Here is a 69,589-nt window from a genome sequence, read left to right as displayed (position 1 = left end):
TTATCGAAATCTTGGCTAAATTATTGTAAATAGGAAGTGACACGTGGTGTGTCGCGATTGGTTGAAAATCTTATCCGAAATCTATCTACAAAATAGTACGTTCGGATAATGACACGTGGCGTGACAAGATTGGTTAAAAATCTTATCGAAATCTTACCTAAATTATTGTAAACAGGAAGTGACACGTGGGTTGTCGGGATTGGTTGAAAATCTTAGCGGAAATCTATTAAAAAAATAGTACGTTCGGATAATGACACGTGGCGTGACGAGATTGTTTAAAAATCCTATCCGAAATTAAAACTATTTTTTTTTATTATTTTATAAAAAAATTATTTAATATTTTAAATGGACTGAGTGCCAGCACATTTTTTTTTGGATGAAGATGCTTTGGCCTATTACTGTTCATTATGGTCTATTACTGTTCACTGAAGTGGATAAATGAGCTTGGTGCTGGTGCAAAGTCTTAGAGGTGGAGTTGCTCTTAGTTGACAGTTATATATCCATTTTCGTTAAGGTTATAAAAGATATGTTTTGGTACCAAAACGATATTTGATATTTGTAGTCGGAAGAAATCGAACTCGAACTCAAAAAAGAAAAACTTGAAAAACTGTCGCTGTGAGAGTTTCGTTGGCTGTGATTGCGTGCTCCCATGGCGCCCTCCAAGCTCGCCATTCCCTCGATCTTTCTTGCCCTATTTTTTTCCCAGATTGGGGCGGAAATTCCAATTCCGGAATGGGGGCGAGCCGTGCCATCCCGAGGTTCATTTCTTTCGTCTTCTGCGAATCCTAGGGTTTATTGGGTGAAAGTTGTGATTTTTCAAGTGTTTGTGGATTCGATTTTTCTCCCTCGGTTTTCGCGCCATCCAAACAGATGTTACTTAAGTTAGAGATCCTTTGGTTTTTCAAATGGGAAGTGTTTGTAATTCTTTCCATTTATAATATTGTGTTTATGTTTTGGAATCTAAGTAATACTGCCAATTAGCTGGGCTCTGATGCTTACTTGTACAGCCTTGACTTTTTAGTTTCTATAATTTTAATCAGAGAAATAAAGATGCGTAATTGTTTAGTTACTCTGTGAGTAGAAACAACATCGATATTAGTTAAATTTCAATTTCGAGCATTTTCAAGTGTTGTTTCGGTTTTCCTGGCTGACGGCTTGTGTTTCCTTAATGTTGAATTTAACCACGTAACAGGGAAGAATGAACCCGATAGCATTTCTCCATTCCAATGTGAAAATCAAGTCTCTACGTTAGGCATATTTGCATGGAAATTCAGGGATACAGCTTCAAACAACTTTTACTAAATTCACGTGACTCCTACCAACCACAAATTCTCATGAAAATTCATTTCTCTCACTGAAATTCAAAACCCAATTCAGAATACCTCTCCAAATTCAAATAAAATTCATCACCCAAAACTTAAATCAGCTAATTAAACTACAACTAATCAGCAAATTACAATAAAAAAATGAAATTAACAAAATTAATCTGACAAATGTAATCCACCTCAAGTCGCAGAGAGCTCCGGAAGCGAAAGCAGAATAAGAAAAGCTCAGAGCAATTTGAAACTGAAAATTGCCGAGGAGAAGAAGAGACTGATAGGTAATTTCGTCGAAACGACAAGATTTACTGTTGTTTTCGTGATGTTGACTTTAGAATCTTCTGCAATGGCCGGTGACTGCTGGATGCAGGGGTAAGTTCAAAAATTCGAAAATCGAATAAAATCGGATGGTATACCGAACCAAAATAAAAAAACCAAAAATTCAAAAAAAAAATCAAACGGAATCAAACTTTAATAATTCAATTTCAGTTTTGGAGGTTCGGAAACCGAATCGAACCGAATTCCTTTACACTTTATGAATGAATGCTAATAATGTTTCTTTTGTGAAACTTTATTACCAAGTTTGAAACTAAGCATTGAGATTTTTGAAGGAGCATACTTGGTTTAATTAGAGAAGATATCTTATTGGTTATAGAAGTTAGTTTTGGAAGACTTTGGAGCTTGAAAGAACTTCTCTATTTGTTTGCTTTTGGAATTGATACGGTGATCATTTTTCTTTGCAGTTAAGGTCGTTGATAAAATAGAATTGGTTTATATGATCTTGTATATGTATAAATATCTTCTCACTTTCTTCATTTTCTTATTATTAGTCTACCAATGCAAGCCTTTTTTTTTTATAAATTCCATGTTAAAAAAGGGTCAAGTTTTATGAAAAAATAAAATAAAAATAAAAAATGAACCGAACAAAACCAAACCGAATAAAATGAAAGAAAATCAAACTGAACCGAATGAAATCGAATACATCCTAGTTGGATCGCGAGCTCGTCCAGTTGGAAACAAAACCTGTGGGGAAAATAAAATGAGGGTTACGCGTCGCGAGGTGATTGGTGGGGTTACTGCAGTGTATGGGTGAGGTGAGTGTGGTCGACATCTAACCAACGGGAAGTTGCGCACAATAAAGGAATGTAGGTGGGCGTTGGATCGAGTGCTGGGGAAGAATCGTGGCCGTGGAATTTCTACCGCCTTCTGCAAGTTCTGGGGGTTTATTGGATGAAAATTGTGATTTGTCAAGTGTTTGTCGGTTTAATTTTCCCCTCGGTTTTCTCACTTTCGAATCAGATGTTACTAAAGCTGGAGATCCTTTGGATTTTAAATTGGGAAGTGTTTGTAATTCTTTCCGTTTATAATATTGTGTTTATGTCTTGGAATCCAAGTAATACTGCCAATTGGCTGAGCTCTGATGCTTACTTGTACAGCTTTGATTTTTCAATTTTTATAATTTTAATCAGAGCAATAAAGATGCTTAATTGTTTAGTTACTTTGGGAGTAGAAACAACATCGATATTAGTCGAACGTCGATTTAAGTGTTTTTGAGTGCTGTTTGGGTTTTCCTGGCTGACGGTTTGTGTTTCTTTAATGTTGAAGAATCCGAAATAACAAAGATCACTGAACTTATAAAAGAGAGGGAGAAAGTAATTCAACAGAACTCGGCTAGAATCTCTTCGGTGGAACTCCAACTAAAAAAGAACAATAAGTTCATAAAAGAGGAGGATAAAGTAATTCAACAGAACTCGGATAGAATTTCTTCCTTGCGGAGTGAAATCGAATCTCTCCAGGTTAGGCATATTTGCATGAAATGCCAGAAAACCAATTACCCAATCTGTTTTTCAATGACAGTTAGGTTATCTGCATATTGATTTCTATCTATGTTTCTGTATTTTAGAAAAACGGATGTTGGGTAGGCTCATGCACGTGCTGATGAACTAGAGAAAAAGGTTAGATACAATGAAGTGGACTAGTTTACTCAAGGTTCTAAAAGACGCTAGGCGCTAGTCGGGCAGCGAGTTGGGGCCTAGCGCTTAGACGGCTATACGGGGTCTAGGCGGGCGTCTAGGCGGATTTAATTAAATCTATTATATTTCATGTAAATAAGTATGTTTATACTTAAAATATATATAATTTCATCATAAACTACAAAATAGAATGACACATATATTATGAAGTATTGAAATATAATGAAAACATGAGGAATAAGAATATAATGTGTGCTCATCTAAGTATTCAACAAGTCTCTTACAATTTATTGGAAAAAAAAAGATGCAAAATGAAAGTTATCTATTTTCTGCCTAAGTGAGTCGATGCCTAGGTGGGTCTGGGCGGGTGCTTGAGCAGTCTAGGCAAGCGCCTCAAGTAGGTCTATGGGTCATTCCTTAATTTTCAAATGCCTAGGCATTAATCGGGGCGGTGACCAGTGATTTTACTATGTGAAAACCACTACATTCTTGTTGCCAAAAAAAGAGAATACTACTGAATTGTCAGTTCATTCTCCTATGCAGGTTAATGAACATAAAAAAGAATTACAGTTGCAACGTAAGGAGAAAGAGGACTTGAAAGCCCGGTTAAATGAAGCTAAGGTGAAGATCAATGATTTGCGTTTAGGAGTAGAGAATGCGAGTTATTTTTTGTCATTCGGAAGAAAAGTTATGTTGTAGCTGAATGTGCTCATAGTGAAAGTCCTTTGTGATTTTAATTATAAGAACAAAACATTGTTTTGCATTGGATTTAAGTGTTAAGTAAAGAATGATTGTAAGGGAATAAAAAGGATACTAAAAGTTGTGTTATTTAACTCAACTCTGTCAATCAATCACTGTTTAGTTTTTGGTTTGTATTTTGGACAAGGATTGTCTGCCCTCTTACTTCCGGTGTCCTCATGTTTTGGACAAGGATTGTTTGTCAATCAATCACTATTTAGTAATATAAAATGTTGAGGGCATCGGAAGTAGGAGGGCAGACAATCTTTGTCCTTGTATTTTTGTGACTATGTAGATATTGTCAATTCATTTCATGTCCTTTTGTGATGAGTCATCTGTTCGTTTCCCTAAAAATAAGTTTTTGATGTGAATTTGTTTCATTCACCTATGCGGATTTGTGAACTTGAAAAGGAATTACAATCGCTACGTAATGAGAAAGAGGACTTGAAAGTCAGGGTAAATGAAGCTGAGGTGGAGATTGATGAGTTGCATTTAAAAGTAGAGAATGTGAGTTATTTTTTGCCATTTGGAAGAAAAGTTATTTTGTAGCTGAATGTGCTCACAGTGAAAGTCCTTTGTGATTTTAATTATAAGGACAAAGCATTGTTTTGCATTGGATTTAAGTGTCATTGTAAGGAATAAAAAGGATACTAAAAGTTGTGTTATTTAACTCAACTCTGCCAATCAATCACTGTTTTGTTTTTGGTTTGTATTTTTGTGATTTTGCAGATATTATCAATTCGTTTTATGTCATTTTTGTGATGAGTCATATGTTCGTTTCCCCATAAATAAGTTTTTGATGTAAATTCGTTTCATTCACCTATGCAGGTTAATGAACTTGAAAATGAATTACAATCACAATGTAATTAGAACGAGGACTTGAAAGACCGAGTAAATGAAGCTGAGAAGAAGATCGATGATTTGCTTTCAAAAATAGAGAATGTGAGTCTTTTTTTTTGTCATTTTAACTGTCTCCCATTGTTTTTCTATATTCTTTGAATTCAAAAAGAGCACTCAAGTGAGTTTCTTAAGAACATAAAATTTTACCCGTCTCCCCATGCTCTTGAAGTTGAAGTGGCTGAGGTAACTTTTAAGTCTCGGCGGTAGCGCATTTTTCTAGATGGGGGTTGGTGTTTATGCTCAGTCTTTGTTTATAAATTTGTCTTTAGGTGGAAATGTGGAAGGCAAATTTTGAAGCTACTCTAAAAGAAAAAGTGTTAAATGATTTATTAAGTTGCATGAATTATCTCTCTCACATTTTAACTATCTCTCAATGTTTGTTTATATTCTTTCTGAGGTAAATGTAAATTCAGAAAAATCAGCCAAGTGAGTTTCTTAAGAACATAAAATTTGAAGGTTTTGTTTAAGCTTGTCATAGGATTAAGGTTCATTCTATGTAGGTTAATGAACTTGAAAGGGAATTACAATCGCAACGTAATGAGAATGAGGACTTGAAAGCCCGGGTAAATGAAGCTGAGAAGAAGGTCGATGCTTTGCTTTCAAAAATAAAGAATGTGAGTGTCCTTTTGTAGTTGTGAATTTAGAAAAATCCATCAAGTAAGTTTCTTAAGAACATAGAATTTGAAGGTGTTGTTTAAGCTTGTCATAGAATAGGTTCTTTAAAGTTCGTTTTGTAATCGTCTTCAGTAATTTAGATAACTCATCCGTCAATGTTTCAGTTGGAATCTGAAAGCGATGTGAAAGGTTGGTTTGCTTATTTTTTTTCAGTTCGCACATATGCTCTTTTTTTCTTTTTTCTGGTCTCTATATATCATATGGTTTCACACATCTGTCCCTTATGTTATATATGATATTCGAAGTAGTGTGGTGATTAGATTCAGAAGGTATTACAATTAATTGCTGTATGGTCACTTGAAGAACCTGATACCTCACTCCTACACTATTCTCTTTTACTTAATTTACCGAGTTTTGTTGTCCTTCAATAACTGACGAGTTCCTTCAAATTCTGGTAGTGTATGCTACTGTCAGATACAAATTATTTCAACGGTTGATTGCTACAAGTTCGTTTATTATTCCTTCGTTTTCCATTTTCTTTTTCTTCTCCATTTAATGACGATAATCATTAACTGTTTTGACCAATTAATTCATCGTAACATAAGATGACATATATGTTCGATCCGCTATCTTATAGTGACTGCGTTGAACAGTCGACAGTTCGTATGTTACTTGCTGTTGAAGACTGTTACTGCATGTTGTGAATGAATTACGGTTTCTTTTTTATTCCTTTTCATGTTCTTGCCATGGTGCATGCACCCTTAGCCTAAGCCATTCACCGAACCAGCTATAGTAGTTTATTAAACCTTGTAATCAATATTTCTTCAAGGTTCAAGGGACAGTAAAAGATTTGCTGAAGAGGCATGTACTGACAAGACCTCTTGCTACAAGGGAGATGGAGTGGTTTGCGGTGCGTGTAATGAAACCAATCTTGCATTTCTTTGTTTGTTCTGTTTTCTTTCTTTGAATTTTATGTTTGATCGCCTTATTTAGTCGCAATTAAAATGTTGCAGGCCTCGGCTTGTTGGCTCTGCTCATTATAATTCTGTTCAGAATTTTCTCGACTTTTTTGGTTAGTTATTTATACGTGCTTATGCATGCACACCGCATTCTCTAAACGATAAGTAACCCTAACATATTTCTGTTTGCTGATTGCGATTTTGTGCGTCGTTATGCAGTACAAACACTAAAAAACCTGGTCCAGGTACCAACCATGCACGTCGTAAGGAGAAGTAAGCTGCTACTGGCTTTGTTTACATGTCCTTTTTCTGTGGATGATTGAATCATCTGTGTAAAATGTTTGAAACTATTATGCACTAGTTAAACGTTAAGATAACTTAGATAAGTCGACGAGTTGGTGGTGTGTATTAAGAAAATATTTCACATTAACTCATTGAATAACTTTACACTGTAGGTATTTATACAAGTCCATCATAGCTAGCAAAGAAAGGATAACAAATAGAACAAACTAAAGATTTCTTAATCTCTAAGTATTGTCTCTTTTAGGTGTAATTACATTTTTATCCTTAATAGTGTGCAATGTGGGCAGCTTTTAGGTGTAATTCTCAGTTGAAGTTTGTCACGGAGAAACAGGAATCTGGGCTTTGACAGAGACTTGGTGCAAATATCAGCAATCTGATCCTGTGTACCCATAAAATGCACAGAAACTTGATTTGCCAGAACTTGTTCACGAATGTAATGGTAATCTATCTCTACATGCTTTGTTCGAGCATGGAAGATAGGATTTTTTGCTAAGGAAATGGCAGATACATTATCACACCATAACTGGGGGGAATTTGGCAGAGGATAAGCAATGTCAGCAAGGAGTTTACATAGCCATGTGAGTTCTGCAGCGGTATTAGCAAGAGACCGATACTCGGCTTCAGTTGAGGATCAAGCAACAGTAGGTTGCTTCTTGGCACTCCAACTAATAAGTGAATTGCCAAAGTAAATGCAATAACCTCATGTAGATCTTCCGTCTAAAGAGCACCCTGCCCAATTTGCATCGAAAAAAGCTTGAATAGATGGAACGTGAGAACACTTAGAGAACCATAATCCCAGGTCAAAAGAGCCCTTGAGATATCGGAGAATGCATTTCACTGCTTGCATATAGGAGATCCTTGGATTGTCTGACAAACCAAATTAACAGCAAAACTGAGATCAAGTCGAGTCCAAGTTAAGTAATGAAGAGCTCTAACTAGAGAACGATATTCAGAAGCATTTGCAAGCAGAGAAGAAGTGTGATCAAGCTTAGTGGTACTGAGAGGAGTGGTGCAGGGCTTGGCACCTTCCATGCATGCTTTTATCAAGAGATCCAAAATATACTTAGTTTGATTAATAAAGATACTTGAAGATGATCTTTTGACTTCAATTCCAAGGAAATAATGAAGAGCACCAAGATCCTTGATGGGAAAAAGAGCATTGAGGTGGGTGATGACTTGTTGACAAGTTGCAGATGATGGTCTAGTCACTAAGATATCATCCACATAGACTAGGATGAATACCAAAGTGGGAGAGTGCTTTACAAACAGAGAGTGATCACTTTGAGAGCCTTGGAACCCAAGAGAAGACAAAGCCTGATGAAGTTTATCATACCAGGCTCGAGGTGCCTGTTTTAAGCCATAGAGAGATCTGTGAAGATGACAAACATGATGTGGTTTAGCTGGATCTTCAAAGTCAGGTGGCTGTTGCATGAACACAGATTCATTAAGAGTGCCATGGAGAAAGGCATTGCTGACATTTAATTGATTGAGAAACCAATCATATTGGGCAGCAAGAGTGAGAAGGAGGCGAATAGTCACAGGTTTAGCCACTGGACTAAAGGTTTCAGTGTAGTCCAATCCCTCTTGCTGGTGAAAAACCTTTAGCAACTAAACGAGCTTTATACCGATCAATAGATCCATCGGGTTTTCGTTTGATCCGAAAAACTCATTTACAACCGACAAGGTTAGGAGAAGAAGAAGAAGGTACAAGAGACCAAGTACCAATGTTGATAAGGGCATTAAACTCCTCTTGCATTGTTGTGCACCAATTGGAATATTTGGAAGCTTGGGAGTAGGTTGTAGGAATATAGTCAACTGCAATATGTGGAGGAATGGGGTGCTTGGTTGCAGTGAGGGCTTTGGGTTTAAAAATTCCAGACTTGGATCGTGTTTGCATGAGGTGAATATTGGTAGGTGGTGTAGACTGTGAGGAATTGGAATTTAAAGGATCTGTAGAAGTGGATGATGAGATAGGATTTGAAAAGGTGGATATGGATAGGGAGAGTGGTGCATGATTCAATGAAAGAGATGGAGATATTGATAATGGTGGTGAAGAGACAGTGTGTGGAGGGAAAAGAGCAAAGGTGAGAGATGATGGAATGAGAGATAAGTATAAGGAAGAGAGAACATGGGTAGTTGAAGAGGAAGGCAAGGAATGAAATGGAAAGGTGAATTCATCAAAAATAACATGCCGTGAAATAGATAGTCTGTGAGTGGAAGGATGTAGACAGAGATAACCTTTATGATTTAAGTTATACCTCAAGAAGACACAGGGCTTGCTTTTAGGATCGAGTTTGGAAGATGTGTATGGCTTCAGCCAAGGGAAGCAACTGCAACCAAATACCTTGAGAAACTTATAGTCTGGGGCTTTCTTGAAGAGAGACTGCCAAGGAGAATATAGGGAGATAGTAGGTAACCTGTTAATGAGATAGACAGATGTGGTTAAAGCCTCAACCTAATAAGCATGAGGCACTTTAGATGCTGCCAAGAGAGTCCGAACAGTCTCAACTATATGCCGGTGCTTACGTTCTACACACCCATTTTGCTCAGGAATGTGGGGACAAGTAAGCTGATGTTGAATACCATGGCTAGCCAAAAACTGAGAGACAACAATGCTAACAAATTCTCCACTAGAATTTGACCGTAAGGCAATAACCTTTGTACACAGAGAGTTTTCAACAAGTAATTTCCATTGCTTAATAATGGGAAGTACATCAGATTTACACTTTAAAGGATAGAACCAGCAATATCGGGTATAGTCATCTAGGAAAATGACATAGTATCGAAAACCTTGACGAGAAACTGTGGGTGAGGGTCCCCAAACATCCATATGGATAAGTTCTAAAGGCTTGTTGGTAGTACAAATAGTACTTGAAAAGGGAAGTTTGGAACATTTCCCTAGTGCACAATCTGAGCAAAAAGTTTTATTGAAACTATCAACAACAGAAATATAGGACTGAGAGGCTAACTTATTTATGATCTTCACATAAGGGTGGCCCAATCTTTGATGCCAAAGATGTCTTGGAGCTTTGATAAATGCAGTTAAAGCTTGATGAGAAGTTGCAGGGAATGATGATGTGGAGAGTGGATAGAATCCATGTTGAATTGGACCTTTAAAAAGCATCATCCTCGAAGAAAAATCCTTCACAGTGAAGTGAAAGGGATAAAGATGCATAGAGCAGAAGTTGTCAAGTAGAAATTGATTCGCAAAGAGAAGGTTATGTTTTAAGGCAGGGACATGTAAAACATGCTTCAACATAAAAGAATTAGTAGAAGTATGTAAAGATGAGGAGCCAGAGTGGAGAATAGGCAAACCTTTGCCATTTCCAATATACACTTGCTCAGGACCAGTATATGCTTCTGGATTCTAAAGATTGGCATACGAATTAGCACCAGAGTCGACAATCTAGGTAGGATTATGATTGGAAGTACTGGCAACCATTGCAGAATGAGAAGATTTGCCATTGTAGTTTTGATCCATGCGATGAGGACAGTCACATGCTTCATGATCTGGTTGGCGACAAATCTGACAGAATAGCTTTCGATTGAAGAGTAATTGGTACGAGCTTCACGATTGAATCGTTGATTAGTATTCTGAGAGTAGTTATTCTTTCCATTGTTGAATCTATAATTGCCACGAGATTGAAAATTACCCCGATTGGGACGTCTTTGATTGGTGAAAGGAAGAACATGCTGAGCAGCAAAAGCTTGGGGAGTAGAATTTGTAGGCAAATGAAGAATACCAGCAGAGGAATGATACGCCTGAAATGGTGTAGGGGAAACAGGTTTCTTCCGATTGTTGAGTTGAATTTCCTTACTGAGAAGTAAGCCATGCAATTCATCAATAGTTGTGGAACCAATACGGAACTGAATAACATCCACAAACGAGTCAAATTCGGGAGGTAAGCCATGAAGTGTGACGGAGATAAGTTCTGAATCTTCCACAGGAGCACTAGCCCTTGCAAGTGCATCTGCAATTTCTTCAATTTGCTAGAGATATTGAGCAGCAGTTAGATCACCTTTAACAAGACTGCGAAGACGTGAACGAAGTTCGTGAATGTGTGACTGAGATGCAGTGGCGAGTCGCGATTCCAATTTCGCCCAACGTTCTCGAGCAGAAGTCACGCCAACTGCGTAGGGGATTAAAGATTCAGAGAAAGTGGAATTAATCCAGATAAGAATGTTCTGATCATTCTCAAACCAAGTAATATAGGTTGGATTGAGAGTTGCAGTGCGATTTCCAGAGGAATCAAGAAGATATTTGGGCGGCGCCATCATAGATCCTTCAATGAGACCAGTAAGATTGTAACGACGGAAGATCGGAGCAAACAAGGCACTCAAGGTGAGGTAATTTGTAGTTGTAAGCTTGATTGGAACCATGGATCCAATGTTTTGGATCATGATGGAAGAAGAAATCGCAGAATTAGGGTTGAGAATTGCATCTGGAATCAGATGAACAAGAGAATTCGATTCCGAAGATGGAGATGCAGTAGTCACCATAGCTGGAGATTGAGGAAGAGATCGCGATTAAAAGCAAGAATCTCGATCAAGATCAAGAACGCGATCAATCGATCGAAGAAGATGAAGCGGTGCAGATAGAAGCGGGAAAAAGGGATCGAAAATTGGGGGTCGTGAGACTTAAGGCGAGTGATACCATATTAAGAAAATATTTCACATTAACTCATTGAATAACTTTACACTGTAGGTATTTATACAAGTCCATCACAACTAGCAAAGAAAGGATAACAAATAGAACAAACTAAAGATTTCTTAATCTCTAAGTATTGTCTCTTTTAGGTGTAATTACATTTTTATCCTTAATAGTGTGCAATGTGGGCAGCTTTTACTTATGTTGTTGAAAGGTGTGTTCTAGTTTATTTTTTAGTGTATTTGGAATATAGACCAACAAACTACATATCAATATCATTGTATATAAGTGGGGTTTCGATCATAAATAGTCTTTGAATTTACATGACTCACTATTTTGATATTTGAATTTCAAAATCGATCTTTGAAATTAACCACCCCACATTAATTTAATTCATGATGGTAATTTTTGCTAAATGTTTTTTTTTTTGAACAAACAATATTATCTACACTAATGAGATGATGAGTGAGTTAAACTTTAGAATTGGCTAACAATAATGTGGTTCAAATTTACAATTGGCAAGAATCGAATCTAAGACTTCTCACTTACCAGTGAAAAAGAATATCACTAGACTGTAGTACTAAATGATTTGCTAAATGTTATGTTGATATGTCTAATAATTTGGTGCCGTGTGCATTATATAAAAATATTAAAATTATTTGTTGTTCTAAAATTTATTTTTATATAATGCAAGCGGGACGTGGCACCAAATTATATAATGTTCTTTGATGATTCCTTTATTTAATCATCTACCCCTACTTTTTCAAGCAAAAATATACTTCAATATATGCCCCTTCAAAAACTAACGATTAGAATTTCGATCATATTCTATTGCTTTCAAAGTTTCAAGCATATGCCACCATCTTTTTTGAATTCCACTCGTTGAATAAATAGTCATTCTCTTGTCAAGAGATGACCAAAAAAGTTTTATCTTTCTAACCTAATGCAAAGGTCGCTAACATAGTTCTAGAAAACTTGGTTTGGTTTATTAATCACCAGTATTGTCTTTTTGTTAGTATTTGTCAAACGATCAAAAAAAAAATATTAAGACTAAACAAATTGAAGGTCTTGCAACAAAAAACTTATTTCTACCTTGACTTTTTGCAACAAAAATTACTTCAATTTATGATCTTTCGAAAACTAATAATGGGATTTTCGATGATATTCTATTGCTATTTCAAGTGTACCATCAACAGAGAATTCCTTTTGAATTCCACTCTTTGAATAACCTAAAAATTCCTTTGAATTCCACTCGTTAAATCATCAGCAATACCTTTTCGTTAGTACTTGCCAAACAGTCCAAAAGTTATATGTACGAATCAACTAGTTTAATGAAGGTCTAGGAACAAACATCAAATCTTCTACCTCAACTTTATGCAGCAAAAAGCACTTTAATTACGCTTTTTCAGAAACCCAATATACTTTTTATGATATTCTTTTGTTGTTTCAAGCATGACATCAACAGAGGATTTCTTTTGTTGAGAAAAATGAAAGGCATATATGTGGAGGAATTTATATCATCTATTTGCCTTTATATCAAAGGGTTAATACAAATACTTTTTTTAATAATTGTGACCCTATATTTGACATCCCGTCCCGGGATTATTAAAACGTACGTGTGAATTGACCATTTTACCCCTAGTTCGTTTTTATCACATTAGTGTTGTTTTGTGTGGTGTTGTAGGACCACACACACTCACACACTCTCTATCTCTCCCGTGATTCCCTCTCCCTCTGTCTCTTTTCTGTCTCTTCTCTCTCTCTCTCTCCCGAGCTCCCATTTCTTCTTCTTCCTTCTGAAAACGTACGGACAACACACAAATCACCCAAACCTTGATGGATCGAAGGAACTAAGGACACCATCGAACTCGTGAAGCTCGTACGAGTGCAGCCATACCATTTTCAGGTGAGAAATCCTTCGTTTTCATGTCGATTCGAGGTAGTCCGATTTAGGTACTATTCATGCAAACTTAAACTAGCATGTTTTTTGGGATTTTGAAGCTTGTAGGAAGCTTGGTGAGGTCCTAAGGAAGCTCGGAGTGCTTCGTTTGAAGGAATTGGACGTCGGGATCATCGTGGTCAAAGTTGGCCGGAGCTTTCGGGGCCTTTTCCGGCGAATCTACTGCGAGTTAGGGGTTGAGGCAGGTATGGATGTGTTCGTCTCGTCAATACCTTCATTTTGATATATAGTACGTCGAAAATGGTTAAGAAATGAAGAAGTTATGACACTTTGAAGTTTACCCAGAAATTCCGGCAAAACACCCACTGCCGGCGAAACCAGTCCGGCGACGCGAGGAAGAAGACGCGCGCGTGGGCAGCGCGTGAACAGGGCGCGTGGGGGCGCGTGAGAGCTCCAAATTGAGTTCTGAAAATTGTCACGTGTTCGTGACGTCGTGTAGATCACCGTGGTATATTCATACACCCAAATTGAGCAACGTATGAGAAAGTTATAGACGAATGTTTGTGTATGTGCGTTTAATTGATGATTTTATAATTATTCTTTTATAGGTGAAACTGGTACGAACAATGAATGTAGCCAAAATAGGCGTGAGGGTTACGAGCCGGCTACTTATCAGTGAGTGGGCAGTTATTTTTCAGTATATATATATATATATATATATACGTATGCTTGACGTATTTCCCAGAAAATGTATTTTAAAAGAAATATGAATTAAATATCCTGTCATATATGCATCATATTTTAATATGTGCATTACCATAATTATGCATACTGTTGCATGGTGCTGAGGAGGCCCAGGTAAGCTACATTTAATATACATTTGATATACATACAAAATACATTTGATATACGTATGAAATACGTTTGGAATACGATTGAAATACTATCATCACATGCATTAGTAGTGGCATACAATTATATATGTGTATTTGGTGCTGTGGACGCACAGGTAAGTGCCAGGTAAGTGGTATTCATGTTTGTATTCAGTAGTAGCTTGAGATGCTTAGAGAGCTCATAATCTGCACCCCCGGTGTTAGTGCTCCCGCCCAGAGTTAGGGGCATAGCCTTCACGTGTACGTTCACCTCTCGCACCGCATGCTCGCCTTGGATCCAAGTTAGGTGCACAGCCTGTCGTACAGACCACATTAGGTGGTTCCGACTCGTAGGTGACCCGCGATTTATCGCACAGCTTCACGTGATCGTAGCACTAGAGCATATATATATATTACACCAAGCCTGTCGTACAGACCACGTTAGGTGGTTCCGACTCGTGTGCAGATTCAGTTATTGAGTTTGAGATTTGAGCTCTATATGCAGCCGTACAGGTCACGTTAGGTGACTCCCGGCTGCCATATTATATGTTATTGATGTGAATTATACATGAGCACTTACATTTATTATGAGTTTCCGACATGGCATATTCTTGAGCATGAATGATATACCCTTGAGCATGTTGACATATTTATACATACGTATATATGTTTATTTTTCTGGAAACTATACTTGTTTTACGGCGAGGGGTTAGTATATTCAAAGAGAAAAGAAGGTTTTGAATACGTTCGTTTTGCTGACCCACTCAACTTTGTTTTGCGCCCCTCCAGGTTCAAGAATTGAAAAGAAGTGGTGACTACGAGGAAATTCAACGGTGTTCTGACAGAATGGACCAAATAAGGACTCACCTTCGGGTGTTTCATTTTAGAAGTTGTATATCTTTAAAGCTTCCGAACTGTGCAAATGGTTACGTCACTCTCACGTGACGGCCAGCATGCCCTCCTTCGGGACGGGGTGTATCACTATAGTTTGTTTATTTCTGATAACATTTTTGTAATAAAAATAAATTCAAAATTTCCACCCAAAAAAGTTTAAAATTAAACAATTCAACGAATTTTTACTTATATAAAAGTGGAAATTACATATCTCTTTCAAACGCAACACATTAAATATTTCTATTATTAGCCTACGCATATGCTAGTTGGGTTTTTCCTGTTAAATTATACAATTTTGAATTTTTTTTTTAACAAACGATTTATTTACATTAAGGAGGAGGTGTGATATCCCACATCACCCAAGGGAGTGATCCTTAAATGTATATTCTCATCCCTACCTAGCACGAGGCCTTTTGGGAGCTCACTTGCTTCGGGTTCCGTAGGAACTCCGAAGTTAAGCGAGAAGGGGGCTAGAGCAATCCCATGATGGGTGACCCACTGGGAAGTTGCTCGTGAGTTCCCAAAAACAAAACCGTGAGGGAACGGTAAGCCCAAAGCGGACAATATCGTGCTACGGTGGTGGAGCGGGCCCGGGAAGTGATCCGCCCCGGGCCGAGATGTGACAATTGGTATCAGAGCCTAACCCTGGTCGTGGTGTGCCGACGAGGACGTCGGGCCCCTAAGGGGGTGGATTGTGACATCCCACATCGCCTAGGGGAGTGATCCTTATATGTATATTCCCATTCCTACTTAGCACGAGGCCTTTTGGGAGCTCACTGGCTTCGGGTTCCGTAGGAACTCCGAAGTTAAGCGAGAATGGGGCTAGAGCAATCCCATGATGGGTGACCCACTGGGAAGTTGCTAGTGAGTTCCCAAAAATAAAACCGTGAGGGAATGGTAAGCCCAAAGCGGACAATATCGTGCTACGGTAGTGGAGTGGGCCCGGGAAGTGATCCGCCCCGGGCCGGGATGTGACAATTTGGTATCAGAGCCTAACCCTGGTCGTGGTGTGCCGACGAGGACGTCGAGCTCCTAAGGGGGGTGGATTGTGATATCCCACATCGCCCAAGGGAGTTATCCTTAAATGTATATTCTCATCCCTACCTAGCACGAGGCCTTTTGGGAGCTCACTGGCTTCGGGTTCCGTAGGAACTCCGAAGTTAAGCGAGAAGAGGGCTAGAGCAATCCTATGATGGGTGACCCACTGGGAAGTTGCTCGTGAGTTCCCAAAAACAAAACCGTGAGGGAATGGTAAGCCCAAAGCGGACAATATCGTGCTACGGTGGTGGAGCGGGCCCGGGAAGTGATCCGCCCCAGGCTGGGATGTGAAAGGAGGGGTTGGGTTAAGCCTTACAATATGCTAGCAATAATGTGGTTCAAATTCTCTTTTGGCGAAAATCAAATCTAAGATTTCTTCCTTACAAGTAAAGAGAAATACCACAATAGTACTAAGTGGCATACAATTTTGATTTTAAATTAGAATAAAATATTTTTCCCTTTTTTGATAATAATAAAATCTTTTTCTTTTTTCAAATTCAAGTAACAAATGACAGTAACATCTTGTTTTGAAATTATTATTTTAATTCTAACCAATTACATTTTTTTTTTTGAAGTGTATTAATTTAGAGATCCTTTGGTTTTTCAATTGGGAAGTGTTTTAATTGGGAAGTGTTTTCTCGCCATCCAAACAGATTTTACTAAATTTAGAGATCCTTTGGTTTTTCAATTGGGAAGTGTTTTAATTTCTTTCCATTTATAATTTTGTGTTTCTGTTTTGGAATCCAAGTAATACTGCCAATTAGCTGAGTTCTGGTGCTTACTCGTAAAGCTTTGATTTTTCGATTTTTATAATTTTAGTCAGAGCAATAAAGATGCTTAATTGTTTAGTTACTTTGTGAGTAGAAACAACATCGATGTTAGTCGAATTTGATTTCGCGCATTTTAAGTGTTTTGAGTGTTGTTTGGGTTTTCCTGGCTGGTGGTTTGTGTTTCTTTGATGTCGAAGAATTTGACGCCGGTGAGAAGATTAAGGAACTGAAAAAGAAGAATGAGCTTATAGAAGTGAAGGAGGAAGTAATTCAAGGGAACTCGGATAGCATTTCTTCGTTGCAGAGTGAAATCGAGTCTCTCCAGGTTAGGCACATTTGCATGAAATGCCAGAAACCCAATTCATAAAACCTCTCAAAATTCACATAAAATTTATCACTCAAAACTTAATCAGCAAATTAAATTACAACTAATCAGCAAATTACAATCAATAATTCCAAGAAAAAACGACATTAACAAAATTAATCAGAGAAATATAAACCACCTCAAGTCCCAGAGAGCTCCGTTAGCGAAAGCAGAGAGAAAAAGAAAAGCTCAGAGCAATTTGGAACAGAAAATTGTTGAGGAGCATAAGAGACTGAGGCAATTTCGTCGAAACGACAAACTTTTGTTTTCGTGACGCGACTTAAGAGTCTTCCGCCACTGCCTGTGACTGTTCGATCGCGAATGTTTTGGGATCTAAAGTATTTGAAGTGTTTTTGCATGATTAACTACATTTTTACTAAAAATTGATTTTAAAAATGTTTTCTTTAAAAACCCTTATCGAATGAGCCTTATATATAAGTGGTGTTTTTATCATAAATTACTTTAGTCTAAAGTAGGAGGGAAATTGGCACTATTCATATGAACAGTGTTTTGATCGACATTTCAGTTTATTTACAAGATTGCCAAGGCGGCTGGGTTAGTTCGTTTTGGGCTGTGTTTGCTGAGCTTACCTCAATTGTTGATGAGATCGGCCCTTTGGGTGTTCAAATGATGGGAATGCCCATCTAGGGTTAAGATTGGACGGTCCGGATTAAAAGTTTGGAGGATACTTTTGTCATCTTAATTGTCGAAATCGTTCCCTCTTTTTCTCTCCCGACTCTCTCTGTAACCATCCATCCGCTCTGACGTTTGAGCGCATCTTAGGTTGGGGAGGAGGGCGACGACGAATCCGCTCCGAGTGAACTCGGCTTCCGCCGCAACCCACTCATCGTCTTCGTTTCGCTTCAAAGATCCGAGCTTATCTACATGTCGGTAAAGTACAAATTTCTTCCATAACTCTCCATTCAATCGTCGGTTGATGCATTAATTTTAATCGTCCGTTTTCCCCCTTATTTCTTCTTCCTCTGCTTCGTTTTTGCTGCTGCTGCTGCTACTTCTTCTTCTTCTTCTTCTTCTTCTTCCCCCGTATGGTTCCCGCCCTCTCTTGCTTTATTTCTTTTGGTATTTTCTCTCTTTATTTCTTCTGATATTTTCTCTCTCTCTCTTCAAAATCCCACAACAGTCTTGAGTTGGAGGCTTTGGCTCTGTTGGGTTTTTTTCCAATAGCTCAAAGGGTCGAAAGGTATTCCCTTTTCATAATCTTCTCTCCCAATTTCTTTGGGGTTAATTTCGATTTTCTTATGCTATTTGCAGTGGTGCTTTTTAGGGTTTAACTATTTGATTTCACAGATTCATTATAGACACAGTAAATAGTTACATTTTAAATTCGTATTTCATAACTTGGTTGCTTGATTCTAATGTCGATTCGTTACAACAGAAGTGAATTTTTTCTACTTAAAGCATGGAATTTTTGCTTTTGTTTTTATTGTTGTTGCCTTGATTGTGGTTATCTGACTGATTAATACTCCATGATATATTGAGCAATATCGTGCGGCTCAAAGAATTTCGTTTGTGTTTACGGGTATTTTTGTGCTCTGAATAATTCTAATCAAATTCCATTAAGGTCAGAATTTGTAGCATATAAGGGAAGGTTAGCAGATACTTGCCAATTATCCAAAGCTGGATATTAAGGTCTTTAAGCTTAATATCTTTTTGTATGTGTGGCATCTACTTGGAAAAGGTTTCAACTTTAATGTCTGTATGTGTTATTACTTTTCACTGATTGACAAGAACTAGGGTTAAAGAAAAGCATCCTATAAAGTTTAAATTGGAAGGGGGCAGGGTATAAATTACTGGTGAAATGAAACTAGATATATAGTCTTATGATTTGTGTCTAAAAACATAATAAAGGATATTACTTCCATCGATGATAATAATAAGATTGTTATTTATGTGGTTATGAGTTTCAAGTCTCTTTGATTAAACATTTTCTTTCTTACTCAGGGGTTCACCATGAACCACCTCTTTTTGCAGCTATTATACTTTGATTAGGAAGAGATTGGTGGATTTAGCCTTTGCCTACAGGTACCAAGACTTTTCATCTTTAATTTTGTTTGATTATGAATCATTAGCGTAGTTACGCACTACGATAAGCTCATTCCTATTACTGAACTATAGAATATAGATACAGAGCTGGGTGGCAGATAGGATGAATTGAAGAGTGGAGTTGGGGGTGGCTAGGAAAATGGTGTAGTGGGATTTTGAGAACAGCTCTGCGGCTTGGGGGATGAGGCAACTATGGTGGTTTTGGTGCCTAGGGGAATGAATATTATAGGTCTATATTTTTTGGATAGGCGTAAGAGGCTGCGGTATGGGAGATTGCTTTTCATATGAAGGTCACCAATGATTGGTGGGTTCGATTTTTTGCTAATTTCTTTACTGTTATCCCAGTTTTTTTGATAATTTTAAGGGCTCTGAATTGCTAATAGATTTACCCTTTTTTTTTCCTTCAGAATTTTGGGTCGTTGGTGGAACAACTTGGTTGCTTGACATTATAAGGTATATAATTTGCTATACTTTTGTTTTAGTTTCTTCTGTTAGATGTAATGTCACCCATTTGAATCAAAATTTTCTCTTTTGTAGCGGGTTTCATTGTTGAAACTGATTCCACAATGTTTGAATAGGAGCTAAAGGTTTTTGGTTGAGATGTTAATAAGCTTTTCTAATATCTGGTTTTAGGTTTTGAATTTTGCCCGAACAAAACTGAAGTTTATTTCATCTGCTTGATTCAGTACAGTTATGCTTTAAACTACTCACGGGTGTATATTTTATGTTAGAAAATAATCTGACGATTATGCCGTCATGAAAGAAGAGGTGGTAAAAAAGAATTAGAGATAATGAAGACACTGAAACAAGCGAATCATATAGGCAGTTTGTAAATTCTTAAGACCATACCTCCAAACCGAACATAGCACCAAAATTCTTCTGTTCCTCAACTAGCTCTTCTTTTCTTCTTCTTCTCTCCCTCATCGACATCCTCAAATGAATGCTTCTTCGTTTATTAGAGTTGCAATAATCTTCCCATACATGTTGTAATACCCCCATGAGCTTGCCAAAGGTACTGACTGGGTGCTGATTTCAGGTTCACATACAAATGTGACTAGCGGTTAAAGTTCCATAAGGAGGTGGAAGCAGAAGAAGAATTGGCGTCACCCTTCAGTTTTTCAACCAAAAGGAGGTAACCTTTATAAATGATTCATACAAGCTTCTTTGTTTTGTATCTCTGAAATTTGAGTTCTTTGACTAAAACTGTGAATAGTGATTGGTAAGTATTTCGCATTTTTTTTCTATGGGCCATTTGTGTTCTATTTGGGTTGTATTTTGAGTCATGTAATTTAAATTGCAAAGGGTAAATCCAGTATGCAAGCTCTCACGGGAAAGTCGAAGTTGAAGTTGAAACTACACTATGGAATGTTAAATATTTAGTCGAAATCTGAAGACCGAAAAATAAAATAACTAAGAAGCTAAACTGAGTAGAGTTCAAATTTTTAGCCTCAAATATCCTTAGGCGGACACAAAATTTTGACCCCAACATCCAGTTTAATTAATTCAATTTTGATAAGTGAGTTAAGAGTTTTTCTATGACTGTATTACTGTGTTTGATAAATGAATGAGAAATTGGAAATAGTTTCTTACTTACGTTTTTCTTAGGTCTGTACTAAATTGAATGTTGGTTTGGTTATTTTCGAACTTTTCACATAACTTTCATTACCCAATAGAGACTATGAAAAGCCCAACCTTAATTTTGTAAATTGATTTTGGTACCTGCAAATGAGAAAAAGGGTAAAGTTTCACATCCCTTTAGTGTTTGATCCTGAAATTAATTTTTCTGTGAGTCCTGGATCTCTGTACATTTTGGGTAAATTTCAACAACTTTCTCTTTTCGAATGCCTTTTTATTTTCTATTTTTGCCTTTGAGCTTCTGCTTTTTGGGCATTTTGGGTTGTATTTTCTATTTCTCAGTCGACTGGAAATATTGAGGGGGAGGGGGAGAGAGAGAGAGAGAGAGAGAAATTGCTCTTCAATAACTATGCTTCTATATTTCTTAGGGTCTGGAATTTGATTAATTAGAAATGACAGCTTGATTTGACTGGTGTTTTATTTTTTATTTTTTTATCAATTTAAGGTACTATGAATTGGGACCTGACAATCTACCATATGCTGCCAAGTTCTATGACTTCTGTGGGGCTGAGGGTCTTGAGGCATCCAGCTGCATTACCAGTTTCCATGTTTTGTATGATGACAATTGATTCATGTAAATCTCTCTTTTAAGTTTCATGATTTCATTCAGTCTTGCCCTTGCACTCTAACCTCTTTTATATCTTTTATAAAAGATAGTCTCATCTCTTTTATATATACATGAAGTTGATGAGTAATTAGGTTTTTTTTTTGTTAAGGTGTGCGTTTTTTTTCATTATTGTATTAATGTTTTCTGCTGTTGTTTATATAATTCTAAGGGGAGAGAGATTAATGGCATGAGGGTAAAAGAGACGGGGAGGAAAGGGAAAGATGAGGAATGCACGGGTTTGGCCTATTTTGCCCTGAGTTTTTTTTTTTAATTGGTTTGGGATTTTGTTTATGTTGTGTGCCCTAATTAATATTGTTTTGAATTCATATAGAATTTTGTTTATGTTTGGGGTTGTCATGTTCGAGTATTTAATTTGGTATTTGGTAGTTTACGTTACAGTTGTTGTCGATTTTCTTAAAGGATAAATCCAGGCGATAATGCCTTCTCTGATATATGTGTAAATGTTAACATTTGTAGATTTTCAGTTTTTAAACAATAAGATAATGTAACCGTTCAAACTCCAGAGTGCTTTGTCATTAAGGTAAATGATTTTCGTTTTTTGCTTTGTGCCTTTTGTGATTAAGAAAGTTTAGTCATTTGTTTATTCACATATTAATTAATTGGTGAGAGGATGAAATATTTCACTGCTGGTTATTAAGAAACTAATAGAATCTGACAGAAACGAATAGAATCTGACAGAAGAGTTTTCGTTTCTTTTTCTTTGCTTGCATTAATTTTGTATTGTTTTTTTTTTTTTAGAATTCTTTGTGCATATTTTTGGGGATTTTTATTTGGTTAGAGAAAGGGGAAGAATATAGGGAGAGGAGAATTATATCCTTCAATAGAAATGCTGCATTCGTATTTATGTAATTGGTTCCAGGGTTGAAAAAACAGTTAAGTTATTATATGGAAAAGTTAGAATATAATTGCTATATATGGAAGAGTTGGAATATAATTACCAGGACAAAATGTTAAGCCTGCTCTCTTTCAACCTTAACTACATTCTCTTTTCTATTTGACAATTGTTGATTTATTATAATTTTTATGCTTTGCCTGCATGTTGATGCAACCGATATTCATGGGCAATTTCACGACCTTCCAGAGCTTTTTCGAATTGGAGGGAAGGTATCAGATCTTAAATACCAAATTTGCAGGTGAATTGGCCCTTGCCATTACCTGGAAATGACTCCTCTCACTCCCAAAAGATAAATTCAGGTATTGCATGTTGGATTTCAGTTCATTTTAAGGTTAATCAAAGGTAATCCTAACAATTGCATTTTTCCGGTGAGATTCAGAAATTCGACGGGTAATTTTTGGTTAAACGGCAAGCAAGTGTCGTCCTAAGTGTCGTCATCCTTCTTGGTACAAGGCCACAGCGCAACCACACACCACCCTTCTGCTCCTACTGGTGAGGTAACATCACTATTTAATATGGGGGAATTTGTGATTTGGTTATTAATCTGCTTTTCGATTTATTTACTATTAAAATGTGTATGTTGCTTAGATTTATGTTGGTTTCGATACGAAAACTAATTTGTTCTGGTAAGTAGTAATGGCCTATTAAATTGGGAACACATTTTTGTCAAACGAAACTATGCTTGCACAAATTTTGTCAAAAAAACTTTGATTTAGATATCTATATTTGTTGTTTTATTCTATTGACAATTCGTTGTTTGATTGGTTTTGTTGCTTTCCTCCACTTTTTAACTCATATTCGTTAATCTACCTATTTTATTTGGGTGATAAGTTAACTCTTTTAATCTTAAGCTAAAGGAAGATATAGGGTGTGGTTTTGTTAATGGCGGTGGATGATTTGGATGAAAGTATGTATCTTGGGGATTTTTTTGCTTGCAGTTGTTTAGGCCAACACTGAAGAAGTTTTGTGGAATGAGATTCTTATACCAAATTGTTTCTCTGTTTATGGCAGGTAATAAACGTGGTCCAACCAGAATCTGATAAATGTCATTGTATATATGCTTTTCTTGATTTCTGCTATGATAATGAGGGAATAGAGAGGATTGAGGCCAGTCGATCTCAAGTTTGTACTACTCTATCCCTTTCTTTTTCTCTTTCCGTGAATTTCTTGAAATTGACGACGCATGTTCTGATTCTTGCTGTGTTTGGGAGCGGTGAAAGCTCTAGATTAGCTTTGATCACTTGAATTTTTTTCTTATTTAGTTCAGCACAGTTGGACTACATAATCCTACCATTAGGCTATTTCTAGGGATGTTTATGTTTACTTTTGTTAGTTTGTTGACAGTTTGGTATGTCTATCATATTGATGGAACTAAATTGTGAGTTAATTATGGTTTAGGTTGATCAATTTTGAATTCGGAATTCCCTTGGAAACTGTCACAAGTGATGTGTCTGTTGTGGCTACATGAATCAAAAGCGAGTGAAAGGTAAAGCTTCTCTCCAAACATTCATCACCAGCAATTCCAATCAGAGCCAGGTATATCTCTCCTCTTGCTTTCTCTCTACGATGTTCTATCCCAATTTCTCTCAGACAGTAAGGGTTTTGGTTTGCTTTCTTGGATTAAATTTGTATATATTCCATTGCATCTCAGTTTTCTTTGATTTAATAGCATAATCTGGCTCTTGGTATTCTAACTTTGCTTTCTTTGCATCAAAATTGTATCTGGCTCTTGGTTTTCTTGATCTAATTTTTTATTTATTTCGATAATTATATAAATTAAGGAAAGAATTTATATTAGTATGAGTATTCGATTCTGATATATCATTATCCTCCATTTGACGTGATTTTGGATTATTAGGACTAATGCAAGGATATATTAGACTTTTAGTGTTTTCGGGCATTCGCGTGTTTGCTTATTATAGATGATGTATTTCTGTAGTGCACTAATATTTGTTTTAAAAAAATTAATTAGTTTTTCCTCCCTGGTGTTTGCTAAAGGTGCTTCTCGAGACGGTGTTGGAACGTGCAGGTGATAAGGATTCAGGGGATGAGGAGGAAATGGCAAAGGAGGAGGACCAAAACGCGTTCTCTGTTAGGATAATTGGTGCCCTGAATGCCATCAAGTCTGCACTCACCACTCATTAATTATATGGTTTGTTTTTGATAAATTGTTGAATATATTGTTAGTTTAGTTATTGATTGTATTGAGTGTGGTTTATGCTTTTGGTATTAAGTATTTTTTTCATATCCATGAACTCCTTTTCAGGTAGAGAAACGTGAGTTCTTCTAAGGTGTTTAAGTGAGTGTCGGTCAGAGAGTATTTTGTTTGAATATCTATCTGTCCGAACAAAAAATTTCTTTGGAATGAAATAAATGAAACAACTTTTGAGACTCCCACATTTGAGATTTGTATTGGTTATGAAAGTATAAGACCAAAAGTTACATTTTCATTCCCATTTACAGAAATACAACTTGCAGAATTAGTTAAATGTATCAAATGACTAGCATGTGAATCTGTGTATAGTTAAAAAATAATCTTATCCTTAAGGATTATTGATTGGGCAAATTTGGTTGAGTAAATTTAGGGTTATTGATTGGGCTAATTTGGTTGATTAGTTGATCTGATTTGGATGGGTTTGAGGGTTAGTTTCTAGGAATGTTCCATTGGTGTTCTTTTTCTTTTACACAGTTACCAAAATCTCAAGTTTCCATTTGATCCTCGAGTACAACCCAATCATATTTGCTGTAATACAATCATATTCTTTTAGAAAATACATGCATGTTCTCTAAACTAAAATACACTTCTCCGATTGTTGTGATTATTGGATTGGATTGGATTAGATTTTCCTTATTTACCTTCATATAATGGTGGGTTTTAACTTTTCAGGTGAAAGTTTTTACGCAACCTCATTACTTGCAAAATTTTGTTCAATCAACATTCAATGCCCCGCCATTAGATCAAGTTAAAGGTACGAATCACTATCATACTATTTTCGTCACTTTGTATTACCTTGTTGAACACAATGGAGTGACTTGTCTTCATTTGCATTCTTGCATTTGAACTTACGTATGTTCTTACTTGACATTTGTAAGCTTTTGATTAGTCATGAAATATGATACATTTTCTCTGTGTTTACAAACTTATGACATACAATCAGTTTCTTTTTGGTTGGGTTGAAATGATATTGATTGTGCTGTTATAAAGCTCCTTTTTATAGTTGGGTTGAAAATCATGTTAATATAATATTTTTTTGGTTGGTCCAATCTGTAACAGATGAGATTGTTTTGTTTGAATCAAAAATTGATCTTTTTTTGTGTGAAATTATAATGGAATTGCAAATTTTTCAGGTATATCTTAAGATTCTTTGTTGCATATTTACCTTTTCACAACTTTTACATTGTCTCTTGATTGGATGAATTTTTATAATTTCCATGATCAACGGATGCATGAAGTAAGGAGAAAGCTACTACTCTTATGGAGCTTCTTTGGCTTGGTAAGTTGAAGTTGCAAATCATTTTTTTCGTTCCTTTTCTGCTTAATTTATCTTGAGAATATTTGCATCTTAATACTTATTTCAAATATGTTAATTTGTCCCCTTTTTCATAGAATTTTGTGCAATGTGAATGTAGGTTATTCTCAATCCACAGATAGTGATTATTTAACGACTTCTCCAAACTTCGCTACTCAGCTTTTCAAGTACTTGCAATTTATTCTTAAATCATTCTAAATTATTCTTAATCATTTACAACTTGCAGAATTAGTTAAATGTATCAAATGACTAGCATGTGAATTTGTGTGTGCGGCTAAAAATAATCTTATCCTTAAGGATTATTGATTGGGCAAATTTGATTGAGTAAATTTAAGGTTATTGATGGGGCTAATTTGGTTGATTAGTTGATCCGAATTGGATGGGTTTGAGGGTTAGTTTCTAGGAATGTTCCATTGATGTTCTTTTTCTTCTACACAGTTACCAAAATCTCAAGTCCCCATTTGATCCTCGAGTACGACACAATCATATTTGCTATAATACAATCATATTCTTGAGGTTTGGATATTTTACTCTCATGTTTCTGCCCAATCATATTTGCTCATGTTTTCGCTGTTAGAAAATACATGCATGTTCTCTAAACTAAAATACACTACTCAGACTTCTGTTTCTTATGGAAACAGGCGCCCTACGTGTTTTTGGCTTTGCACGTTTGTGCTTGAAAACTTAGATGCCAGAATAAGAACAAAACAGGTTTTTTTTTTTTTTTTTTTTTTTGACAACTGCTAAAACATGTGCCTAACCTACAGGATGTATATTTTGCCACCTTGACTGCAAGGGCAAGTTTTGTGTGAACTGGATGTTGCTTCTGTTTCTTCTGTTTATTAGGGAAACAGAATGTTCAGTTTCGTCCTGTTAATTGTACAATGTCTTTTCATGTCAGCTAAGTTGAATGTATATAAAAACGAAGTTCGATGTCTTACCGATCCCATTCACTCATCTATCCCTCTGTTCATTCATGATTATGTTGAATTTATACAGGTAAAATGTGTCTTATTCATGCAGTTAAAGGTGATACATTCAAGTCTCGCAGCAACGCGCGGACATATTTTCTAGTAGTCTGAAACTTGACTTATTATTTTGATTCTTAAATTTCTAAAATTAACTATTGCACATTGAAACTTATCAATCAATGTATTTTCTGAAATTAACTATTGCAGATTAATTTGATTCATGATTTTAATTTTTGTTAAAGTGCTGTTGACATGTCCAATAATTTGGTGCCACAAATATTTAAAATTATTTGAATTTCTAAAATTTATAAAATATGAAAGTTTATTACCAAAAAATAAACCTACCTAATATTATGGTCTGTTTGTATTACTTTTCAATTGTAACAGAGAGGTTTTAAGTTCTATTTTCGCCAAAAGTAACTTTGAACTACATTATTACAAGCTTATTGTGAGACTAACAGGTGATGCTGAAAGAAAGAGATTAGACAGTGTTTGAATGGCAGTGATCGCGAGGACTGCAGCAACCACAACAATAAAGTAGAGAGCATGGGGGTTGCAAGAGATTGTTTCAACATTGCCTTCCACTTCTGCGTTATGCATTGATGTCTTTACTACGATCAGTAAAGAGATTTATTCGGAACATTACTTCCTCGGATTAGTAAGGTTTGTTAACCTCGTCCCTGTCAAGCTTTGAGTTTCAACAATCGCATTTTTGAACAAGCAATTCCATATCCTTGCGAGTGATGCTTAAAGCAACATTTTAATGGAAATGTTCATTTCGTGTGGCCAAAAAACAAAAAAACATGATACAATTAATTACTCGTTTTTTTCTTCTAACATACAAAGACATAAACATAGGTCCAGACATAATTAAGTAGCTACATACGCATTAATTTAGGAAAGTGATTTCCACTTAATTGGTTGCATCTGAGGCCAGAAAATATAGAAGTGCAAAGGACAAAAGGGTCTGCAGAATTCACGTCCCTTTATTTACAACACACATTTTCAATGAAAGCCATTACAAGTAGACACTGCTTTGCTATCAAATATAAAATCACTCTTCAATACTTTATTTTGTTGGAACATCTTATTACACTCACTTGAAGGAAACCTGAGATTGAAATGAAAACTCTGTACCCTCTCAAAGACTAGGCTAGACTTCTAAGTATTCGACGAGGGAGAGACTTGCGGATCCTCCGGAGAAGGAGAGACTTGCGGTCGTTGATGCTTAAGGGACAGATTTAATAGAGCACGCTGTCTGTAAGAAAGTGAGTATGAGGATAATAAAAGCACTACCAGCTGAAATGGTGGACCAACGCTTGTTAAAATATTTTTGTTTCAAAATTACCATCCATTCTCGCCAGGGCTGTTTGCGGTATTTTATCAGTTTTTCACAAAGAGGGACATAATACCAGTCGTCAACTATCATCCCGGTGCCAAGGTCATGAAGCAAAGTAGATATCTTCTGGGTATTCACGGTGCCAAGGTCAACTATCATCCCGGTGCCTAGCCAATTTTCTATAATTCCCTTTTCAACAAGCAATTGCACATCCTTTGAGGTTTTCACGAGACGCTTCATAAGGATAACATAATTAGCTAGGTAACCCTCCTCTCTGTGATGGCATTGTTCAAAAGCAAGGAGATTTCTGAGTTTCAGATCTGTGGCATCGTCCACTTTAAACTTCGGAATTTTGAGGATCCCACCCGAGAATTGTATGTCCAATAAGCTGCTGCCTGTTTCTACCTCAAACTTGACTCCAGCATTGTGTAGCTCTGTTACGTTGGGTGTGGCTGTGATGTTGGTTTCGCCTGTGGTTTTGGGTTTGTCGGTGGTTTTGGGTGTGTCTGTGGTTTCGGGTATGGCTGTGGTTTTAGGATTCTTTTTTAGTTCCAACGGTAGGTACAGAATTCTTATCAGATCAACAAAATGTTTTACTTCTACTCCAGAAGAACTTATCTTGTCAACTTTCTCTTTTTTTCCCTTGCTATCGATTTTGCTTTGCAAAAATTTGTAGGAAATTTCAAGTAACGAAGGCAGCTGAAATGAAGTTACTTGAAATGAAGGAGGAATAAGTTTGAGAAGATCTTGAAGAATGAAGAATGGCAGCTGATTTTCAAGCAAAATCAAATCTCGAATCACATCCGATATCATCGTAGGCTTGCTGAATATGTAATCATCTTCCTCTCGATAATTTGAGTAACAGAACCTCAATAAAAAATCAATGACGAAGGCGGCATCCACTGAAACAATTCTTACAAATTCATCCTTGTCAAACACAATGGGTTCTGCATAAAAACCTCGCAGCCTTTCCTCTTGCTCCTGTATCTTTTGTATACAACCAGACAATCTTACCCTGGTTTTACATAGAAAATGTTTCAGGTACCTTAATTTGTGCTCTTCCATGGCTTTTAAGGGTTCCTTGCCATGGTGAAGTGGGCCTATAGAGACTACTTGAGGTGTATATGCTTTCTCATTTACTTGCCGTAGTCGCTCAGGAACTCTATAAATACACCCCTCACTGGACAGGTCAGGCAAGTTATCCAACTGGTTTTCTATGTCATGTGCCATTTTGTCGGCTGACATCTTTCTCTGCATTGATTCAAATATTTGATTAGGCACACAGTCTACTAAGATACTTCGAGCAAACTTTTGTAAGAAACAATAGACACCCCGCCAAATGCCTTCGGAGTTATTGTGGAATGTTGCTACTAAATATTCATATGAACCCTGATTGCATGTGATGTGGTCCAATATCCTAGTGGATGAGAAATTTTTCAGTGTGACCGAAACACCGAGTGCTACACCACGTGTCACTATATAAATGTTGGGATATGTGTGTTAAAAAGTTAATAACTTAAAAAAAAAAAAAAAAAAAATTCCACCACTTATATAAAAACACGTAGTGTACCACCCGTGTCCTGATCACAATAAAAAATTTCTCCCAATGGATATGGTGTTGGGTTTCTACCTATATGTCTCGGGTTCGAAACTTCCCTACGTTGAATTATTGTAAGAGTTTCGAATTCTCCTCATTCTCTTAAAATAATAAAATTAATAAAAAAAAAGTTTTCATATGAACCCTGACAGGCCATGGACAAGTAGGTAAGGGAATCAAACTTAAAATCTTGTGGGAATGAGTGTTGTGATAATTTTTTAGTGTCAATAACAGTACTTCTTATTAAAAAAAAAAAGAATTAAAATGAAGTGAGTTCGCATCTGCTTTGTATATAAAAAACAAGCAAGTTTGTACTAGGGCTGGGCACGGGCCGGGCCGGGCCCAATTTTGAAGGGACCGGACCGGACCTAGGTTCAAAGGGAACGGGGCGGGCCGGGCCGGGGATTACATTTTCTAATATAAGAACCGGACATTACCCGGCCCGGTTGAAACGGGCCGGTTCGAGCCGGGTCCACGGGTCCCTTTTTTTTTTTTTTTTTTTTTGGTTGTTCGAAAAAAAAAAAAAAAAATTGTACGGATTGCAAACTGCACAGATTGCAATCTGCACAAAAACTGCACAGATTTGCACAGATTGCAATTGCAGAAAGTCACAAAAACTGCAAACTGCACAGATTGTTAAGAAGTGCCTGCAGCTTCTCCTCTGATGCCTCATTGCCCGAGACAGGGTCATCCCCTGACTCAGTCTCTTCTTCGCGCACTGAGCGGACCCAGCTAGGGATGTCTGAACCATGTTCCTGGACAAGGTCTTGGAAGGGAGTCTTTCCGGTTAGGAGCTCCAAGAGGAGGACGCCGAAGCTATACACATCAGCTGGTTGGGTTGATGGTTTTCTGATGTCGCGACATTCTGGTGCTCTATAAAAGAGAGTGGTTGCGCTAGGTTCTTCGAGTGAATTAGGATCTCCGAATAATGTGAGACCATAATCCGTCAAGCAGGATTCAAAATCGGAACCTAACAAGACGTTTGAGGATTTCAAGTTTCCATGAGTTAAGCCGGGGTTCTGGTGGATATAAACAACTCCACTCGCCAAGTCCTCAGCTATTTTAAGACATGACGTCCAGTGAAGCGGCTTACCGCCTCCTGAAGTTCTTGAACCTGTAAAATCAATTGGAATATATCACAACTAGAATTCGACTAATGACACTTTCAAGAAAACTGCAACAAGTTTAATCAATCTCAATTTCACTAGTTCAGTAACTTCTGGACGAAAAAAAACCTCCGGTGAGTTCTGGAAAATATTCAATGAAATTATACGCGAATTTGACTTGAAATCAATAATGTTAATGTGCAGGATCCTACCCTTCATAAGAATAAGAGTTTGGTGCTTTATGAAAATCCAGAAACTGGTAAAAAAGTGTTCTGTTCATACAAAATTACTGGCTATTGACGAAAAGACATGAGCTTTGAACAAGCTACCAAAACCAGCCAAAACCAGCTCAGCACACAGACATTGACCTCACCACATGAATTTTCAATTGGGGTCTTGCTCACTTTGAGAACCCAGAATAGCATCTACAAATCTAATTAAAAAAATCCTAAATTCCTAAACCAAAAATTCACATAAATAAAAATACCCTAATTCAGAATTTCCTAAATTTTAGCATGATGATGGTAGCAGTGTTCTCGATGGTGAATCGATGATGGTCTGGGACCTGGAATCAGAGGACTATGAGCACCTTAATTTAAGAACTCAACAAAACCCCTAAATCTAGAAAACCCTAATTTCATTTTGAACATAAAAATGTAAACCCAGAGAACTCACTCACCGCAAATCCAACTCACCCCCAACACATTTCAACAGAGAAACCAAACTAAATCCCAAAAGAACAAAAACCCAGCTCCAAAAATCAAATAAAAACAGACCCAGATGACCATTTCAATCAAATCACAACCAAAAAACAAGCAAGATCCATGTGAAAATCACAGCAAATGAAAGGAAGCAGAAGAAAATATTTACCTTGCTGGGTACACGAGTTGTTCGACTTCATTGTTCGTCCCTTTAAGTTTGTCAGAGGGAGAGAAACTGATTTCCAGAGAGTGAGTCAGGAAAATAGATCGAAGCTTGATGATGATGGCAGCGGACGGAGGGAGGAAGATAGAAGCAAATCAGGATGAGAGAGGTCTGAGTGATGATGGTAGCGGTGGTGTATGGAGCTAGGATGATCGGAGAGAGTTAGGAGGAGAGAGGTCTGAGTGAAATGAGAGGAGTCGGGAGACGAGTTCGAGAAGACTAGGAAGAGGAAACAATTTCTTCTATTATTCATTCTAGAAACGGGCCGGGCCGGGGGCCCGTCCACTTCTATTTCAAGATCCGCCCCGCCCCGTTAATATGGTATACCCGAACCGCCCCGCCCCGTTTTGTGTTTAGAAATTTTGGACCCGGCCCTTACCCGCCCCAAACAACGGGTACCCGCCCCTACCCGCGGGTCCAGGACCCATTTGCCCAGCCCTAGTTTGTACGGTTAATTTGCCTCATGTAGATAACTAAGAAAACTCAATAGTATTACTTGCTATCCTCCGGTATATGAAAAATAAATTTTCTTTTAACAATAGCATAATGATAGGCTGGCTATATATAACTATTTTTCTTCAGTATGTTTTTGCAGAAGGTGTTTACTTGGCCAAATTAAATTAATTTCATGACTCATGTAGCTAACTGCCCTTATCTTTCCTTAACCATAAACATAAGTGGTTGATACTAATTCTCGAATTAATATGGTGAGTCTGACATAACGTGGATTTGGAAGAGTCTCGATATTGTGCTACCCAGATTTATCTCACTTACTGCGTGATTAATTTAACCTAGCTTTACTTTTTTGTTTAAACGTGATTACTTTAACCTTGTAGCTATACTTTTTTGTTTAAACCCTTCCACTAATGCAACTGGAATGAATTGCTTTCCAACTCCTATACACCAAACTCCCTGTGTATTTTACTAATTACAATTAGCTTACGATGTAATTTTACTTTGATCATGGAATCTTAAGTTCAACACTACTCTAAATTTGCAAAACTTTATGAACCCCGCTCTTGACACTTATTTTGTTCTTTATTGTAAATAGAGTTGTAAATAAATTTCCACCTGCATGTAAATAGTTTCTATTGTGTATATATCTAGTACTTTCCACATGTTATATACCGTTTAAAAACCTGAAGCATCTACATGTTCTTTAGCGTACAAAGATTTCTTTTTCTCATGACGCTTACTAGGTCTTAACCTCATACGGTTTAAAGTGCTTTTAAACCCAACTACATGTACCGTCTAAGAGAGAAGAATCACTTACACGAACTTCTTCACTTTAAATTTCAGCCTCACTTTCGTTTGGCATCACTGTTTTTCCCAAATTCGGTGGCTCCTCCACGGGGTCCGAAGCCTACAACAAACAATCATACCATAAGTTTGACACCAGTCATGTATATGCCTAAGTGGTTGATTGAAGACAATATCAATGCATGGTTCTACTTAATAGACATAAAACCAAAACATATGTATATACACAGCCCAACTATTCAACTAAAAGATATTAAGAAGAAAGCTGCAACGTTCCCTTAACCGGTAAGTATGAAACAGAAGGCTTCAAAACAATGGATATGTGCGCAATGGAGAAGAAACAAGCCAGATGAAAGGAAAAAAAAAAAAAGGATTATAAATTGAAAAGTGAGTTGTTATTGGTACTAATAATAAGTTGCCTAACACGGTGTGAAGTGAAATTTATTCTTTTGAGAATGAGTGCGTGTTAATTTTTTAATGTATCAATAATAATGCATTTCATCGAAAATGAAAAAGAAAATGAAGTGGATTCGCACTTGCTCTGTATACAGGAAAACAAGCGAGTTTGTATGGTCAATTTGCCTCTTGTAGATGACTAAGAAAACTCAATACATATTGCTCCTCTGGTAGTTGAAAATTAAATTTTCGTTTACCTATAGCACAATAATAGGCTGCCTATATATAAGCATTTCTTCTTCAATATATTTTCGCAGAACGTGTTTAATGGGTCACATTAAATTAATGTCATGATTCATGTAGCTAACTGCCCTTATCTTTCTTTAATTATAAACATAAGTGGTTGATACTAATTCTCCAATTGCTGTAGTGACAATCTAACAGAATGTGGATTTGGAAAAGTCTCAATATTGTGCTAGCTTGATTTATCCCACTTACTATGCTCGATTAATTTAGTTTTCTCGTACCTTATAATGCTAATGAGAGGAAAGTTTAACTACTCAAACTATAGATGAAGAAAAATTCTATCACTTATTGCGCAATAATAAGTGTTGGAAGATAGGCTAAGAGTGATAGGATTAAAAGCACACCACAAAGTAGCACACAAATGTTCTATTAACTTTCCTTATCAACAATAAGATTTGTCAATTGTAGCATATGAAAATAAGGGCCTTTCCCGCAGAAAATTGTTTTATCTAACTACTTAAAATGTCACAAAAACTGGGCTGTTATCCCTACTAACCAGCCACTGAAAAATAATTATTAGACCGACATACACTTATCTAAAGTCTTCGAAATTTTATATGCAGATAGACACACAGAGCTACACTCACACAAATTTTTGGGATTTTTGGAGTTGATTTGCTATTTAAATTAAATAAAACAAAAACAGGAAAAAAACAGATTTTAAGTAGTTCGCATATTAACAAAAACGAGTTAGGGGAATTGCTATCCACCACCAAATAATCATGCAAACATGTTATGTTTCATTCAAATTCCTTTCATTTTCGGATGAAGATGCTCAAGTTGGCTCAATGTTAGAACTCAACCTATTACTCTTTCTTATGTAGTATGTTAAGAGAATGACGTTTTCAACTTAACTTAGTCCCTAACATGCAATCTAGAATGGTGTGTTCATAGATTTAACAAGTAGAAATCATTAAGAATGAAAAGAGTTTGAGTCATCATAAGGCATCGTAAGTAATAGCGTTGTCTTACTTATCCTAGAAATTGATTCACATGTTAATCGCAATTAACAAGTACTACTCTAGAACATATGTAGGTCCTCATTCGACAAGGGCAGGCATACACATATTCATAGCATTAGAATCCTAGATATGCTTACTAAGTATGCAGCCGTAGAAAACACATAAAGAATTCATTAATGAGACAAGTAGTGAACCAATTTTCATTCATTCATAAAAGTAATTCAAATGAAATATCATAACAAACTTCCAATCATATCCGAGGCTTCAAAACAGCCCCTAACTACTAAAAATTAGTTACACATAATTATCAAATTGAACCAAAAGAAAGACATGAGTTTGAGAAGATAAAACCGAAAGAAGAGAATGCCAAGATTTCCTCATTTCTTTTCTTCCTTCCCCAACGCAGCAGCCTTGCCTTTTTTCCTTGCTTTCCTTCCTTTTTTTTCTATCTTTTTTACCACCTTTTTTTTCACACTTTTTTTCCATACTTTTTTTCCACACGTTTTCCGCTGCAACCCACAGCCCTTTTCTTCTTTTCTACTGCCACAATTTTTTCTCCATAACTTACCCCACTAACAGCCATTTAGTGATGACAATAAGTGAGAGGAAATGCTAAAACAATTGTAACTCTTTGGGCAGCCTTTATGCCCATTACTCCCACTTAATTTTCCATTTCCTCTGATATTTGAATAGGTGTCAGTTGGCTTGTTCTTGACTGCATCAGTTTTGGCTGCTAGTTTTATTGGATTTATTGCTTTCAATGCTTTCTTGTCAGTTACAAACTGCTCAGCCTCTTAGGAACCTTTCAGTGTTAAAACGGCCATAACTTCTTCTAGAAATTGATATTAACAATCCGTGAAATGCTACAGAAAATAGACATCCGTAGCTTTTCAAGCATTAAGGCTCATTCTCTAATTCATTCTGAGCTATCCACAACTTGCTTCCAAAGTCAGATGACCTGCACAGGCAGTTTTGACAAATTTGTTACTTAAAATTCCACTTGTGCTATTTTTCTTTTTTTTTTACTTGACAAATCCTACAAAACACAAAAACAAAGTAAATAACTCAAAAATATAAGGAACTAACTAAGAAAAGACAACTGAATTTGATGTAAAATTTATATAAATATGAGCTTATCAAAGAGCTAGTTTGAGATTGCTGTAGTTTTTTTTTAAAACTGCTTTTGCTGTGCTATGAGAATAAACAACTGTGAAAAAAAAAAACAAGTAAGTGTTTGGTAAACTATTGTGCTAAAAATGTTTTTAGCAAAAAAGAGACTAGTGTAGGATTGTCAATATGAAAGTTTCATTAATTGAAACTATTCACCTGCTCTTATAAAAAAAAAAAAAAAAGTGTTTATTTAGAAGTATGGGTATAACTGCTTCTACTTCTTTCTATTTTACACCCATGGTTTTGAAATAAAAAAAAACATTTTTTTATTTTCAAACACAATTTTAGCAAATTATTAAAAAAAGCTGCTTTTAGAAAAAATTTAAGCAATTCCAAACCAGTTCTAACTGGCGTCTGGGGATGAGAGCAATGAGACAAAATCCAGTTTGGTGGATTTTCCGTAGACAAACGAGCAACCTCAATTTGGCTTGCAAAGACAACTATATAAGCAAGGGTACTTTAGGCATTTCATATCCTTTGGTTGTCATTCAATCATTTATATATTTCTTTCTATTAATGAAAGGGTCGTATTATCTAGACTTGGCATTCCTCTCGTGTTCCTCGTGCTCGTGTCATTTTTTGATATACTCGATATTTTAATGGGTCGTGTCATGTAACAACCCGTTAAAATGAAGGGATAATAAGACCTGACTTGAACTCGACTATTAATATTAACGGGTAATATGACCAAAACCGTTACCCGTTAAAAAGAATAAATTTTTACTTCAATAAATAATCAAATTAAAACGTAATACTAAATTAGTATCTACACAACACATTATCACATAAATATCACTTCAAAACATAAAAACACATTTATCTTTCAAGTATTACATACCAAAAAATAAGAGCCTAATGAAAAAAATTAGTATATTATTCCAATATATCAAACGTCCAACGAAATGCAAAATGAAGAGCCCTTTTTTTTTTTCAAGATTGTGGAGCCTAGTAAAAATTCATAATAATTAATGGCTAAGTGTGAAAAATTTTAAAAAAATAAATAATATACAATCGCTCGTAATAACAAGTTTTACAATTTTCATAAAGGGGTCAACTCTGAAATTCGGTACCATAATTCACAAATCCTAGATTTATATTTAATCGTCGATCATTGTTTACGCTCTATTCTTCTCATGTGATTTTGTTTTTCAGATTATCTTTTTTTTAAAACATGACCTTTTAGCAGATGTAGAAAAATGAATGGTTCAGAACGTTGATATCACGTTCAGATTTTTTACGGTTAGTGAAAACATTCCTCAGAGTTTATAAAATCTCAAGAAACATCTAATATCTACTCATTATCTCAGTTAATTGTAAACATTAGAACGTGATATTAACGATCTGAACCGTTTATATTTTTGCATCCGCTAAAAGGTCATGTTTTCAAAAAAGAAAATATAAAAAACTAAATCCAATGAGAAAAATAGAAAACAATGATCGGCAGCTAAATATAAATCTAGGGTTTGGGATTATGGTGCTGAATTTCGGAGTTGACCCTTTCACAAAAATCGTAAAGCTTGTCATTATGAGCGATTATATATTATTTATTTATTTATTTTTACAATTTTTCACACTTCTACGTTAATTATTAAGAATTTTTCTTAATTTTGTACTCAAATAAAAAAAATTATTCATGAGGGTTTAGGGGGTTCTAAAAATCCAAACGATGTAACTATCGTCTAAACATAGAGAATGCAATCACTAATGTATGTATATTCTTTTCACATTTTTTGCATACTTTGAACTCCCCCTAAAAACACTATTCATGAGGGTTTGTAGGGTCTTAAAAATACAAACGACAATATACCCAACATCCAAGCATAGAAACTGAGATCACAAGCGTTTGCATACTTTTTTTCACATTGTTCACACTTGTAAATTAATTATTATGAACTTTTTAATGTGCGGGTATTTTTAAACTGTTTTGGTATTTTTAATGTGCTTTGGAATGTTACTATGGCAATAATTGTCCCTTCATTTGTCAATAATGGTCTTTATACGTGGAGATAGACGAACTTTCATTTGATAGACATTTATAATTGGGGGCCATGAGGCCAATAATTGTAGAAGAGAGGTATAGTGCACCAGTAGCAAGTCATTGGATATTTAATTTGTGGGTTCAGAGGAATTTTATTATGCCAAGCCCATAGTGAGGTTTAACTCACTCCCCTACTTTTTTAGTGTAGATAATATTGTTTGTTAAAAAAATTAATTAATTTTTCATCCCGTTTGAGTATATTTTTATTTTTCGATATATATTTAATTTAGACTTTCTTATCTCAAACATGAATCAAGATGAATCCTTCTTAACCATTGGCTGATGACAATAATCAATAACAGTGTGACATCACCTAGGTTAATTTCATCTGGCAATAGTGGTCCCTTCCCCCGGAGATAGACGAACTTTCATTTGACGGACATATATAATTGAGGGACATGAGGCTAATAATTGTAGAACATAGGTATACTGCACTAGTCGTGATTCATGTAGCTAACTGCCCTTGTCTTTCCTTAACTACAAACATAAGTGGTTGATACTAAATCTCTAATTAATGTATTGACAATCTGACAGAACGTGGATTTGGAAAAGTCTCGATATTGTGCTAGCTTGATTTATCTCACTTACTATGCTCGATTAATTTAGTTTTCTCGCACCTTATAATGTTAATGAGAGAAAAGTCTAAACTACTAAAACTGTAGATGAAGAAAAAATTCTCACTTATTGCAATAATAAGTGCTGGAAGATGGGCTAAGAGCTAGTTTGAGATTGTTGTAGTTTTTTTTTAAACTGTCTTTGTTGTGCTATGAGAATAAACAACTATGAAAAAAAGTAGGTAAGTGCTTGGTAAACTATAGTGCTATAAATGTATTTAGCCAAAAAAAAAGACGAGGGTAGGATTGTCAATATGAAAGTTTCATTAATTAAAACTAGGGAACTTTAATGAAAAGCTCCCAATATTGTTCACTTTAACGGAAAAACCACATTTTTACACTAAAAAGTCAATCCTGGTACTATTCACTTTACCCTTTATTTTGTCTTTGTCGTTAAAATTCAAAATTTTTAAGCATTTTTCATTAGTTTTTCTTAAAACTATTCACCTGTTCTTACTAGGGCTGGGCACGGGCCGGGCCGGGCCCAATTTTGAAGGGACCAGACCGGACCTAAGTTCAAAGGGAACGGGGCGGGCCGGGCCAGGGATTACATTTTTTAATATAAGAACCGGACATTACCCGGCCCGGTTAAAACGGGCCGGTTCGGGCCGGGTCCACGGGTCCCTTTTTTTTTTTTTTTTTTTTTTTTTTTTTTTTTTGTTGTTTGAAAGAAAAAAAAATTGTACAGAACTACAGATTCACCAACACCAGGTGGTAAAGTCAGGTGGTAAAGTCAGATCACGATCACGATCAGTAAGATATCCAACTTTAAGATATGGTAAAGGAAGCTGTGAAGATTAGAAATTATCATGTCAGCAAACCAAAAATATAATCTCTCAACCAACGAGATTAAGCAGACATCAAGGTATGACCACTGAAAGAATTAGGAAAATTAAGTCTCTCTCACTGAAGGGATATCCTTTTCTCCATATAAATATCAAATCAAATTGGTTGAGAAAGAAAACTATGGGAACCTTACATTGTAATTTGGTTTCAAAGCATGAGCAGCTGCAATGTAGATAGCCGATTGACTATACAACTCATTAGGTGAAACTTCTTTGGGGTGTCCAGATCCCCCAGTTCTTAGTGTGTCCTCAGCCAATCCGTACTGCAAGTAAGAAAAAGACCAAGGTTTGGTAATTCAAGTTACGGGGGATTATTAGATAAGAGAACCAGTGGTTTCTTGTTATCCACTATAGAGGAAACTGAGAGTCCATTTAAATTATGAATGGAGTATCACATTATCCTAAAATTATTAAGATAAGTAACAAACTAACCAATACGGTTCCAAGATTGTAAATTGCTCGATGGAAATCAAACTGCAACTGAATAGCTGCGCGGAACTGCACCAGAAGAAAATGACATGAGTCATGACAGTATAAATGAGAAACAAACACTTCAAAGATGAAAATAATATTCTGGTTTCCCATCCACATTTACTTGAAAGGTAACCCTCTACTTGAAACAAAAAACTACAAATACGAGGAGAAATACTATAGCTGCTGATGCAGATCCATGAATCACATCCTCCTGCCTAGACCGACAACTTACCAGAGACCAAAAATTATGTTACAGATTGACCAGTTTGCACAACATAATCAATAAGCAAAAACTAATCCCATATTCAAAATCAACAACGTGGTTCAAAATCCACGATTTCCTAAATCACGCTTCACCAAAATCAATCATCAAAAGTGATTAACTCGTAACTATACATCAAGAGAACATATATACATATGGTTGTGTGTGTGTGTGTGTGTGTGTGTGTGTGTGTGTGTATAATGTATGTATATATAACTTTTGTTTTTACATGTACATGAAAATGTCCAGTCCATGAAGCTGCTTCTTGCAAAGATAACAACAACTGAGAAAATCGGAAGCCCAAAACTCTCTTCCCACTTCACCAATACTCCATGGAGTAGTAGAGAACACCCCAGGGGCCACCACCATACCAGCATTAGGATCATCCACAACCCAACTCAGCTTATCATCGAAATAAACCCGCTTCGATGTCAAATTGTTTCCGAAATGCGAAATTACACACGTATAGCTCTCAGACAATTCATCCACCACAGCCCCAGCCCTCTCCTCGCAAAACCCACCTCTGAAATTAGCTGCAGAGACTATGGGGATTGGGCTCGACCTTGGTGACTCTCACATCAGAGACGGACTTCAGAGTTCAGAGTTCAGAGACGGAGAGGTCGAGGTCGATCGAGAGACTGCAAAGACTCTCACATCTCACTGAATCAATTAGGGTAAAACCACGGTCATGATTGGAATGTATGTTTATTTTCAATCTGGGCCGTCCATTTCAATTACAAACGGGCCGGTTCGGGGCCCTGTTTTTCTATAAATCTGGAACCGGCCCGACCCTAGAATGCCATTACCTAGGCCCGCCCCGCCCCGTTTCCCCTATTTAAAAACAGGACCCGCCCCGTACCCGCCCCGACCCGCCTATACCCGCCCCTACTCGCGGGCCCAGGACCCATTTGCCCAACCCTAGTTCTTACAAAAAAAAAAAGTGTTTATTTAGAAGTATGGGTAGAACCGCTTCTACTTTTTGCTATTTTACACCCATGATTTTGAAAGAAAACAAAATTTTGTTATATTTTTCATTTACCAAACACAATTTTAGCCAACTATTAAAAAAACCTGCTTTTAGAAAAATTTAAGCAATTCCAAACCAGCTCTAATTGGCATATGGGGATGAGAGCTATGAGAGATAATCGAGTTTGAAGGATTTGCCCTAGATAAACGAGCAACCTCCATTTGGCTTGCAAAGACAACTTTATAGGCAAGGGTGCTTTAGGCATTTCCTATCCTTTGCTTATGATTCAATCTTTTATATATTTCTTTCTATTAATGAAAGGTGTGGTATTATCTAGACTTGGCGTTCCTCTCGTGTTCTTCGTGTTCGTGACGTTTTTGTGACATACTCGATATCTTAATGGGTCGTGTCGTCTAACAACCCATTAAAATGAAGGGATAATAAGACTTGACTCAAACTTGACTGCTAATATTAACGAGTAATAGGACCTAACACGTTACCTGTTAAAAAGAATAGATTTTACTTCAATTAATAATCAAATGAAAATGTAATACTAAATTAGTATATACATATCATATTATCACATAAATATCACTTCAAAACATAAAAATACATTTGTCTTTCAAGTATTACAAACCTTAAAATAAGAGCCTAATGAAAAAACATTAGTACATTATTCTAATATATCAATCGTCCAACGATATGCAAAATGAAAAGCCTTTTTTTTTCAAAATTGTGGAGCCTAATAAAAATTCATAATAATTAATGGCTTTGTGACATCCCACATCGCCCAGGGGAGTGATCCTTAAATGTATATTCCCATCCCTACCTAGCGCGAGGCCTTTTGGGAGCTCACTGGCTTCGGGTTCCGTAGCAACTCCGAAGTTAAGCGAGAAGGGGGCTTGAGCAATCCCATGATGGGTGACCCACTGGGAAGTTGCTCGTGAGTTCCCAAAAACAAAACCGTGAGGGAATGGTAAGCCCAAAGCGGACAATATCGTGCTACGGTAGTGGAGTCGGGCCCGGGAAGTGGTCCCGCCCTGGGCCGGGATGTGACAATTTGGTATCAGAGCCTAACCCTGGCCGCGTGTGTGCCGACGAGGACGTCGGGCCCCTAAGGGGGGTGGATTGTGACATCCCACATCGCCCAGGGGAGTGATCCTTAAATGTATATTCTCATCCCTACCTAGCGCGAGGCCTTTTGGGAGCTCACTGGCTTCGGGTTCCGTAAGAACTCCGAAGTTAAGCGAGAAGGGGGCTTGAGCAATCCCATGATGGGTGACCCACTGGGAAGTTGCTTGTAAGTTCCCAAAAACAAAACCGTGAGGGAATGGTAAGCCCAAAGCGAACAATATCGTGCTACGGTAGTGGAGTCGGGCCCGGGAAGTGGTCCCGCCCAGGGCCGGGATGTGACAGCTTAGTGTGAAAAATGTAAAAATAAAAATAAAAAATAATATACAATCCCTTGTAATAACAAGTTTTACAATTTTCATGAAGGGGTCAACTCTGAAATTCGGCACTATAATCCACAAATCCTAGATTTATATTTAACTGTCAATCATTGTTTACACTCTAGTCTTCTCACTGGATTTTTTTTTTTCAGATTACCTTTTTTCGAAAACATGACCTTTTAGCAGATGTAGAAAAATGAATGGTTTTGAACGTTGAATCACGTTTAGATTTTTACGGCTAGTGAAAATATTGCTCAGAGGTTATAAAATCTCAAGAAACATATAATATCGACTCATTATTTCAGTTAATCATAAACATCAGAACGTGATATCAATGATCTGAACCATTCATTTTTTTTCATCCGATAAAAGATCATGTTTAAAAAAAAAAATCCAGTGAGAAAAATAGAGCGTAAACGATGTTCGGTGGCTAAATATAAATCTAGGGTTTGCGATTATGGTGCCGAATTTCAGAGTTAACCCCTTCACAAATATTGATAAGCTTGTCATTATGAGTGATTGTATTACTAGTTTTTTTTTTTACATTTTTCACACTTCTACATTAATTATTATGAATTTTTCTTAATTTTGTACTCAAACAAAAAAAATTAGTCACCAGCATTTGTTCCTATTATACTAAAAAAAACAATGAGGGTTTTAAAAATCCAAACGACGATGTTCCTATTGTCTAAACATAGAGAATGCAATCACCAGCATTTGTATATTCTTTTCACATTTTTCGCATACTTTGAACTGCCCTAAAAAAACACTATTCTCGAGTGTTTGTAGGGTCTTAAAAATTCAAATGACGATATACCCAACATCCATGCATAGAGACTGAGATCATGAGCATTTGCATACTTTTTTTTTCACATGGTTCACATTGTAAATTAATTATTATTGAATTTTTAATGTGTTGGTATTTTAAAACTGTTTTGGTATTTTTAATGTGCTTTGGAATGTTACTATGGTAATAATTGTCCCTTCATCTAATAATAATGATTCTTACACGTGGAGATAGACAAATTTTCATTTGACAAACATTTATAATTGAGGGCCATGAGGCCAATAACTGCAGAACAGAGGTATACTGCACCAGCAGCAAGTCGTTGGATATTTAATTTGTGGATTAAGAGGAATTTTATTATGTCAAGCCTATTGTGAGGTTTAGCTTACTCTCCTAATTCATTAGTGTAGATAATACTGTATGTTAAAAAATTAATTAATTTTCATCACGTTTGAGAATATTTTTATTTTCGATATATATTTACTTTAGACTTTCTTATCTCAAACATGAATCAAGAAGAATCCTTCTTAACCATTGGCTGGTGACAACAATCAATAACAGTGTGACATCACCTAGGTTAATTTCATCTGGCAATAGTGGTCCCTTCACGTGGAGATAGACGAATTTTCATTTGACGGACATATATAATGGGGGGACATGAGGTCAATAATTGTAGAACATAGGTATACTGCGCTAGTTGTGATTCATGTAGCTAACTGTCCTTGTTTCCTTAAATATAAACATAAGTGGTTGATACTAATTCTCCAATTAATGTAGTGACAATCTGACAGAACGTGGATTTGGAAAAGTCTTGATATTGTGCTAGCTCGATTTATCTCACTTACAATGCTCGATTAATTTAGTTTTCTCGTACCTTATAATGTTAATGAGAGAAAAGATTAAACTGCTCAAACTATAGATAAAGAAAAAAATTCTTTCACTTATTACGCAATAATAAGTGCTGGAAGATGGGCTAAGAGCTAGTTTGAGATTTTGTAGTTTTTTTAAAACTGCTTTTGATGTGCTATGAGAATAAACAACAGTGAAAAAGAAAAGCAGGCAAGTGTTTGGTAAACTATACTGCTAAAAATGTTTTTAGCCAAAACAGAGATGAGGGTAGGATTGTCAATATGAAAGTATCATTAATTGAAACAATTCACATGCTCCTATATAAAAAAAAAAAAAAGTGTTTATTTAGAAGTATGGGTAGAACTGCTTCTAATTTTTGATATTTTACAACCTTGATTTTGAAAAAAAAAAAAAATTTCATTTACAAAGCACAATTTTAGCCGACTATTAAAAAAACCTGCCTTTAGAAAAATTTATGCAATTCCAAAACCACCTCTAACTGATGTATGGGGATGAGAGCAATGAGAGAAAATCCAGTGTGAAGGATTTGCCCTAGACAAACGAGCAATCAAAATTTGGCTTGCAAAGACAACTAGATAAGCAAGGGTACTTTAGGCATTTCCTATCCTCTACTTATCATTCAATCTTTTATATATTTCTCTATATTAATGAAAGGGTGGCATTATCTAGACTTGGCATTCCTCTCGTGTTCCTCATGTTTGTGTCGTTTTCAAGACATACTCGATATCTTAATGGGTTGTGTCGTATAACAACCCATTAAAATGAAGGGATAATAAGACCTCACTCGATGTAATATGACCTAACCCGTTACCCGTTAAAAAGAATAGATTTTACTTTAATAAATAATCAAATTAAAACGTAATACTAAATTAGTATCTCCACAACACATTATCACATAAATATCACTTCAAAACATAAACAAATTAGTGTAGATAATATTGTATATTAAAAAAATTAATTAGGTTTTCATCATGTTTGAGAATATTTTTATTTTTCGATATATATTTAATTTAGACTTTCTTATCTCAAACATGAATCAAGATGAATCCTTCTTATCTCAAACACGAATTTTCATTTGATGGACATATATAATGGGGGGACATGAGGCCAATAATTGTAGAACATAGGTATACTGCACTAGTCGTGAATCATGTAGCTAACTATCCTTGTCTTTCCTTAAATATAAACATAAGTGATTGATACTAATTCTCCAATTAATGTAGTGACAATCTGACAGAACGTGGATTTGGAAAAGTCTCGATATTGTGCTAGCTTGATTTATTTCACTTACTATGCTCGATTAATTTAGTTTTCTCGTACCTTATAATGTTATTGAGAGAAAAGTTTAAACTACTCAAACTATAGATGAAAATTCTTTCACTTATTGCACAATAATAAGTGCTGGAAGATGGGCTAATAGCTAATTTGAGATTGTTGTAGTTTTTTTAAAACTGCTTTTAATGTGCTATGAGAATAAACAACTGTGAAGAAAAAGCAGGCAGTGTCTAGTAAACTATAGTTCTAAAAATGTTTTTAGCCAAAAAAGAGACAAGGTTGGATTGTCAATATGAAAGTTTTATTAATTGAATCCACATGCTCCTATAATAAAAAAAAAAAAGCATTTATTTAGAAGTATGGGTATAACTGTTTCTATTTTTTGATATTTTATAACCATGATTTTGAAAGGAAAAAAAAATATTTTTCATTTACCAAACACAATTTTAGCCAACTATTAAAAAAGAAAAAAAAAGAAAAAAGAAAAACAGCTTGTAGAAAAATTTAGGCAATTCCAAAACCAGCTCTAACTGACGTTTGGGGATGAGAGCAATGAGAGAAAATCCAGTTTGAAGGATTTGCCCTAGACAAACAAGCAACCAAAATTTGGCTTGCAAAGACAACTATATAAGCAAGGGTACTTTAGGCATTTCATATCCTCTGCTTATCATTCAATCTTTTATATATTCCATTCTATTAATGAAAGGGTGGTATTATCTAGACTTGGTGTTCCTCTAGTGTTCCTTGTGTTCATGTCATTTTCGTAACATACTCGATATCTTAATGGGTTGTGTCATGTAACAACTCATTAAAATGAAGGGATAATAAGACCTAACTCGAACTCGACTGTTAATATTACCGGTTAATATGACCTAACCCGTTAAAAAGAATAGATTTTACTTCAATAAATAATCAAATGAAAACGTAGTAGTAAATTAGTATCTACACAGCACATTATCACATAAATATCACTTCAAAACATAAAAACACAATTGTCTTTCAAGTATTACATATGAAAAAACATTAGTACATTATTCCAATATATCAAACGTCCAACGATATGCAAAGCAAAGAGCCTTTTTTCACACCCCGACCGAAGTCGAGGCATGCTGGCCGTCACGTGAGGGTGACGTAGCTAAGTGCGCAACAGAAGTGAATATGATAATAAGAAATGTGAATAAATTAAAACCAACTAAAACTTATCTATACTAGAGATAATACGAAGTGTGGAAGTGACCAAGCATAAGTTACACACATATTAGAGCATAGGTAAAACGGAAGTGCAATCGAACTATCTAAGTACTAATTATACAAACAGGGAGAAGATCCCTACTCTTATTTATGGAAACGTCAGAACCACCGTGTAGTCCTTGTGAGCCACCAAAGATGAACAGCTACCTAAAACCTGAAGGGGCACAAAACAGAAGGGTGAGTGGGCAAAAACAAAAGGTTTGAAAACACATTTATCTGTATGAACATAATAACCCCTCTCCATAAAACCCGTATAGTTTCCAGAAAATACTACTACGTAGGTATGAAAACCAATGCGTAAGAGCAGTGAAAACTGAAGTATGCCACGTCATAATATCTCAGCAGTAATAAATGTAAGCTAGGTGTGAAACCAATATAAAATAGTATTCCAGTCGGAGTCACCTAACGTTACCTGTACGATTGGACCCGTAGCTTATCAATATATGTCTGCACACGAGTCGGAGTCACCTAATGTGACCTGTACAACATGCTGGGTGTAAATAAGTATGCTCAAGTGCTACAATCACGTGAAAGTTATGCGATAAATGACAGGTCACCTACGAGTTGGAACCACTTATTGTGGTCTGTATGACAGGCTAACACCAAAACTTGGATCCAAGGTAAGCGTGCGGTGCAGGAGGTGAACAATCTCATGAAAGCTGTGCCCTAACTTCGGGCGGGAGCACTAACACCAGGGTGCAGCACAACAAGCTCTAAATGTATAAATGCCTAGCAATATGTAATGCAACAAAGCCATTCACATGCTATCTCACCTGAAGCTTACCTGAGCCTCCGCAACATCAAATAGTATACCATTCATAACAATAATAAGCGATATAGACATGGCATACAAGGCATAAATTCATTTAAAAACATTTTCTGGAAATCATAAAGCATATATATATATATATATAAACAAATGCCCACTCACTGATAAGTAGCAGGATCGTAGCCCCCTAACCTCGCTTGTCCACACTCGTCCTCGGAGTACGTCTCTCCTATATGTGAAATAACTATTTTTATGTTAATTTGATAATACATAAACAAAACCTAGGATAAACTCCTTATACGTTGCTCAAATAGGGTGTTTGAATATACTCACGTGATCTACTCGACAACACAAACACCCTCATATTTTAAGAAAAAATTTTGGATGCTAGACTCGCCCTTACGCGCAGGCACGTGCCTGGCATATAGGACGGAAACCCGTTAATATTCCGTTAAATGTAATTGACAGTACCTGACGCCATTAGAATGTTCTGTTAAAGTTAACAAAATATTCCTTTTCTTCTTTGGTCACTCTGTTGGACTCCGTCGTCCACCGCCGATTTTTGGAAAATTTTCAAAGCTTAATAACTACTTTATTTCTCAACCAAAATCCATGAAATTTATATGGATTTGAAGGTCTTGAAGAGTAGAACACATTCGTATCTATTAGAAGTCCTAAAACTAATGAAAAATGGTTGGAAAAACTCTCGAAAGTTTCGGCCAACTCTGCAACTCTTCGAACTCGCCTATTCCGACGTCCACTCCACTCCAAATCTACTCCAAAGTGTTAGGGAAGTGAGTGAATATATTTCCAAGTCCTAAAACCTCAAGTGCTATGATCACGTGAAGGCTGGGTGTAAATAAATACGCTCAAGTGCTATGATCACGTAAAGGCTGGGTGTAAATAAATACGCTCAAGTGCTATGATCGCGTGAAGGCTGTGTGAAGTATCGCAAGTCACCTACTAGTCAGAACCACCTAATGTGGTCTGTACGACAGGCTTGCACCTACCTTGGAACCAATGTGAGCGTGTGGTGCGGGAGGTGAACAATCATGTGAAGGCTAGGCCCTGGCCACGAGCGGAGCACTATCACCGAGGTACAGGATAATGAGCATTAAATACATCTCAACACAATCTTACTCACTACCATCACTATCATCAACATGTATTCACATGAAGCTTACCAGGGCGTCCGCAGCGTCATTTGACACTTCAAAGTATTCACAATAATTAGATTCAAGTAATATATATAAGAATATGCCATGTTGAAAATCTAAGAATCAGACATTTCATAGTATTCCCAAAATATATAATACGGTGTAAAACATACAATCAATAATGCTCTACTACCAAATATTTACTTTCAGGAATAATTATCGGTGATAAACCCAACTAAACACTAGTTAAACTAACTATCAAAACTGACAATTTCTTACTTCAATTCTCTATTCCTCACACATTTATTTATGAACACATTTAACCACCAATTCATAAACCTAAAACTCGCATTTCCACCAATTTTCTTCACATTGCTCCATTTCCCAAACAAGGTTTTTGTCTCAATTATTGTATCTCACTTATTATATGGCTGCATCTAACGTCTCGTTAGACTGCCTACGTACCCTAAACAGGGATCAAGCTATTCGTAGTTCACATTAATTACTTCAAAGCATTCACAGTAATCATAAGCAATAATCGATTTATAAACATTTGTGGAATTATCAATTATATATATATATATATGCACACACGATAGAAAGGAAAAGACCCACTCACCTGGCGTCCACGTTATGATTCTCTAGCACACACATCGAGGCATCCGAATGATCGGTGCCTAGAACAATTATCGAATCACCTCTCAAAACTTTTATCCATAGAATACGTAATTCACATAAAGCATATCCTCAAGGACATTCTAAAATAGTTTGAGGCCCATTGACCGCAAGTCAATCGTTGATTGAAGATCGATGATAGGGTCTACAACCTTATATAACTTGGTCCAGAAGATCCGCATATCAGATTCCAATCCGTAACTTCCAAAGATCCACATTATGCTTCTAGAATAACATACTAAAATTTCATTGCGATCCAACGGTCGGATCTCCGCCAATTGCCCAAAATCAAGTGGCGGTTAACATTTATTTTACGAACTTACAAATTCAATTCGGGAAGATTTGTATGTCAGATTCCCAATCTGTAGCCTCCGACATTCTTCAAATATTACTACTACAATGTAATGAATTTTGGTGACGATCCAACGGTTAGATCATCAATTCACATAAATACCTATTAACGTTAACGTATCATAGAGAATTTAGGTTCCAACAATCAACCTACGTCATTCAAATATCAAAATTGAATTCAAATTTCACAGAAATGAAGACCTCAGTGAGTAGAAAAAACTTTATACCTGTGGCTAAGGCTAATTTGGCTTGGAAAGGCTCCAATTTCACGAAAACCCACCAGAACCCTAGTTTTTGGGTACATTCAATTCGACTCCATGGATGCTCCAACCCCCCTACCATCACTTGGGCTTTGTTCCTGAGGTTTAGGGGAGCCTATTGGTAGTGATAATTGGCTGTGTTAGCTTCACATTTTGTGAATTACCGTCGAACACCCACGCGCACCTCTGTTGCATTTTTCCCAAATCTAAGGCCAAATTGTATGAATTTAGGGGTAGAAATGGTAAGGAGGAAGCTAGGGAGGTGTTTCCAGGTGATGGTTTGGCTTAGTTCACTGGAATTTGGCCAAGAAACCATTGGTTTCTATGGTTCCCGCCGGCTAGGTCACACGAGTCAAGGATGACCCGTTTGGATTCCTTCATTTTCTTCTTCTCTCCTTTCCCTCCTGGTTTTTCTCTCTCATTCGTCACTGTCCCTCTCACTCATTTTTGATTGGGCAGTGCCCATCTCCTTCCTCTCCCTCTCTTTCGCTGCCATCAGGCAGCCATCCCCCCATTTTCTTTCTTCTTTTTCTTTTTATTAATCTCCCACAACCCTTTTCATTAAAAAATAATAATAATAAGAAATGAATAAGATAATAAATAACAATTCTTACCAACACACTTTTGGAATATGGTAAGGTAATAGTTCATACGCGTTATGAACTAATGATCAACGAAAATCAATACCCTCGTCTCTAGGGTATTCTCGTAAATTTCACATTTTAAATTTTATAAAATAATAAAATTTGGGACGGGTTGTTACAATCTACCCACCTTAAAAAATTTCGTCCCCGAAATTTAAAATCATTACAATTCAGCACTGGAAGATAGGAGAATAATATATATAAGTAAAGTAAAAATCAATTTAGAACATTTGTGCTAAAGAGAAAATGACATTCTGCCGCGGTCGAAATGTAATTATTCTCTTTCCTGCCCTCAAACTCATACTATCTTCCTTCTTCGATAATATAGTGGTATAATGTGTCATCCCGACTCGGATAAATTAGTGAGCTGCACTTCCAGAATACTATTAACATTTCGCCAACCAAGGAAGAGAAATTCACATTTTACAACCTTAACGGTCAACGGAATTAATCCTAACTAATCACATAGCCAAGAGAAAATATGCTCGTCATCAGTTTTGTTTGTAATATCAATTTCCAACAATGACCACCTATGACCCATGGCAACCAAAACAACACATTTATAATTATACCCTTCCTCCATAATTTTTTTTTTCCATAATTCATAAAACTTCACGTCTCACACAACTGAAAATTTGTTCATATTAAACAACTCAAAATTTCATTTCCTAATTTTACTCATAACTACCAATAACATAACCACCAATAATAAATGGAGAAAACTTCATGGTCTTCCCGCCATTTTAAATTATAATAACCAAATCATAACCTCGGTTCATGATTCCATTCTCACTCGATAAATTTTCATACGAAATTCTATTCCTGCTATTTGGAAAATTTACATCGTAATTATTGGTAATCCTGCTTCCCATTACTTTAGGCAACACGAATATCATAAATTATGGCCATAACGATATTGACACAATTAAATATCAAATTTCAAGCCATAACTATTGTGGCTAACAAAATACTAGAATTTCACGCAATAATTCATTGATGGCAAACCAAACCAATTAATTTTACAATAAAAAAATTAACTTTTCTTGTCAATTCTCCACCACAATTAACATTTGCCACAGTAAGATTCGTTCAACCGAGCATTTCCTAGGTGATGGAGTAGTTAATGGTCATGATTGCACTTTCAATGTCAATAGTTCTTTTAGACAGTGCTTCCGCTTTAAGGCAATACAAAATGCAGTAGGGTGGACACGTATCCAAGGTTAACTAGGAGACCTTCCAATACCAAAAAGAAAATGTTGTCCTTCTGAACCAACGGAAAGCAAATTAACTTATCACATCAATCAACAATCATCATACATCACCAAAATCACCACAGATAAGTGTCATCTAGCTTTCAAAATCAGATGATGATTGCAAACTTTAGGACATAAATTAGATGGTTCATTTTGAACGGTTTTAATCGTTGGAAAATAAAAATAATATTCCGTCATGTTGCTTTAGCCGTGTTGAAACATCCAAATAGCACGTCAGACTGAATTTCGATATGATCAGAGTCAACAAAAAATGTAAAATAGGGGTAAGATGAGACAACACTTCAGTTGTCAAAAACTTTATTCATAAACAACATCCCAAACCAAAATAATTTTCCTTGATCGACAATTGAGGAAAAACATTATAGCCAAAAGATAGCTTAACAAATTGTCGATAAACTTGACAAAACCAAGGATATCTCAATTCCACAATACTTGGAGAGATTTTCCATTTTCTTTTGTTACAACCTTTTTGGAAGAGAAAAGAATATCATCTGTGGAGATCACGTCTCCCAAGAAGAGTACCAATTTAAACAAAACTAGTGTTTGAGGTTTCCCAGATAAAGTGTTTAGTCCTTGGTTGGGTAAATTCTTAATTGGTAAACTTTGTAACTAAGTTTCTCAAGGATGTCAAAAACATTCAATGTGAAGCAAGGAAAACTTGGTGTAACGCTAGGAAGTGGGTTGATGATGTACTTCATTTCACAATTTAGTGATAAGGTAAAAACAACCATAAGTTTACTGTCTTAATACAAAGCTTGTTCCTAAGCTTCCACGATCCTAGTTTATTAGGCTCAAGCGAAGTAGTTCATTGATCCTACGAGGAGTTAATTACTGTTTTTTTTTCCTACTACTCCTAGGATATGACAACTCACTTTCGCAAGTCTATTCTCACTCATATAATAAGTATAACAACGAAAACAAAATCTGGGAATTATCGTTGGTTGAAAAATTCCAAGGCGGGAAAAGACCTTGCTAAAGATCTACTTTGAAAAGGACTCTATCAGTAGTCGATCTTTCCCCTGAAGATCCAATTTAAACACTAGTGCGTTTAACAATATTAGTGATAACAGGGACCAAAAGTATTTGTCCCTCAAATGATCTTCCTTCAAATATTACCATATTAGCATCACATTGTCACATGAAACATTTCTAGAGTCTTAACAAAAGTAGACTTCACAAGAATTCCATTAGGTGATATTCTAACAATATTACCAAGGAATCAAAATTAGTTGGCATTTCCAATCTCAAAAAGATTAATTCTAACAATGGAAGAATAATAAAGGAATTAGTTGGTAAAGTCTCTGGTGATTCACAGTTATCAATACATTAACTTAGGCCATCATCTTGCCTCAAATCTACACATTTCTTCCACACGGAATAACTTCATTTTAATTCTAAGGACAAACACCAAAATGATTTTCTACAATGTCATCAAGACCACAAAACTACCCAAAGTTGAAGAAAAGCTAACATATTTTTCCGTATTCAACGAGGTGGCAGATTCAAACATTAGACACAAAACCAAGAATGCTCACATCACGCATGTGATGAACACAATACTACCCAACTTATGCTCTGATACCAAATTGACACACCCCGACCCGGAATATCCACTAGGACCCAAATCGAGGCGTGCTGGCCGACACCTAGAAGGTGACGAAGCCATAAAGTGTGATAATGTATAAAATGTGAATCAATTAAAATCTAAAAGTGTCTAAGTACACGAGTGCGCAGTGAGCGGGTCTGGACCAATTTCATGTGTGATACAAATCATAAGTATAGTACAGTAAGGTAAGATAATGATTATACCATCATAAGAAGACATCTGTACTGGAAAGTGCCACGAATCCTCGTCAATACGGAACTCTGCTGCTAGAACTTGGAAGGGTGCAAAAATAGAAAATGTGAGTGAGTGAACAAAACTTTTCAAACCAATTTCAATACCAAGTGATAACCCTTTTCTGTAAAACCTGTATACTTTCCAAAAAATAGAATACATATCTATCTCAATCTCATACACGGCATAACAAAGTCCACATGAATATCATGTCATAGATCTCAACAAACATGTATATCTCATCGACATATTAGCTGGAGTCACCTTACGTGACCTGTACGGCTAAATCAATATCTCATCAATCAATGCTAGCACATCTAAGTCGGAGTCACCTATAGTAACCTGTACGACTTATCCATATCTCATCAATCAGCTTATCAATCATTGCTAGCTCATATAAGTCGGAGTCACCTATAGTGACCTGTACGACTTATCCATATCTCATCAATCAACTCATCTACCAAATCCTGCACACGAGTCGGAACCACCTAAAGAGGTCTGTACGACAGGCTGAGTGTAAATAAATACGCTTAAGTGCTATGATCACGTGAAGGCTGTGCGAAGTGCGCAAGTCACCTACGAGTCGGAACCACCTAATGTGGTCTGTACGACAGGCTGGCACCTACCTTGGAACCAAGGTGAGCGTGTGGTGCGGGAGGTGAACGATCACGTGATGGCTAGGCCCTAGCCAAGGGCGTAGCACTATCACCGAGGTGCAGGATAATAAGCATTAAATACATCTCAACATATTCTTACTCACTACCATCACTATCATCAATATGTAATCACCTGAAACTTACCTGGGCGTCCGCAACGTTATTTGGCACTTCAAAGCATTCATAATAATTAGATTCAGGTAATATATATAAGAACATGCCATGATGCAAATCTAAGAATCATGCATTTCATAGTATTCCCAAATTATATAATACGGCGTAAAACAAATAAGCAATAATGCTTTACTCCCAAATATTTACATTCAGGAATAATTATCGGTGATAAACCCAACTAAACATTAGTTAAACTAACTATCAAAACTGACAATTTCTTACTTCAATTCTCTATTCCTCACACATTTATTTATGACCACATTTAACCACCAATTCATAAAGCTAAAACTCACATTTCCACCAATTTTCTTCACATTTCTCCATTTCCCAAACAAGGTTTTTGTCTCAATTATTGTATCTCACTTATTGTATGGTTGCATCTAACGCCTCGTTAGACTGCCTACGTACCCTAAACAGGGATCAAGCCATTCGTAGTTCACATTAATTACTTCAAAGCATTCAAAGTAATCATAAGCAATAATCGATTTATAAACGTTTGTGGTATTATCAATTATATATATATATATATATATATACAGACACACAATAGAAAGGAAAAGACCCACTCACTTGGCGTCCAAGCTATGATTCTTTAGCATACACATTAAGGCATCCGAATGATTGGTGCTTAGAACAATTATCGAATCACCTCTCAGAACTTTTATCAACAGAATACGTAGTTCACATAAAGCACATCCTCAAGGACATTCTAAAATAGTTTGAGGCCCATTGACCACAAGTCAATCGTCGATTGAAGATCGACGGTAGGGTCTACAACACTATAACTTGGTCCAGAAGATCCGCATATCAAATTTCCAATCCGTAACTTCCAAATATCCAAATTATGCTTCTAGAATAACATACTAAAATTTTAGTGATGATCCAATGGTCGGATCATCCATTCACATAAATACCTATTAACGTTAACGTATCATAGAGAATTTAGGTTCCAACAATCAACCTACGTCATTCAAATATCAAAACTGAATTCAAGACATTTAACATAGCCTAAAAATAGCATTGGCAGCCCAGTGGCCATGCGCCGCTGCATGCGCTGCCGTGGGTGGCGGTCGACCGCCCCAACTCGCCGGAAAATCCAACTATTTCCAAAAATTACCAAATTTCACAGAAATGAAGATCTCAGTGAGTAGTACAAACTTTATACTTGCGGCTAAGGCCAATTTGGCTTGGAAAGGCTCCAATTTCACGAAAACCCACCTGAACCCTAGTTTTTGGGTATATTAAATTCGACTCCATGGATGCTCTGACGCCCCTACCATCACTTGGGCTTTATTCCTGAGGTTTAGGGGAGCCTATTGGTAGTGATAATTGGCTATGTTAGCTTCACGTTTTGTGAATTATTGCCGAACACCCACGCGCACCACCGGTGCATTCCTCTCGAATCTAAGGCCAAATTGTATGAATTTAGGGGTAGAAATGGTAAGGAGAAAGCTAGGGAGGTGTTTCCAGGTGATGGTTGGCTTAATTCACTAGAATTTGGCCGGGAAACCATCGATTTTTATGTTTCCCGCCGGCCGGGTCACACAGGTCAAGGAAGACCCATTTGGATTCCCTGTTTTTCTTCTTCTCTCCTTTCCTTCCTGGTTCTTCTCTCCCATTCATCACTCTCCCTCTCACCTCATTTCTGATTGGGCAGTGCCCATCTCCTTCCTCTCCCTCTCTTTTGCTGCCATCAGGTAGCCATCCCCCCATTTTCTTTCTTGGGTACTCTATTATCCTTTTTAATGTGGTTTGGAATTTTACTATGGCAATGATGATCCCTGCATCTGGCAATAATGGTCCCTACACGTGGAGATAGATGAACTTTCATTTAACAGACATTTATAATTGGGGACCATGAGACGAATAATTGCAGTAGAGGTATGCTGCACCTGTAGCAAGTTGTTGGATATTTAATTTGTGCGTAAATAGGAATTTTATGATGTAACATCATTGGAAGGTTTAGCTCACTCTCACACTTTATTAGTATATATAATATTGTTTATTAATTTTTTTTTTATTTTAATTTTTCATTCCCCTTGAGTATATGTTTATTTTTCGATATATATTTAATTTTCTTTTTTTGAACAAAGGATATATTATCTACACTAAGGGGCAGGTGGGCTTAACCTCAGAAATGGCTAGCACTAATGTAGTTCAAATTCACATTTGGCGAGAATCGAACCTAAGATCTCTCACTTACAAGTGAAGATGAATCATTCTTAACCATTGGCTGACGACAACAATCAATAACAGTGTGACATCACCTAGGCTACGTCATATGGCAATAATGGTCCCTTTATGTGGAGATAGACGAACTTTCATTTGACGGAAATATATAATTAGGGGCCATGAGGCCAATCATTGTAGTGCATAGGCATACTGCATTAGTAGCGATTAGAGGGGGATTCTTTACCCTCCTAATCTCTCTACCCTTCCATGCCTTTCTATTTGAACGGTTACGGATAAGCCACGTTAACATCTTATATTGATTTTTTTTTTATAGAGATAATAAGACAAAAAACAATGTTTGAGAGGAAGGGATGGAAAGGGATGAGAATAGGAGGGTAGAAAATCCAACTCCTATTTGATTTGTGGGTTGAGGTTTAGGTACGAAAGTTTGAAATGTTTCAAGAGGAAGAAAGAATGTGTCACTGTCCATCGAAACCTTTTTAAACTTTATTTGTTCCCACATTTAGTGCGCAATAGGAATATGTAAATAAGTCTTTTACATACAATGAAATTCAAAGTTAATTCATTGTTCAACAATGTTATTCACTACCAAGGTTGCGCCAAACACAAGAAGAGATAGAGAAAGATACTCAAGTATGTCTAGTAACTAACTCTAGAAATTGTGTGCCTTCTTAGATCTCAAGCTTCCAGTCAAAACATGCAAGAGAAGAGACAAACAAAATTCTAATGAAAGTTAAAATAAGACCTGTTTCCATAACTACCTAGTCTACCTTTCCTTATAAATTCCAATTTCCAACTACCATTCATACATAAAAAATAAAAAAAAACTAAAATCTTCAAGAAACCAAAAAATACATTAATTGAAAAGACAAACAAAAAATAAAATGTAGTCTTGTACAAGTAGATTTTTGTTTACAAAAATTAAACAAGTAGATTTCGTTTTATATATTTTTGAGGAGCGCATTTAATCAGATTGAATAATTTCTTCTATCTACCCTTATATTTTTCCAGGGCTATAAACCTAGGGGTAATACGAGAGAGACTAAACTTTTAACCAAATGTTATAAATCAAATGATGTAGTTGTTGATTAACGTGTTTATTTTCTATTGGTGATACATCATTGGATTTGCAAATGTGGTTTACAAATTTGGCCTCCTTAGCATCATCCAAACTTATTTGGTGCAGAAAAGTAATGCATGAGTTCAGTGGCGAAGCCAGAAATAGTCGGAAGAAGCACGAAATTTAAAACGGTAAAAGGTCCTAGAAAAAATATAGGCAACCAAATACTTTTAGATAATAGACAACATTAATGTCGTTTGTTCATAATGTATCAATATAAACAAGTTATAATTGTTGTAGACAAGTTTTCATGTCATAAAAAGGCGTATAATAGGCTTTTTTTTCACATACGAGAGGCATTTTTTAAATCACGGGCACTATATAATACTTTACCGTCAATCGAATGATACTTTATATGAAATTAATGTCGTGATTCATATAGCTACCTACCCTTAATGTGAATCGAATAATACCTACCCTTATCTTTCCTTCATATAGCTACTTACCCAGATCCTTTCCGGATTTAAAAAAACTGAGCCTAACGATCAAATGATCCGGACTGTTGAAATTTGATCAAACGGCTACAAACATGGGGCTTATCTAAAAATTATAATAATTGTAGCCGTTGAATCATATTTCAACGGTCCGAATCATTTGATCTTTAGACTCAGTTTTTGAGGATCCAGAATGAATCTGGGTTCCTTGCCAAACAGTCAAAAAGTTATATGTGCGAATCAACTAGTTTAATGAAGGTCTTGGAACAAACATCCAATCTTATACCTCAACTTTCTGCAGCAAAAAATACTTCAATTACGCTTCTTTAGAAACCCACATTGGTATACTTTTTATGATATTCTTTTGTGGTTTCAAGCATGACATCAACAGAAGATTTCTTTTGTTGAGAAAAATGAAAGGCAATTATGTGGAGGAATTTATATCATCTATTTGCCTTTATATCAAGGGGTTAATATAAATAATTTTTTTAATAATTGTGACCCTATAGTTTGTTTATTTCTGATAACGTTTTTGTAATAAAAATAAATTCAAAATTTTCACTCAAAAAAGTTCAAAATTAAACAACTCAACGAATTTTTACTTATATAAAAGTGGAAATTACGTATCTCTTTCAAACGCAACACATAAAATATTTGTATTATTAGCCTACGCATAAGCTAGTTGGGTTTTTACTGTTAAATTATACAATTTTGATTTTTTTTAAACAAACGATATTATTTACACTAAGGAGAAGGGGATATGCTAGCAATAACGTGGTTCAAATTCTCTTTTGGTGGAAATCGAATTTAAGACCTCTCACTTACAAGTGAAGAGAAATACCACAGTAATACTAAATGGCATACAATTTTGATTTTAAATTAGAATTAAAATATTTTTCCTTTTTTTGCTAATAATAAAATCTTTTTCTTTTTTCAAATTCAAGTTACAAATGAAAGTAATATCTTGGTTTGAAATTACTATTTTAATTCTAACTAATTACTTTTTTTGTGTGTGGAGATTTTAGTGAAAATAAAAACAATTTTTGGTATACTTTAAAGAATATGGAATAATCGTAGTCGGAAGAAATCGAACTCGAATTCAAAAAAAAACAAAAATAAAACAAAAACTCGAAAAACTGTCGCTGTGAGAGTTTCGTTGGCCGTGATGAATGCTCCCATGGCGGCCTCCAAGCTCTCGATTCTCTCAGTCTTTCTTGCCATAATTCTCTCCCAGATTCGGGCTGACGCTTCAGTCCCGGCGGAGGAAGATGAGCCAGTGAAGCTCCCTCGATCGGACGGCCCTGATACGTCCGCTCTGAAGATCGAGTTGGATCAGCTCAGGGCTAAGATCCACTCCCTAGGTTCGTTTCTATCATCTTCTGCGAATTCTAGGGTTTATTGGACGAAATTTGTGATTTTTCAAGTGTTTGTGGATTCCATTTTTTCCCCCGGTTTTCTCACCATCCAAACAGATGTTACTAAGGTTAGAGATCCTTTGGTTTTTCAACTGGTAAGTGTTTTAATTTATTCCCATTTATAATTTTGTGTCTATGTTTTGGAATCCAAGTAATACTGCCAATTAGCTGAGCTCTCTGGTGCTTACTTGTAAAGCTTTGATTTTTATAATTTTAGTTAAATTTCGATTTCGAGCATTTTTAAGTGTTTTTAGAGTGTTGTTTGGGTTTTCTTGGCTGACGGTTTGTGTTTCGTTGATGTTGAAGAATTCGACGTCGGTGAGAAGATTAAGGAACTAAAAAAGAAGAATGAGCTTATAGAAGAGAAGGAGGAAGTAATTCAAGGGAACTCGGATAGCATTACTTCGTGGCAGAGTAAAATCGAGTCTCATGCAAATTAAACTACAACTAATCAGCAAATTACAATCAATAATTCCAAGAAAAAACGAAATTAACAAAATTAATCAGAGAAATATAAACCACCTCAAGTCCCAGACAGCTCCGTTAGCGAAAGCAGAAAGAAGAAGAGAAGCTCAGAGCAATTTCGAACAGAAAATTGTTGAGGAGAAGAAGAGACTGACAGGCAATTTCGTCGAAACGACAGACTCTTGTTTTCGTGACGCGACTTAAAGAGTCTTCCGCCACTGCCTGTGACTGTTCGATCCCGAATGTTTTGGGATCCAGAACACTTGAAGTATTTTTGTATGATTCACTTGCATTTTTACTAAGGATCGATTTTAAAAATGTTTTCTTTAAAAACACTTCTCAAATGAACCTTATATATAAGTGGCGTTTTTATCATAAATAGTCTTTGAAACTTATATGACTCATTATTTTGATTTCTGAATTTCAAAATCATTCAATGTATTTTTTGAAATTAACTATTGCACATTGATTTGATACATGATGTAAATTTTTGTTAAAGTTCTGTTGATATGTCCAATAATTTGGTGCCACGAATATTTAAAATTATTTGAATTTCAAAAATTTATAAAATATAAAAGTTTATTACCATAAAATAAAAGCAAAACTAACGAAAAATTACTTGAAAACTTTAAGTTTTAACCAAAATGACAAAAAAGTGTTGTAAGTGAATAGTATCAGGAGTGACTTTTTAGAGTAATAATATCTTTAACGTTAAAAATGAACAATACTATGAGTGTTTTGTTAAGACTCCCTAAAATAAACCTATGTAGTACTACGGTCTATTGGTATTCCTCTTCAATCGTAAGTGAGAGGTCTTAAGTTAGATTCTTGTCAAAGGCAATTTTAAATCACATTATTGCTAACTCATTGTGAGACTAACAGATGATACCGAAAGAAGGAGATTAGACAGGGTGTTTGAATGGAAGTGATCGCGAGGACTGCAGCAACCACAACAATTAAGTAGAGAGCATGGAGATTGCAAGAGATTGTTTCAACATTGCTTTCCACTTCTGCGTTATGCATTGATGTCTTCACCACGATCAATAAAGAGATTTCTTCGGAACATTACTTCCTCGGATTAATAAGGTTTGTTAACCTCGTCCCTGTCAAGCTTTGAGTTTCAACAATCGCATTTTTGAACAAGCAATTCCATATCCTTGCGAGTGATGCTTAAAGCAACATTTTAATGGAAATGTTCATTTTGTTGGCCAAAAAACAAGAAACATGATACAATTACTCTTCTTGTTCTTCAAACATACAAAGACATAAGCAGAGGTCCATGAACATTAAATTGGTACGACATAAGTAGCTATGTACGCATTAATTTAGGAAAGTGATTTCCGTACAATTGGTTGAATCTGAGGCCACAAAATATAGAAGTGTAGAGTAAAAAAGGTCTGCAGAAATCACTTCCCTTTATTTACAGTACACATTTTCAATGAAAGCCATTACAAGTAGACACTGCTTCCCTATCAAATATAAAATCACACTCTTCAATACTTTATTTTGTTGGAACATCTTATTACACTCACTCGAAGGAAACCTGAGATTGAAATGAAAACTCTACTCTCTCAAAGATTAGACTAGACTTCTAAGGATACGGCGAGGGAGAGACTTACGGATCCTCCGGAGAAGGAGAGACTTGCGGTTGTTGATGCTTAAAGGACAGATTTATTAGAGCGGGACAGATTTAACAGAGCACGCTGTTTGTATGAGAGTGAGTATGAGGAGAATACCAGCAGCAACAACAGAAATAATGGGCCAAGGCGTGTTAAAATATTTTTGTTTCAAAATTACCATCCACCCGTGCCAGGGCTTTTCGCGGTATTTTATCAGTTTTTTTACAAAGGGGGGCATAATAGTGGTGGCCAACCAGTATCCCGGTGCCAAGTGTTGGAATGTAACCCTTCAGCTGAAGATTGACGGCAGAGATCATCTTACATGCTTTACATTTCAGTTTGAATGTCAGCCATTGGATCATAGTCCACATGGTTACTCAATGATGTATCTAGTTTTAAGTAATAGAATAAGACAAGTGGCATCATCTCATAGGATGATACCAATGAATGGTTGAGATTGTATTGTGTGTTGGAGAGTGAAGGATCTCCCTTCCTTCCATATACAACGGTAACAAATGTATGCGTGTTCAGTGTGAAAAGATAGTGAAGCATTTTTCCTTCATCTTCCTCTCGACCATTTTCTGATTCTTTGCACAGATCCTCCATTGAAATACATATCAAAAATCACACAAACACTAACATGGTATCAGAGCCAGGTTTCATCGTCTAATCTGGGCGTGAAATCTGTGAGTTTGATTGAGTTACATCCTTGAGTTCAAATCGAATCTGGAAATTTACGATTTCTCGAATCCAAGTCTAATATGGCTAGATCCGGCAATGTCGAGCTTAGAGCTCCAGTTTTCAATGGAGAGAATTATGAATTCTGGAGTATTCGAATGAAAACCATTCTGAAATCTCATGGTTTATGAGAGTTGGTTGAAAATGGGTTTGAATCTTCAGATCCGTAGTCTAAAGAAGCTACGGTTGACGAGACAAAGAAGGAGACGTCAGGTGAAACGTGATGCGTGAATTATACGCACACAAATTAAACCCTCTTTTCGTCAAATTGTAGTATATGTATAAGTAGGGATCGTTCTAGACCGAGGATTAGGAGGGATTGTTAACCACTTGGATTTGACTCAAAAACGTAAAATAACAATATGAAACACTATACTAGACTCAAAGAATGCAAAACTAAACTTTAAAACACTAAAACAAACCAAAAGACTCAAACATCACCCAAAACACTCAAAACTGCCTTAAAAACACTTTCTGGGCAGTTTTGAGCACTTTGGTGAATTTGGACGAAATTGTGTAATAAATTGAATCAAAACACTTAGAAACATAAACTAAGACACTTTCTAACTAAATTGGACAATAAAGTAAAGGGGGATTTAGATTTATACGAAAATTGAAATAATAAAACAAGTTAATAAACTAAATAGATTGTAAAACGAATTTGATGGAATGGAATGAATGGATGATAGAATGGCTAAGGGGTTCATCTCCATACATGTTATACTTGCATAATAAACGATTTCCAATTGCATTTCAACAAATCATTAATTCTCAACACCCCAAGTTAACCGTGATGCACTAATTAACCTTCAAATCTTCCTAACGTTATTGAATTGGATGATTGCATACGACAACCCAAAACATTCCCCACAAGTCCCCTACATGATTGCATAATAGAGATACAAGCAAGAATCATTACGCTCTATGAAAATTATAAGTGTTGACGGGGCATTCGTTACTATGATTGCATGAAACTTATGCCAAGAATTCGTTTAACGCGATTGTTTATAAGCAACCTCCACTACTTGTGAATATAAGTTCGTAACTATTAGGTGAAACTCACTTATATTCTAGCGTCATATTCATGCATGAAAATTAAGCGTGCACTCTCAATAAACATACATAAATAAGTTATCAATCAAACGGTTAAACAAATTGAATCCACAACTTATGAAACGCAATTAGAAGTAATCAAATCAAAATGCAAGCATAAACATATATTTCGAATTACCCCCTAGCCAAGGGGGTTTTAGTTCCTCATGGTACAAAACAAAGAGAATCAAAGAAACACCTAAACATTCCAACAACTCAAACTTGAATTGTATGAACGTTTAGGCCCTCTTATCTTCCATTCCTCATTCGTACAAAACAAAGAGTATTGAAATTAAACATTGAAATCAAAGAAACACCTAAACATTCCAACAACTCAAACTTGAATTGTATGAACGTTTAGGCACTCTTCTCTTCCTCTTCGTTGTAGCACAAGGTCTAAGGATAGTTTGATGGTGTGAATGGTTTGGGTAGTGGTGAAAATGGAAGGATGGTGTTTGGATTGTAAGGGAGTGGTGCCTCAAGGCCACGGCACCAAGGGCAGTTTGTGATGGTCTACATTCTGAAAATGGAAGGGTTTGTGTTGTGGTATGTACAATGGAATGGAAGTGTTTGTGACTGAAATGTGTATGAATGAGTGTTTTCTGGGTGCATGTGGAATGAATGATTTCTTGGTGAGGGGATGCATGTGTTGATTAAAGGGGGAATGACAATGAGTGCATGTGGAATGGCTGAAATGTAAAGGGGGAAGTCACGGCCTTGGGGGTTTATGGATTGAGTGTATGATATGATAAGTGGTGAATGATAAGTGGTGAATGATATGTGGTGAATGATATGTGATAAGTGGTGATGATAAGTGATAAGTGATAAGTGATGATGATATGATATGTGGTTATGATAAGTGATAAGTGGTTATGATAAGTAATGGGAGCATGTGGGTTAATTAATGAAGGAAATGCATGTGCAATGACAATGTGTTAGAATGGATGTGTGTTATGCATGGCATGATTGGGATTAGGAAAGGTTTAAATGTCCTAAAACTAAAGGGAACAAGGTTCCAACACTTTGGTCTTCAATTAGGTCTTCAATTTCGTCCAACACTTTGGCTCCAAGCATAAGCTATCCATCCTTAGCCCAAAAGTGCTCCAAAAGTCTCCAAAATGCATCTTTTTGCTCCTTTAGCCCTTTGGACCTACAAACACACGAAAATAGCTTAAAGTACTAAAATAACTAAAGAAACATAACGTAAATGCACGAGAACAAGCCATTTAAGTCGCATGAATATGCTCCTATCAAAACGTCGTTCAGTGAGATTCTGATGAAGGATGCTCGTGCGCTTGGGATGATTCAAGGCGCAGTCTCGGACCAGATCTTTCCCAGAATCATGAATGAAGAGATATCCAAAGGAGCTTGGGATGTTCTAAAAGGTGAATTTCGAGGTGATAAACAAGTAAGAAATGTAAAATTACAAGGGTTACGTAGAGATTTTGAATATACTTGTATGAAGGATAGTGAATCATTATCTGTATATCTCTCTCGATTGTTTGATATCATTAATCAAATGAAAAGCTATGGAGAAGAATTATCTAGGGAGAGAATAATGCAGAAATTACTAATTAGTCTTCCTAAAACATATGATGCAATCTGTTCTGTAATTGAGCACTCTAGAGATCTTGAGACTATTGAGGTTCAAGAGGTTGTGGCTTCTCTAAAAGGATTTGAGCAGAGGCTTGATTTACATGCTGAGTCTTCTACTGAGAAAGCATTTGCATGTTTAACTGTTGCAATTAAGGGTGCTAGAAATGGTGGATTTTCTGGGAATCAGAGGTCTCAAGAGAATTGGAAATCAAGAGGAAAAGGTTGGGATCATAAGTCAAACTTTGTTCAGAGGCAGAATAACATTCAAAGAGGTTGGGATCACAAACCCAATTATTCTCAGAGACAAAACAACACTCAAAGAAATTGGGATCATATGCCTAATTATACTCAGAAACAAAACAATTCTCAAGGTGATTGCAAATGGTGTGACAGGTTACATTATGGGAAGTGTTGGTATGAAGGTAAACCAAAATGCACAGGCTGTGGGAAACCGGGTCATTCTGTAAAGGATTGTCATGAGAACAAGGGAATGCAGAAGGTTAATTATGCAAGGCAGATGAGAGAAATAGGATCATTATTTTATGCTTGTAATGCAGTGACAGATGTGAAGGTAAATAATTCATGGTATATAAACAGTGGCTGTAGCAATCACATGACAGGTGATAAGAGATTGTTGGTTGATGTTCAGAGAAATTTGACCTCTAAAGTAAAGATGGGCACTGGAGAAATTATGCAGGTGGCAGGAAAGGGAACTTTGGTGATTGAGACTAAACTAGGAAGAAAACATATACAAGAAGTGATGCTTGTTCCTGGACTTGAGGAAAATCTTCTCAGTGTAGGACAGATGATGGAACATGGCTATTATATGCTGTTTGGAGGTGATGTAGTGAATGTCTTTGATGGTTGGTCACTTGACAACTTGGTAGTAAGAGTACATATGACTGCAAATAGATGTTTTCCTTTGACAATGATGCCTGTAACTCAGTGTGCTCTAAAAGCAAGTGTCACACATTGCTATCAGATATGGCATAAAAGATTGGGTCATTTGCATGAAGAAGGTCTGAAATTACTTGAAGAACAGAAGTTGGTGTATGGACTGCCTAAGTTAGAGATGTCCACAAATGTGTGTGAAGGGTGTATGCTAGGCAAACAACACAGAGACTCATTTCCTTCTAAATCGGCTTGGAGAGCTAAGGATCCACTGGAGGTGGTTCACACAGATATTTGTGGTCCAATGCAAGTTGAATCTCATTCTGGAAACAAGTACTTCTTGTTGTTCACAGATGACTGCACAAGGATGTCATGGGTGTATTTTCTGAGAAATAAGTCTGATGCATTTGGATGTTTTAAGAAGTTTAAGGCAATGACTGAGCTACAATGTGGATATAAGGTGAAATGCCTCAGAAGTGATAGAGGAGGAGAATTCCTTTCTGCAGAATTTACTGGATATTGCAGTGATTTAGGAATCCAGAGACAATTAACTATGGCTTACACTCCTCAACAAAATGGAGTGTTAGAGAGGAAGAATAGGACTGTGGTGGAAATGACAAAGTCAATGCTATATGAGAAGAACCTTCCATACATGTTCTGGGCAGAAGCAATCAATACTGCAGTTTATTTGCTTAACAGATGTCCATCCAAATCTTTGAGAAAGACAACACCATTTGAGGCATATAGTGGAAGAAAACCTGGAATAGCTCATTTGAAGATATTTGGATCACTTTGCTATGTTCACATACCTTCTAATCTTAGACACAAGTTAGAAGAGAATAGTCACAAATGTATCTTTGTTGGTTATGGTGCAAGTGAGAAAGGCTACAGATTGTTTGATCCAATTTCAAGAAAGATTGTTCTCTCAAGAGATGTCATATTTGATGAAAGTGCTTCTTGGAACTGGAACTGCAATGCAGATACTGGAATGACATTTCCAGTCAGTAATGAACATAAGGATGCTAATGAAAACTGTGAGATTGGTGAAAATTCTCACTCTGAGGAATATACTGTTTCTCAAAGTGAGAATGTGTCTGATAGATCTCAAGCACATGATGATACACCTAAGAAATGGAGAAGTATAAATGAGATCATGGCTCAATGCAACATGTGTGTTATTGAACCTGAAAATTATGATGATGCAGCTAAGGATGAGTCATGGAGGAGTGCAATGAAAGCTGAATTGGATATGATAGAGAAGAACAACACATGGCAGCTTTTTGAGAGACCATATAACAAGCCTATTATTGGTGTTAAGTGGGTCTATAAGACCAAACTTAATCTGGATGGTACTGTGCAGAAGAACAAAACTCGACTGGTGGCTAAAGGCTATTCACAAAAGCCTGGAATTGACTATAATGAAACCTTTACCCCTATGGCAAGGTTGGACACGATTAGAACCTTGATTACCCTTGCTGCACAGAAGAAATGGAACTTGTATCAATTAGATGTGAAGTCTGCATTTCTCAATGGAGTATTAAAAGAAGAAGTGTATGTCAAGCAACCTCAAGGTTTTGTGAAGGAAAGTGAATAAACAAAGGTGTACAAGCTGAACAAGGCTCTCTATGATTTGAAACAGGCACCAAGGGCCTGGTATGATGAGATTAATGCATATTTCAATAGTGCAGGATTTGAGAAAAGTTCAAGTGAGGCAACCTTATATGTTAAGACAAGGAAGGACTCAAGTATCATTATTGTCTCCTTATATGTAGATGACATTGTTTATACTAGTAGCAGTCCACAAATGCTTGAAGAATTTAGAAATGACATGATGAAACACTATGAGATGACTGATTTGGGGTTATTACATCATTTCCTTGGAATGGGTGTGCTCCAAACTGAGAATAGTATTTTTATACACCAAAAGAAATATGCACAGAAGCTAATTGAGAACTTTGGCTTGAAAGACTGCAAACCAGTTGCTACTCCACTTGCCATGAATGAGAAATTGAACAAAATTGATGGGAGTGAAGCTGCAGATGAAGGAGAATATAGGCAGCTTGTTGGAAGTTTGATATATTTGACTGCAACTAGACCTGATGTGATGTTTGCAGCAAGTCTATTGTCACGATTCATGCACAATCCCACCAAGAAACATATGGGAACAGCCAAAAGGGTACTGAGGTACATCCAGGGAACAGTTGACTTTGGAATTATTTTCGACAGAGGCAAATCAACTACTCTAATTGGTTACTGTGACAGTGACTGGGCTGGAAGTGAGGATGATATGAGAAGCACTTCAGGGTATGCATTTACACTAGGGTCTGGTATGTTCTCATGGGCTTCAATCAAACAAAACACTGTGGCATTGTCTACTGCAGAAGCAGAATATGTTAGTGCTGCAGAAGCTACATCACAAGCAAAGTGGTTGAGATTTGTCCTAGAAGACTTTGGAGAAGAACAAGTGGAGGGAACTCAGATCATGTGTGATAACACATCAGCCATTGCTATGGCAAAGAATCCAGTCTTTCATCAAAAGACAAGACACATCAACAGGAAGTTTCACTTCATCCGAGAAGCAATTCAAGCCAGAGAAATTGAATTGGTGTACTGCAGGACAGAGGAGCAGATTGCAGATATTCTTACTAAGGCCTTGCCTAAAGACCAATTTGTGTATCTAAGGGAGCTACTTGGAGTTAAATCAGCTAAAGGGTTAGAAGGGAGTGTTGGAATGTAACCCTTCAGCTAAAGATTGACGGCAAGGATCATCTTACATGCTTTACATTTCAGTTTGAATGTCAGCCATTGGATCATAGTCCACATGGTTACTCAATGATGTATCTAGTTTTAAGTAATAGAATAAGACAAGTGGCATCATCTCATAGGATGATACCAATGAATGGTTGAGATTGTATTGTGTGTTGGAGAGTGAAGGATCTCCCTTCCTTCCATATACAACGGTAACAAATGTATGCGTGTTCAGTGTGAAAAGATAGTGAAGCATTTTTCCTTCATCTTCCTCTCGACCATTTTCTGATTCTTTGCACAGATCCTCCATTGAAATACATATCAAAAATCACACAAACACTAACACCAAGGTCATGAAGCAAAGTTGATATCTTCTGGGTATCACCTAGCCAATTATCAATAATTCCCTTCTCAACAAGCAATTGCACATCCTCTTGGGTTTTCGCGAGATGCTTCATAAGGAAAACATAATTAGCTAGGTAATCCTCCTCTCTGTGATGGCATTGTTCAAAAGCAAGGAGATTTCTGAGTTTCAGATCTGTGGAATCGTCCACTCTTAACTTTGGAATCT

At 36.3% G+C, this 69,589-nt stretch overlaps 1 protein-coding gene, 2 long non-coding RNA genes and 1 pseudogene across 15 annotated transcripts; 1 reads left to right on the top strand and 3 right to left on the bottom strand.

The window, feature by feature from the left end:
* Positions 1-18,017: 18,017 nt before the first annotated feature.
* On the top strand, positions 18,018-27,945 carry LOC137719730 (uncharacterized). 13 transcript variants are annotated; one of them, XR_011066437.1, is made up of 14 exons: positions 18,019-18,189; positions 18,435-18,494; positions 19,286-19,336; positions 19,437-19,661; positions 19,765-19,810; positions 20,394-20,489; positions 21,438-21,566; positions 22,702-22,814; positions 22,895-23,012; positions 23,527-24,667; positions 25,403-25,484; positions 25,969-26,009; positions 26,146-26,212; positions 26,484-27,945. It is a non-coding gene; the product is annotated as an uncharacterized lncRNA (long non-coding RNA). The 13 variants fall into 13 exon arrangements; XR_011066436.1 differs by having other exon boundaries at positions 19,256-19,336; XR_011066441.1 differs by having other exon boundaries at positions 18,020-18,184; positions 19,606-19,661.
* Positions 27,946-28,244: 299 nt separating this feature from the next.
* On the bottom strand, positions 28,245-35,489 carry LOC137730602 (UPF0481 protein At3g47200-like; annotated as a pseudogene).
* A 3,894-nt stretch (positions 35,490-39,383) lies between these two features.
* Positions 39,384-40,073, bottom strand: LOC137731494 (uncharacterized). The gene is made up of 3 exons (XR_011068272.1): positions 40,006-40,073; positions 39,708-39,836; positions 39,384-39,516 (listed from the first exon to the last, which is right to left on the bottom strand). It is a non-coding gene; the product is annotated as an uncharacterized lncRNA (long non-coding RNA).
* A 461-nt stretch (positions 40,074-40,534) lies between these two features.
* Positions 40,535-47,754, bottom strand: LOC137730504 (FCS-Like Zinc finger 14-like). The gene is made up of 2 exons (XM_068469527.1): positions 47,695-47,754; positions 40,535-40,879 (listed from the first exon to the last, which is right to left on the bottom strand). Exons 1-2 carry the CDS (start codon positions 47,752-47,754, stop codon positions 40,535-40,537), a joined length of 405 nt encoding a protein of 134 aa, XP_068325628.1.
* Positions 47,755-69,589: the final 21,835 nt, after the last annotated feature.

This window comes from Pyrus communis, chromosome 1 (assembly GCF_963583255.1).
Source record: "Pyrus communis chromosome 1, drPyrComm1.1, whole genome shotgun sequence".
Taxonomy (NCBI): Eukaryota; Viridiplantae; Streptophyta; class Magnoliopsida; order Rosales; family Rosaceae; genus Pyrus; species Pyrus communis.
The sequence above is the reverse complement of the archived record's forward strand: the minus strand, read 5'-3'. Positions and strand labels throughout refer to the sequence as shown.

Bases quoted from the DNA above. Each gene is read 5' to 3' on its own strand.
- LOC137730504 (XM_068469527.1), bottom strand. From the start codon at position 47,754: ATGTCTATATCGCTTATTATTGTTATGAATGGTATACTATTTGATGTT. The intron at 40,880-47,694 runs GTAAGCTTCAGG...CTGATGTGAGAG, and splicing joins TTGATGTTGCGGAGGCTCAG to TCACCAAGGTCGAGCCCAAT.